At 44.9% G+C, this 70,629-nt stretch overlaps 4 protein-coding genes and 1 long non-coding RNA gene across 20 annotated transcripts; 3 read left to right on the top strand and 2 right to left on the bottom strand.

Annotated features, from left to right (window-relative positions):
- Positions 1-6,692: 6,692 nt before the first annotated feature.
- Positions 6,693-8,400, bottom strand: LOC118516547. The gene is made up of 2 exons (XM_036062493.1): positions 7,452-8,400; positions 6,693-7,312 (listed from the first exon to the last, which is right to left on the bottom strand). The coding sequence occupies exons 1-2, from the start codon at positions 8,398-8,400 to the stop codon at positions 6,693-6,695; spliced, it is 1,569 nt and encodes a 522-aa protein (XP_035918386.1).
- Positions 8,401-25,991: 17,591 nt separating this feature from the next.
- LOC118516546 lies at positions 25,992-26,632 on the top strand. The gene is made up of 2 exons (XR_004907906.1): positions 25,992-26,094; positions 26,167-26,632. It is a non-coding gene; the product is annotated as an uncharacterized LOC118516546 (long non-coding RNA).
- Positions 26,633-28,841: 2,209 nt separating this feature from the next.
- Positions 28,842-34,631, top strand: LOC118516549. Of its 8 annotated transcripts, XR_004907916.1 has the most exons (4): positions 28,842-29,232; positions 29,346-29,557; positions 32,682-32,864; positions 32,931-33,515. XR_004907916.1 is itself a non-coding variant. In XM_036062496.1 (2 exons), the coding sequence occupies exons 1-2, from the start codon at positions 29,085-29,087 to the stop codon at positions 33,293-33,295; spliced, it is 513 nt and encodes a 170-aa protein (XP_035918389.1). In that variant the 5' UTR covers positions 28,842-29,084; the 3' UTR covers positions 33,296-33,515. The 8 variants fall into 8 exon arrangements, 1 of the variants encoding a protein (XP_035918389.1); XR_004907917.1 differs by lacking the exons at positions 32,682-32,864; positions 32,931-33,515 and adding an exon at positions 34,247-34,631; XR_004907915.1 differs by lacking the exon at positions 32,682-32,864.
- On the bottom strand, positions 30,124-34,889 carry LOC118516548 (protein ALP1-like). Of its 6 annotated transcripts, XR_004907910.1 has the most exons (4): positions 34,675-34,889; positions 33,883-34,182; positions 31,529-31,540; positions 30,124-31,126 (listed from the first exon to the last, which is right to left on the bottom strand). XR_004907910.1 is itself a non-coding variant. In XM_036062494.1 (3 exons), the coding sequence occupies exons 2-3, from the start codon at positions 34,179-34,181 to the stop codon at positions 31,661-31,663; spliced, it is 1,167 nt and encodes a 388-aa protein (XP_035918387.1). In that variant the 5' UTR covers position 34,182; positions 34,675-34,889; the 3' UTR covers positions 31,595-31,660. The 6 variants fall into 6 exon arrangements, 2 of the variants coding, with proteins under 2 accessions (XP_035918387.1, XP_035918388.1); XR_004907907.1 differs by lacking the exon at positions 31,529-31,540; XM_036062494.1 differs by lacking the exons at positions 30,124-31,126; positions 31,529-31,540 and adding an exon at positions 31,595-32,528.
- A 1,090-nt stretch (positions 34,890-35,979) lies between these two features.
- On the top strand, positions 35,980-63,766 carry LOC118516545. Of its 4 annotated transcripts, XM_036062490.1 has the most exons (4): positions 35,980-36,002; positions 36,075-36,095; positions 60,111-60,171; positions 62,788-63,766. In XM_036062490.1, exons 2-4 carry the CDS (start codon positions 36,079-36,081, stop codon positions 62,893-62,895), a joined length of 186 nt encoding a protein of 61 aa, XP_035918383.1. In that variant the 5' UTR covers positions 35,980-36,002; positions 36,075-36,078; the 3' UTR covers positions 62,896-63,766. The 4 variants fall into 4 exon arrangements, 3 of the variants coding, with proteins under 3 accessions (XP_035918383.1, XP_035918384.1, XP_035918382.1); XM_036062491.1 differs by lacking the exons at positions 35,980-36,002; positions 36,075-36,095 and adding an exon at positions 49,009-49,026; XR_004907905.1 differs by lacking the exons at positions 35,980-36,002; positions 36,075-36,095; positions 62,788-63,766 and adding an exon at positions 48,746-48,800 and having other exon boundaries at positions 60,111-60,277.
- Positions 63,767-70,629: the final 6,863 nt, after the last annotated feature.

Here is a 70,629-nt window from a genome sequence, read left to right as displayed (position 1 = left end):
TCCGGGGCCAATTCCAGGCACCGTTCCGCCATCCAGGAGCTAATGGCCGAAATGGCCCGCTCGGTCAGCTCCGCTGCAGATTGTGGCGTTGTGCCGCTCGCCAGCACGACAAGATCGTCGGCAAACCCGATGGTTTCAACTCCTTGAGGCAACGCCAGACGCAGGACGTCGTTGAACATGGCGTTCCACAGAGTCGGGCCGAGGATGGATCCCTGTGGAACGCCCGCTGTCACCGGTTGACGGACAGGCCCTTCGCTGGTCTCAAAGGCCAGCTCCCACTCCGAGAGGTAGCTGCGCAGAATCTTCTGGAGCGCAGGAGGGACGCGCATCTCCTGCAGGGCCGCCGCAATCGCCGACCAGTTCGCCGAGTTAAACGCGTTCCTGACGTCCTGCGCTGCAACCACCAGGCACCGAGGGTCTCTGTTGTTGGTGCGGTGGAACGACCGCGCGTGCAGGGCCCGATCAACCACCCGCTGGATAGCCTGCACCGTTGACCTCCCCCGGCGAAACCCATACTGCTCCGGCGACAAGCGGTGGGCATCGCTGCGCTCCAAGTGCTCGTTCAGCCTGTCGAGGATGAGTCGCTCGAACACCTTGGGAGCCGCCCCCAGCATAAGCAGCGGACGATACGCCGAGGGAGTACCAGGCTCCTTGCCCGGTTTTGCGACGAGGGGAAGACTCCCCGTTGCAGCAGGTCATTGAACACCCGGACAAACACGTCCGGATGCTCGCTGGTCGCGGTCTTCAATGCTGCGTTGGGGATTCCGTCGAGTCCGGCGCCTTCGACGACGCCATTCTTCCCGCAATCTAGAGGAGTTCCTCTCTGGTGGCAGGCCGGATGATCTCGTCCTCGCCGCTCTCCGCCCCAATCGCTGGCCACTCAAACGATGGGTGGGACGGGAACTAGGCATCAACGATCGGCTCCAGCACAGCCCGATCTGTTTCAGAAGGTGTCCTTCCGCGCAGCTTCGCCATGACCACCTTGTATGGTAGCCCAAACACGTCCTCCTCCACCGCGTCTATAAGGGCCTGCATGGCCCGCTCCTTGCTGCTGAGATGTCCCTGGCCAGGGCCCTTCGCAGCTCCAGGGCCTGGGCAGCCGCGGCAGCACGCTCCTCCGGCTCCGTTACAAGACGACGCCTCGCCTCGGCGGCCTCGCAGGCCTCACGCGCCTGCTGCAGCTCGGGGTTCCACCAGTGCACCTGGGACGGTTGATGGTAGGTCGCCCCTTGCACCTGCTGCATCACCCCGCTGCACGCCGTTGTGAGGCCGCCGATAAATTCTTCCAGGGCCGCCGATAAATTCCACCCCCAGCTGGTCCACCGCACTCAACAGCGTCTCGCCGCGCCACATGTCCCGAGCACTGCCCCACTCCTGATGCCAGGCGTTGAAGTCGCCACCGCACACGACCGTCTGATGTCCTACCAGGGACATTTGTAGAGCCTCGACGTAGCTGGTGAAGTCGGTCGCTCCCAGGCTGGGGGCGGCGTAGCAGATGGCCGAACTGCAGACACCAGTAACAACGCTGCTGGCCCGTCGCCGTTGGCTGCATTTTGCTGATCGCGCAAGACGTGTACAGGACCTTCACGGTCCGGCCCACGATCAGCTCTGCTACCCGCTCCGAGACCCGGACTCGGGCAATTTGCGACCCGTTCCAGGCTTTCCGCAGCCGTGTCTCCGCCTCGGGGATTGTTTCCTTCGCCAACTGCGTCAGAGCGTCCGCCACATCCTTCGCACAGGCCAAAGGGTCTACATTCGCGATCCGCACCTCAGCCATGTCCGTTACTAGACGGCAGTCCACGTCATTCCGCGCGCACACCTCCTTCACGCGGTCAAACACCGAAATGGAGTCCGAGTCGGCCGCAAGCTCCATCACGAGACGGTTGCGGGAGGTCCGTCGGCCAATGCCCAGCACGCCCTCAAGGTCGGTCAGCTCCGGAGCAGTACGTACAGCGCGGTACATCTCCTCCCATGTCTTCCCCTCACCAGGAGCGATCTCGATCGCGTCGAGCCTGCGTCGCCGCTGGATTTGGGGCCCCTGTTGTTGTTGGGGCTCCGAGGGAACCGTCGCCTGACGCCGAGGCGCCGATGTACCTGCGACCGGTTGTGAGGCCTGTGCCTGCCGCTGTTGTTGTTGCTGAGACCGTGGCTGCTGCTGCTGGTTAGCAGCCTGCTGGCGTGCCGGCTTACGGCGCACCACCCCCTTCCTGCTCACAAGACGGTGCCACCGTTGCCACCGCCACGCCATGTTGCTGCTGATGTTGTTGCTGCTGCTGCTGCTGCTGCCGCTGCTGCTGTTGTTGCGGCGGCAATGACTGCCGCGAACCGCCCTCCGAAGTAGCTCCGCTCATGACGCTGCTAAGCAGCTCGAGCAGGCTGCGGACTTCGTCCCGCAGGAGCTGCGAATCCCGCTGGTGCTCCAGCTTAAGCGCCTCCATGACTTGCTGATGCGCCTTTTCCGCCGCGTTTCTATTCTCCTCAATCGATTGGCCGAGGAGACGCCAGGTGTTCTGTTCCTCGGTGAGCTGCTTCACTGTGGCGTTCAAGGACTGCACCACCTCCTGGAGCGCCTGCATCGTCATCTGGCCCTGCGCTCTACTGCTCCCCGAGGGGACGCTGCAGCGGGAGACAGACACCCGCAGCTCGCCGGTTGTTGGGGGCTTCTTCGGCCCCACGCCGCTGCTAGTGTCCACGGACACCGTGCGAGGGCGTAATGCCCTCTTCTGATCGTTCATAGTTCCAATACTGAAAAATTGAGGCCGCCGTGGTGTAAGTTGGCGGCACTCTCAGTGCTCCCACGACGCGAAGAAACTGCCTCAGGAAGGATTCGAGCAGTTTCGAGCACTTCGCCTTAGACTGCTAGACGTCCAGGTCGACCTAAGCGCTCCAGGGGAGCTTTACGCCGAATTTCCGGGTTTTACCGAGATGTTCTGGTACTTTGCAGAGCCGTTCGAGCACTTTTCGAGCAGTCGAGCAGATGGCTGAACTGCCCGAACACTCCCGGAATTTCGCCAACTGTTTGAGGAATTTTCCGCAGCCTTTCTCTAGTTTTCCGCGCAATTTTAAATATTCCCGCTTAATCTCCGGAGATTCAGCGGGTTCGTTGGTCTTCGGACGATGGTGGGGGAAAAGGGGCGGCCGGAAAATTACGAAACTCTCGCCAAAATTCGAGCACTGTGTCCTGAGCCCGCGAAAGCACTTTTCGGAATTTTTCTCTGGACTTAAACGTGGGTGGGGGCTCCCAATTTCCACTACACACACACACACCAAAAACCAGGATTTTCGGGCCACTTTTTGGAAATTGATATTTTTAATTTCCGTTGGGCCCATCACTACGATTTTGCCCACCACTATCGATTTGCGAATCGGGCCTTCAATGCAAAGGTAAAAAAATGTCAAAAATTTTTTTTCGCGCTTCGCGGACACAAGCACTTCGGTGAAGACCGCACTCGATTCCGTTGGAAATTGGCGAAGTTATTAACATTTATTTATTTATTTTATTAAAGTATTACGGACTGATGCCGTATTGTCACCACTGAATGTGGTGACTGTGATTTACATTCACGAAAAAAACAATGAAACAAAATTAACTAGGCATTTCCTCCTAGTTATTTGCCATATCCCGGGCATGCTCGGTTGTGCAGGGAAGATGGGTGGTTGCTGTCCGTTTCTATTGTGTGGGTGTGTGTGTGTGTGTGTGTGTTGTAGGTTTTTTGGTCCGGTTCTATTGCTGTGGCTATGGCTTCGATGGGGGGTTGGTTTGGTCCGGTTTTCTATTATGGGTCTGGGACTGAAACAAACAAGCACAGTTATTTGCACAGTACAAACATAATTTTTTCTGCGTGCAATGTTCTCCAAGCAGCCCAGCAATGACACAGCCCGTGATCGACCAAGTCAACATCGAACTCAAAAGCGATCGGCGGATTCCATCTCGCAACAGCTGGAGTGACTCCGCTGTTTACGAGGCTGTACCCGCCGACCACTCCCGCACCCCGCTGTACCAAAGCTGGACTGACTTGGAGCACACTACAACAGACAAAAAAAAACACAAGCCTGCCTCCTTTTAACGGCACTAAGAAAATTGCCCTCGAATGCAATTGCTCCGTCAACGGATCGCACGTTGCACAACGTAAAACATTTACAACAAAGACAACACAACACATAACGAAAGGAGTGGCGGATGTGGATTGGAAGGATAATAGGGATGCGGAATCAAAGGATGAGAACGTTGTCTCTGGCGAATCGGTAGATGAGCCTCATTTAGGCGAGGTCCCTAGTCGCCAACACTTCCCTTATTTCTATACCGCGAAGTTATTAACACTTTTGTGTTAAATTCGGTATATCGCCGACAGAGCTGTCAAAACACGTGCTCGGTCTTTGTCACTGCACTTTTTTCTCTGTTTCCGCCGTTTTTGCGCCGATTTGACCGCGGTTTTTGTTAATGGACACTAGATTCTCCTTTCGCGGTGTTTTGACACCACTTCCGGCCGGATCCGTTGAAAATTGGTGGAGTTATTTGAGATCCGGCTCGGGCTGTCACTCTAACACGTCAATTTTCCGACTTTCGGATGCTGTTATTCCGTCGAAAATTCACCGATTCTGGTATGGTTTTCGCCAAAATCCACTAAATGCCACCCGCTCTATCCGTTCCGACACTTTCGGGCACGATCCGGACGAATTTTTGCGCACTTCAGAAAATGCCACTTCTTCTTCTTCTTCTTCCGCGAAGAAATGTTTTTCCACTAATTTCCGCGCGGAAATCGCCGGCATCCACCGTTTTTCGCCAAAAATCGTTAAACGGGCACCCTTTCTTGCGTTTTCAGTGAAAACCGCATGAAAAACGGTTCACTTTCACCACTAAAAGAGTGAAAAAAACCCTCCCATACAAAATGTATGGGGGCTGACACGATATTTTTGTCAATTTTTAACCGTTTTTCGCTCCGTTTTCACCTGTATTCGCTAAATCTCGCCGTCTTTTAGCTCAAATATTACTTTTCGGACGTTTTCTTAGTACTTTTGCACCTTTTTTCCGCCAATAAACAATGATCACACAGGAGCTGTACTATTCGCCACGAGCTGTCAAACGCCACTACAGGGATAACTGGCTTTTTTTTTAAAGATAAAGGTCGGATTTTATTTGGTATGCGGTTCCAGCATTCTCCCGCTCACGAGATTACAATATTTGTAAATTTGTGGCTTTGAATGCCTCCCCCTACGAGAAAATAAGCCCCTAGCCTTCTTCCACCCTTCAGTTTGCTACCACGAGGGTTGGTTAAACTAAAGGGCCCTGTCATACGCCTATGTCGCAAATATTTTGATATTGCTATCGCCTTGATGTATTTGTGGCATCTCAAGCGACATTTACAATCGTTCCTATCTTCTTTGCTGGTTCTTGCATGCACCCTCATATTAGTTGCTCATTGCCGAACAGAGCAAGCAAAATTTCTTCACAATTAACGGCTTCGCCCAATTCGAGGCGGCGACGCGCCCGATGCCGACGGACTCTTTCTCGGATGTTTCGCCGCTCCTCTTCTCTCGCCGTAATCTCTGCCTCTGAGAGTAGGCGGCCGTCCGGATGGCGTGGAGGTGGCGGTTCGCCACGGGCCGCCTGCCGCTCAATAGTTCGGAGCCGCCGCGCTTCATTTCGCCGCTCGTTCCTTTCACGGACAATGCGTTCGTGCGCTTCGTCCAGTCGCACCGCGGCCTCACGCATATCCACGCTCGCACTGGTAGCTCTCTCCACGTACCAGTATTGCTGCAGGGCTGTGGTGATCTGCTTGGCCGCTTCGCACACACGACTCCAGTGCTGCTGGTCCTTCAACAGGTACTGCTGGATATTATCCGGAGTCACCGCCGCTGCCAACCCCTCCTCCAATAGCTCGCGACGGACTTCCGCAAACCGCGGGCAGCTGAAGAAGGCGTGCTCCGCCGTTTCCGGTACCCCCGGACATCTCACACAGTCTGATGTTGGCGACAGATGTTTGGTGTGTAGGTAGTCATGGAAAAAACCGTGGCCTGATAGTAGCTGGGCCAGGTGAAACGTCATTTCACCGTGGCGTCGGTTCTTCCATGACGCTATATCCGGGAGCACTCGGTGGGTCCACCTCGTGAAGCGGCTTGTGGGTTCCAGCTCATCCCACTCCGCTTGCCACGCCTCGATAGTTCGTCTCCGCTCTTCTGCTCGGGCTACTGTGAGAGGCACACCCGTGTCCTGCCGCCGCTGGTGACATCTGGCATCCTCCTTCACTTGCAGCCACATAGGGATGACACTCGCCAGAACTGTCGCCACCTCACTCCGTACCGAGACGAAAGTTCGTGCCACCGGTCTCGCGTATAATCCTTGAACGCGAGCCAATCTCCGTCGGCACTGCTGTAAATCGACTGCCGCGTGCCAGATTGGCGCCGCGTACCGCATCGTTGAGTCTACAACTGAGGCCAGCAGTCGCCGCTTCGCGCCCTTCGGACCGCTGTGGTTGCGCATCAGTCTGGAGATCGCCTGCGCAACCCTAACTGCCTTCGCCGTGACGTAGTCGACGTGTGGCCTCCAGGAAAGATGATCCTCGAGCATAAAGCCGAGGTATTTGATGGTCCTGGCGGGCCATCTCCCCTCGCCGTCGACCACGACTGGGCAGTTGGTGTTGGTACGCCGCATCGTGGAGATGAGCACGAGCTCCGTCTTTGCTGGGGCGAGCTCAAGGTGGTGCGCCGTCATCCACGCGCTTATCGCCGCTATCGCCGTCTCCGCCGCTTCTGCTGCCGCCTGTGGTGTGGTGCCTTTCGTCAAGACGACGAGGTCGTCGGCAAAGCCCACCACCTCCGTCGTACATCGCGTTCCACAGGGTGGGGCCGAGAATCGACCCCTGTGGAACGCCAGCTGATGTTTTCCGCCGCACCGGTCCCTCGCTGCTTTCGTACACTAGCTCTCGCTCCGAGAAGTAGCTGCGCAGGATTCTCTGGAGCGTCGCAGGAACGCGCATTTCCTGCAGAGCTAGCGCTATCGCCTCGCAACTGGCCGCGTTAAACGCATTCCTGACGTCCAATGCTGCCACCATTAGACATCGAGGGTCCCGCCTGTTGGTGCGATGGAAGGACCGGGCATGCTGGCCCTGCTCCACGACGCGCTGAATCGCCTGCACTGTTGATCGGCCACGACGAAAGCCATACTGGGATGGTGAGAGTCGGGTGTTGTTACTCTCCTCCAGGTGTTCGTTAAGGCGATTGAGGATAAGCCTCTCAAACACCTTGGACACCGATCCCAGCATGAGCAGCGGACGGTGGGAGGAAGCTTCCCCAGGCGGCTTGCCCGGCTTTGCTGCAGAAGGTCGTTGAAAATTCGTGCAAACACTTCCGGGAGCTGGCGAACTGCCGCTTTACTGCTGTATTCGGGATGCCGTCAAGTCCCGGGGCTTTCGAAGACGCCATCCTCGCCACGGCCGAGATCACCTCCTCACTGGTGATCGGTGGTACCGCCTCCACTTCACTGTCCGCCTCAATCGCTGGCCATTCGAACGGTGGATGTGTCGGGAATAGGGCATCGACTATCGGTTGGAGCACTGCGCGATCAGTCTCTGGTGGTGTGCGACTACGCAGCTTAGCCATCACCACCTTATACCCCATCCCGAACACATCATCCTCCACGCTGTCGATCAACTCCTGCATGCATCGATCCTTGCTGTGGAGGATTTCCTGCGCAAGCAGCCTGCGTTGCCTCAGAAGGTCGGAAGATGCGGCGGCCCGATCTTCTGGGGTGGCGGCCCGGTGACGTCGTCCCTCGGCATCTTCGCAGCTCTCTCGCAACCGCTCAATCTCAGGTGTCCACCAATACATTTTCGGCGAGAGGCGGAAAGTCGGCCCGTGAACACGCTGCATATCCCCGTCACAGGCAGCAGTAAGGCCGGCGAGCAGTTCCTCCGGAGTTGAGGCGAGGCTGAAGCGGCTGTTCGAGAGCGCTACCTCAAAGCACTCACGATCAAACTGAGCCGTCTTCCACCTCACTTCTGCATGCCTTGCTAGGCCGCTGGTGTTGTGCGGCCCTCCTCGTCGCTGTTGTTGGTGATGAGGCTGCTGATGACGTCCATGCTGATTTGCTCGCATACTTGGGATGGCCACGCCGAATGTGACATATTTGTGGTAGTTGCCAGAGTATTTTTCGACAATACTCCATCCGTCTGGTACCACGACGTTTGACGAGGCAAAACTCACATCGATTACGCTTTCGCGTGCTACTCCGTTTCCGGCGAACGTTGGCTCACTGCCACGGTTCAGCGTTTGCAGCCCAAGATGGTTAACCGTCCCCAACAGGCACTCGCCTCGCTGTGTGGTGCGGGCGCTACCCCACTCCTCGTTCCACGCATTAAAGTCACCAGCTAAGACCACCGCAGGATGCCCTTCGAGTGCCATCTACACTGCTTCCAGGTAGTCGGTTAACTCTGTAGTGCCTATTCTGGGCGACGCGTAACAACTGGCAAAGGTGATACCCCCGATGGTTGCGACCACCAATCCCGAAGCTGCGCTTCCTCCAAAATGCTGGATGGGATATTCACCTGTTGCGATGATTGCCACACTCTGCTGTACGCAAATCGCCCATTTGGTGTTGTCACGTGGAGGCCTGTAGAGTTCGCTGGCAATGATGACGTGCGCGCCTACCTCCTTTGCCATCTGCAGCATCAATTCCTGTGCAGCGCGGCTTCGCCCGAGATTGATTTGCAGGACTTTCAAGGTTTGCAGTCGAGACTGCCTACCCGGTGCGGGCCCTTGCAGACTGCGCAGCGAATGTCCGCCTCGCAGTCCCGAGCCAGATGGCCCGGCTCCCCGCAGCGGATGCAGGCCGCCGATCGGTCTACCTCGTTGCGACATTTGGCCTGCAGATGGCCGAACTGCAGACACCGGAAGCATCGCTGCAAGCCCATCGTCGCTCGCTGTGACCGGCTGACTGTGCATGAGATGTGGAGTACTTGCACAGTCTTGTCCACCAGCCGCTCCGCCACTCGTTCTGTCACTCGTACTCGGGCCATCTGTCTGCCGTCCCACATCTTGTGCAGCCGAGTTTCCGCCTCGAGCACCGTCTCCTCCGCCAGCTGCGACAGCGCTTCCGCCACGTCTTTGGCAGAGGCCAAAGGGTCCACATTTTCAATGCGCACTTCCGCCATTTCCGTGACCAGACGGCAGATGATGTCGTTGTTCGTGCAGACTACTTGGACACGCTTGAAGACCGCCTCGGAATCTGCCCCAGCCGGCAGATCCATGATAAGTCGGCCACGGGAGGTTCGTCGACCAATCCCCAGCACGCCTTGCAGGTCGGCCAACTCCGGGGCATTACGAACCAACCGGTACATGTCCTCCCATGTTTTGCCTTCGGCCGGCGCAACCTCAATTGCATCCGGCTTGCGACGTTGCTGCCGTTGAGGCCCTTGCTGGTGGTGAAGCTGGGAAGGAGCCCCCGCCAAAGGCCGAGCTGCCGACGAGCCGATGGCTGGTTGCGAAGCTCGTACCTGCTGCTGTTGTTGTTGCTGCTGCTGCGGGGCAGTCAGCTTTCGTGCTGGCTTACGGCGCGCCACTTCAACCCACGAACCGCCATCCTCAGTAGAGGTTGCTGCCGATGCCGATGATATCGCCCTGCTGCAACTGCTGCTGCTGCTGCTGCTGCTGCTCCGGCTGCTGCTGCTGCTGCTGCTTCTTCGGCTGCTGCTGCTTCGCCTGCTGCTGTTGCTGCTGTCGCTGCTGTTGTTGCGGCTGCGATTGTTGCAACGAGCCGGCCTCCGCGGGAATCCCGCTCAGCTTACTGCAGCAAAGCTCAATCAAACGATGAACTTCACTGCGCAGGAGTTGGATTTCCTGCCGGAATTCCATTTGCGCCGCCGACATCGCCCGCTCATGCTCCGCTCGCAGCGTTGCCATCGCCCTTTGGTGCTCAGCAGCCACCGTCTTTTTCTCCTCGTCAAGAGTTTGAACAAGGAGTCGCCAGGTATTTTGCTCATCAGTGAGCTTCTCGACAGTGGCCTTGAGCAACTCGACCACCGTCTGCAACGCCGTTTCCGTCGCGGGGCCCTGCGTCGTAATGCCCGCCGAGGAGTTACCGCCAGTAGTCGCCATCGTCGCTTTGCTGCCTGCCGAGATGCTGCTGTGAGTAAGCAGCACCTTTGGTTCGCCAATCGCAGGTTTCCGAACACCCACGCCCACGTTTGTGTCCACGGACATCGTCCGAGGACGCAGTTGCCTGCTCATGTCAACAATGTGGCACCCTCTAGCGGTGGAGAACGATGCGGCGCGAATCAGGGCTGGATTTTAATCGCCCCTCCGTAGAACCTTGCCGAACACGCCGATGGCAAATCTCCCCTAATTCCCCGAGAAAACCCGTAAAAACCACTTCAGGAAATGGTTTTCCGCATTCGGGGAGGTGGTGGGTGGTGGGAGGGGGTCAGGCTGAAGTTTTCCCCACTCCTTGCCGCAAGACGCGTCGATAGAGGGGTCGTTCGATGTTATCGGGCCGGCAGTTCCCCCAAAACCGATGATGTATTGCCGGTTGCGCCCTCTTGTGGTGAAAATTCTCGCCGCAATGGATGGAGCTCGCCCCTCCGTACAACTTCTCCAAGTACGACGAAGCTCTAACTCCCCTCCTTCTCCGGAATAAGCCCGGAAAACCGCGAATGGTAAATGGGTGGTAGGGGGGTGGAAGAATTTTCCACCAAAACTTCGGGTGCCTCTCGAATTTTTGCGACCCCTTCCAGAATTTTCCGGCAACTTTTAATAATTTTCCCGAAAGTTTGAAAGTTTAAGCTGGGTTGCAGCTGCTCAGGACTTCAAAGGGGGGTGGGGGAGGAGCGGTAATGGGTAGAGTGATGGTTCCCGTTGTTTTCCGAATTTTCCAGCGATTTCGGAAAAATTTATTCTTAAGAAATAAATTTCTTATTTGAATAAATTTGGAAAAATTTCCGACGTGTATACTCCGCTTCAGTCTGTCACTTCGTGTAGACAAGGCATGAGTCCAAATGACGGCGCTGTCAAGACTGTCACCTTCCGAATGACGGCGCTGTCAAAACTGTCACCTTCCCTTGGACGTCAAACCACGCGGTATTTTGCTCCCACAAAAATCAGTGTAAAAAGTGTGAAAATTCACCGATTTTGATGCAGTTTTCGATTTAAAGTGTTGAGTGGTAACCAGTGTACACTTTACAACTGTTTTTTTCCAGATCCGGCGCGATGGAAATGCCGAAATTCCGTGGATGAAAACTGCCTGTATACACCGCCCTGTACCACCCACTATCAAAACAACACGCACTTTTCCTGCACTTGGAGCTGCTTCCTTTCGTCCGGATCCGCGTTTTTCCGCCAGAAAACAGCCGTCCTGCCGTTAATCCGAACGCCTTTCACCCGCTGGATGAAAATTATCGCCGAAAATTATCGCCGAAAATTATCGCCGAATATCGACTGTTTCCTCTTCGCACAGATAAGCAATTTCCAGCTGCTCACACGCATAGATATCACACGCGGCACTTTAAGCAATGGTAAGCTGTCGATTTATAACCGCTTGTGAAGATATAACTCCTTTATCTGTGTTTAATTTCGCCAACTCCACACTATGTGCGATGACGTCCCGACGCGGTTGATCTTTTATGCACGAAAATCAAACGACTTTCACGTTTCTTCCCGTTGAAATATCACTCACAACACTATCCAGCGATGGTAAGCTATCGATATTAACCGCTCATGAGGATATCACTCGGATTTTTCTATGCCTAAACTCGCCAATCACGCCACGTATGCCGCACATACACACGCCGCTACACACATGACGCCACGTATGCCGCACATACACACGCCGCTACACACATGACGCCACGCGGTGCCCGCATTTTTCCTCGCCGTATAAACACTATTTTTCCGCCAATTTTCACTCTTTTCTCGCTCGCTATCGATGAAACTAACGCCTTACTACGCTTTTCTGTGCTTTAACTGTGTTCCGGACACCAAAAATCTTCGAAAACACGACACATCCGAAAAGGGTGCTCCGCACTAACACTATCACACATGAAAACAAGCTTGGCGATTATCGTCCGTTTTAATTGATTTCGCGTCCTAATTTCGCTTTCTTTATATTCTTAATCACTTCCTTTTGCTTTTATGAGCACATTTAATGCGAAATTCGCCAATTTTACGCCACTTTTTCACAATTTATTATCGCCAACGCGGAGCTGTACGTTGTGATAGACACAGGAATAACTGGCTTTTTTTTTGTTCTTTTACGTCGTGGGGAATCTTCTTAGATACGGCTTCTCCATCGAAGCCGCATGCCGGATTTTTACCGACTAAACCCCACGACGTGCGCAGCCCGCATCCCCTCCACAAAGCGCCGCGAGGCATGGTGGAGGGTGGGGTCTGGCCCTTATAACGGGCATTCACGCTCGGACCCTTTGTTCCGCTCTTTGCCATCCAGTGGACGTCGCTGATGTTGGCGCTGTACGGTGATTGGCTCACCACTCTGATGGAGAATGTTGTTGCGCAGCTAGCGGCCGGATGTTGTAGCAGAGGTGACGGCGGCATCTTCGTCCGACGACATAGCCTGTCGCCGAGACTCATCACCTCTGGGTTCGATGCTACGGAACAGTTCGGGCAAAGAAAAGGTCACCTCCTCTTCTTCCTGTTCACGCTGATGTTGCTGCTGTCGAACTCGTGCCCTATGGCGTCGCACCCGCTCACGAACTAAAACCCGCCTCGCAAGAGTTGCCAATGACGGGGGCGATTAAAGAGGGCCGCTACGGCGCCTCTCTTCGCGAGCAACGGCACGAGCAATACGCCGTGCTTCGTTCCGCCGTTGGTTGCGGGCAGTCAACACGGCCTGACGTGCTGTCGGATCCTCCGGTTGACTGGTTGCTGCATTTGTGGCCGCCAAGTTGGCACGTTCTTCATTCCACTGCCGCTGGAGTGTGGAGGTAATATTTGCAGCCAGCTCCGTGATGGTGCTCCACGATCTCTGATCGCGAAGGAGATACGATGCCAGAGTATCTGGGTTCAGGTCCTCGAACCCTCCACCATTCAGGAGCCGATGCCGAACAGCTGCAAAAGCTGGGCAGTGGAAGAAGGCATGCTCGGCTGTATCAGCTTCGTGGGAGCAGCGGGGACACTCCGGAGACGAGGCAAACCGCATGCGACACAGGTAGTCACGGAAAAAACCGTGTCCCGACAATCCCTGTGCCAGAGCGAAGTTTACATCTCCATGTTTCCGCGAGTGCCATTGCTCGATGTTGGGGATGACGCGGTGTACCCAACGAACAAATCGTGAGGCATTCGGCGCTGCCGCGTCAGCATCCCACTGCTCCTGCCAAGCGTGGATCGTAGCTTGGCGTTCTCCCAGCCGAATCTGCGCTGCTGTTGGTGTCCCACTGACGGCTGTGTCTGCTGCAGCGTGCTGCCGATGGTAACAGCAAGCGTCCTCCTTCACCAGCAAACAGATCGCTATTACACCCGCAAGTACTGCAGCTGTCTCGTACTTCACCGTTCTGAATGCGAACGCCGCTTTCAGCAGACACTCTCGTTGTGCGCGAATCAACATCCTTCTGTTGACCTGGCGCTCGACTGCTGCGTGCCAAACAGGAGCGCCGTATCGAAGGATGGAATTGACAACTGACACAAGAAGACGACGCTTGGCGCACTTCGGACCACTGTGATTTCGCATCATCAGCGAGACCGACTTGGCCACACGGAGCGCCTTCGCACAGGCGTGCTCGACGTGTGGTCGCCAGGATAGTTGTTCGTCGACGATGATCCTGAGGTACTTGACCGTCTTCGCAGATCGCAGCTGCGTGTCCAAGACGTCAATGGCGTATCCCTCGGGGTCGGTCCGCATGGTGGAAATCATTACGGCTTCCGTCTTCGCAGGCGCCAATTCGAGCCGATGCGTCGTCATCCAGCTGCTGATGGTGTTCACTGCAGCGGTGGCCAGCTGGGAGGCTTGCTGTGGAGTGGTTCCGGGTATCAGCAACGCAAGGTCGTCGGCATAGCCAACAACCTCCACTCCATCCGGCAGCTCAAGACCCAGTACGCCGTCGGACATGACGTTCCACAGGGTGGGGCCCAAAATGGACCCCTGTGGGACGCCAGCAGATAGGCTCCGCGTAACTGGGCCATCGTCGGTGTCGTAAATAAGCTGCCTGTCCTCGAACCAGCTGGCCAGTATCGCTCGAAGCTGAGCAGGAACATCCTTCTGCTGAAGGGCTGCTGCTGTTGCCGACCAGCTTGACGTATTAAATGCGTTTCTAACGTCTAAAGAAACGACCATCAAGCAACGTTTGTCGCGGCTATTCGTCCGATAAAACAGCATGGCGCGTTGCCCAGTCTGCACCACTCGCTGAACCGCCATGATCGTAGATCTTCCTCTCCGGAACCCATACTGGGCTGGGGAGAGCCGTGGAGTATCGGGATTCTCCAGGTGTACATGGAGTCGGTCCAAAAGCAGTTTCTCGAGGATTTTCCCCGGACCGTCGATCATGCCAAGAGGCCTGACCGAGGAGGATTCTCCAGGCGGCTTTCCCGGCTTAGGCAGCAAGACAAGGCGCTGTCTCTTCCAAGCCGCGGGAAATATACCCCGGTCAAGACACTCTTGGTACACTCTGCGGAAAACTGCAGGATGTTCTCGGATGGCGGTGCGTAGAACAGCATTCGGGATGCCACCTTCCGAGTTGCGAGATTCCCCGCAATGGTAAGCAGTTCTTCCTCTGCTACTGGTTGGATGTTGCTGGTAGTGCTGCTTCCTTCCGCAGGCCATCGGAAGGGCGGGTGTTGTGGGAAGAGGTCGTCAACAATCCTCTTCAGCACTACTGGATCTGATTCAGGCGGGGCACGACCGCCTTATAAACGCGCTTTAAGGATCTTGTATAGATCGCCAAACAGGTGGTCGTTGGCTTGCGCGATCAGATCTGCCATAACATTCTCCTTGCTGCGTCGTATTGCTCGAGTCAGAGCCTTCCTTGCCTCCAGCTTTCTTTCGGCGGCTGCGGCTCTCTCATCCGGATTTCTCCGACTGAGGGCGTACTCGCTAGCGGCCTGGAGAGCATCGCGCAGCGCTGCGATCTCTGCTGTCCACCAGTAAAGCTGAGGCCGGATGTTGTACGACGGGGCTCGTACTCGTTGCATCACCTCGTCGCAAGCTCTGGATAGTCGGGCTACAAGTTGTTCCGGTGATGTGGCGGCTTCAGGGAACCGGACTGCGTCCAACGATATCTTGAATGGCTCGACCTGAAATTGCCGAGTCTTCCACATCTTACCTGCACGTCTCGGAACAGCTTGCTGACGAGATCTTGACGGCTGCTGGTGGTTTCGCCTGCTGGTACTGCTGCTGTTGTTGCCATTAGGTTCAACAGTGAACCTAATGTACCGATGGTCACTGGCCGACGCATTATCCAACACTCTCCAATCTTGATGCGCTAACAAAGGACTAACAAAAGTGACGTCAACGATGCTCTCGCTGGTCACTCCGTTGCCCACGAACGTTGGTCTACGTCCACGGTTGAGCAACTCAAGCTCGTAGCTCTCGTGGTCGTTACGAGTTCAACGCCTCTTTCCTTCGTCCTGGCACTACCCCAGTCCTCATGCCAGGCATTAAAGTCACCCGCCAAGACGACATGCGGATGAGCACGATTTTCTATAACTTGTATGCAAGTTTTCCACGAAAAACTTTTTCCTCTGTGGCAGCCCGCACTTGCCACCATACAAGTTGTTCACTAAATACACTTTTTCACTAATTTTCCGGAAACCACTCAACCGATTTTCACTATTTCACTCTCGCCAGATGCGTCTCTCAATTTCCCGTCGTTTAAGGGGACAACCACCCAAATCGGTAACAAAGCCGAAGATCTGCGCGGCGGGCCGCTGTTCTGGGTGATGGTGGTGGAGATGGGGGACGTCCAGCTCTCCGTTCTTCCCGTTGCCGTGCCCTGGCTGCTCGGCGGCTCGCGTTCCGACGGTCGTTCCGTGCTCGACGGATTTCCGCTCGCCCTGCCTCCAAGTCGGCGACATCCTCCGCATGCTGCTCGTTGCCCTGGGATGCTAGGGCTGCCCGCTCGTCGTCCCAGGCTTGTTGGAGTTGAGCCGTTATCCGCTTTGCCGCTTCGCTGATGCGGCTCCAGCTCTCGGCGTCGCGCAATAGGTGCTGCTGGAGGTTTTCCGGACGGACGGGGTCCGTACTTCCCTCGCCGAGAAGCTGCTGACGGACTTCGGCAAACCTCGGACACTCGAATACTGCGTGCTCCGCGGTCTCTGGGACTCCGCTACACCACTGGCAGTCAGGGGACGATGTAAAGCCATTGTGACACAGGTAGTCCCGGAAGAAGCCGTGTCTGGAGAGGACCTGGCACAGTTGGAAGGAGACATCTCCATGCTTCCTTGACTGCCAGTTGTTGATGTCAGGTAGTACACGGTGCGCCCAACGCGTGTACCGACTGGTGTCGGCTTCTGCATCCCACCGCTGCTGCCATTCCTCAATGGTGGCCTGTCCCTCCTGTTTGCGGATGTTCGCCTTCGTGTCGGTGCGATTGGCAGCACTCAGTCGTTGGTAGACCCGGGCGTCCTCTTCCACCAGCAGGCAGATGGGGGTCAGACCAGCCAAGAGGGTGGCAGTCTCGTACCTAACGGTGCGGAATGCTCGTGCCACCCTCAGTGCCATCTTTCGATGGACACGCTCCAACAAACGACGAGGCTCGCACTTTCTCACTTCGCTGCTCCATATTGGTGCTGCATAGCGCATTACGGATTCGGACACCGAAGCTAGCAGCTTCGCTTTCGACGCCCTTGGTCCGCTATGGTTACGCAGCAACCTGGATGTGGCGTCGGCGATCCTTCCGGCCTTCTCGGTGACCTCCTTGAGGTGCGGCAGCCACGACAGCTTGTCTTGGAGGGTCACGCCGAGATAGCGGATCGAGCGGGTCGAGGTGATGTCCACATCGCCTACTCGGACGGTGATCTGCGTTGGGGCCTTGGTGCTCGAAATGACCACCATTTCCGTCTTCGCCGGCGCCAGCTCAAGGTGGTGTTGAGCCATCCAATCCATCACACCTGTGATGGTCTCTTCCGCTGCAGCTTTGGTCGTCTCGGGGGTTGTGCCGGGGATCAGCAGCACCAGATCATCGGCATACCCTAGGATCTCCGCATCAGGCGGCAGGGCGATGTCCAGCACACCGTCGTACATTGTGTTCCACAGGGTGGGGCCTAGGATAGACCCCTGTGGAACTCCTGCCGTGACAAACCGCACTACCGGGCCATCGGAGGTCTCATACAACAGCTCCCGATCCTGAAAGTAGCTGTGTAAGATGCGCTGGAGGCCTGCGGGAACACCTTTCGCCTGCAGCGCAGCGGCGATGGCCTGCCAACTGGCCGTGTTAAATGCGTTCCTCACGTCCAGCGCAGCTACTAACAGGAACCGTTTGTTGCGTCGGTTCGTGCGACCGAACGACATCGCACGCTGGCCAGCCTCAACGACCCTCTGAATGGCGCTGATGGTTGAGCGCCCTCTGTGGAAGCCATACTGCCGGTCCGACAGTCGTGGTGACTGTGGATCTTCAAGGAACTCGTTCAGCCTGTTGAGAATCAAGCGCTCAAGCACTTTGCCCTGTGCATCCAACATACACAGGGGCCGGTACGAGCTGCTCAATCCTGGGGGTTTTCCTGGCTTCGGGATGAGTACGAGGCGCTGCCTCTTCCACGCTGCAGGAAATGTGCCGTTGACGAGGCAGTCCTGATACAGCGCTGTGAAAACCCCCGTGTGCTGCAAGATGGCTGCCTTCACCGCCGCGTTCGGGATACCATCGAGTCCCGGGGCCTTTTTGTTGGCCATGCGTCGCGCGATGATTTGGAGCTCCTCGTCAGTCACTGCTGCTACTGCTCCTGCCTGCTCGTTTCCCACGATGTCTGCCGCTTCTGGCCAGACGAGGGGCGGGTGCTGGGGGAAGAGATCGGACACTATGTGTTCAAGCCTGTCCCGCTCCGTCTCCGGTGGCGTCCGTCCACCACGAAGGCGAGACAGAACGACGAGATATCCGGCTCCAAACACATTCTCCTCGGCGATGTCGATCAGCTCCTGGAACGAGTTCCGCTTGCTGGCCTTTATCGCCTTCCCCAGCTCCGCCCTCGCTGTGCGGTGTGCTGCTGCGGCGATGCTACGCTCCTGAAGATCGCTGGTCTGCTGCATTCTATCACGGGCGTGTTCGCAGTTCTCTCGCAGCAGTCTGAGCAGCGGCGTCCACCAGTGCAGGTCGCGATGGGGATCACTATGCGACGTTGTGACCCGCTGCATGGTCTTGTCACACGCGGCGAGCATAATCTCGACCATGCTTTCCTGATTGACCGCCCGTTCTGGAAACCGCTCATCCAGCAGCGTTGAGAGGAAGGCTCGCTGCGAGAACTGCGTCATCTTGTACCGCCTACCCGCGTATCGGATGCGCCCCTGTTGTCTTCTCCGTGGTGGTGTATTTTCGTTTGCGACGGGAACCGTGGGGCCAACTGTGTACGTAATGTAACGGTGGTCGGAGTAAGAGTACTCTGCGCACACTTTCCATGTTCCTGGCTGCGCGATGGATAATGTCGCAAACGCCACGTCTACGATGCTCGCTGTTGCCGCTCCGTTGCCATCGAAGGTGTTCGTCGTGCCCTGGTTAAGTGTTGCTAGGTCAAGCTGTTGGATGGCACTGTACAGCTCTTCCCCCCTCTCGGTGTTGCGCTCGCTTCCCCATTCCACGTGCCAAGCGTTGAAGTCGCCGGCTATGACGACTTGTGGGTGGGAAAGCGCCTCAAGTTGTACCACTTCGATGACGCGCTTAAACTCGTCGATGGGCTGACGAGGCGGGGCGTAGCAGCTGATGAATGTGGTGCCGCCGATCTCAGCAGCAATGAGTCCCGGCGTATTGCTGCACCAGATCCTCTGGAGGGGAAGCGACCCAGTAGCGACGATGGCAGCCTTCTTCGAGCAGTCGAAGGCCCATCGACCGTTGTTGGCAGGCGGTCGGTACAGCTCCGACAGCAAGAGCACGTCCACTTTCTTTTCTCGGGCAGTCTGGAGGACGATATCCTGGGCCCTCTCTCCTCTGCCCAAGTTCACTTGTAATACGCGCAGCTGTGGGGTCACACCAAGGCCGACCGGGCGCAGTCAGTGTGACCAATTGTGTGTGGTCCACCACACTTTATGCACTTTGTTGGCGAGGTACAGGCCTTCGCCGTGTGCCCCGCCCCGCCGCAGCGTATACACTTGTTCTGCCGGTCTTCGGGTGAACGGCAATCACGGGCTCAATGACCTAGCTCGAGGCAGCGATAGCAGCGAACACGCTCTCGAGGGGTCGGTGGCACGGCTTTGACCTTGCTGACGCAAAAGCCCAGCTTGATCTTGGTGCCCTCAAGCTCCTTCGCAAACTTCGCGGGCAGTCGCACGTACGCGCGCTGGGTGCCGTCAGCCATCTTGGTAATAGTGGTGGAGACAATACCCGCTCCCGACTCGAAGTTGCTGTCGAGCAGCGAAGTGAGGTCCTCCTCTTGGGCTAGCGGATCGACGTCATGGACTACTACTGACGCCATTTCCGTAACATGCCGGCAAACTCCAGCACTGCCCACGATGGCTCGGATCTGTTGCAACATGAACTGCGCATTCGCTTTGCGGCTGAGTGTGAGTCGCAGCAACGACTTGCTGGTGCGGCGGCTCAAGACGACATGGTCCTTCAGCGGCTTGTACTGCTCGTCGGTCCTGACTGCCGTTTGTACTAGCAGCAGGAGGCTCTCCCAATCCTGGCCTTCATTGGGCGACACCTCAATGCGCTCAGGCTTAGTCAGCTTTCTTTGTTGTGATCGCTGCTGCTGTGGGTGCAGTTGTTACGGACGATGTTGCTGCTGCTGCTGCTGCTGCTGTCGTTGCTGACGAAGCTGTGGTGGCACATAGCGCTCGCCTTGTTGTCGTTGCTGCTGCTGCTGCTGCTGCTGCTGCTGCTGCTGCTTCTGCTGCTGCCGCTCACGTTCTCGCCGCCTCAACCGCTGCTGACGCTTCCGGTCCCTCTCCCGGTTGCCGCCGTGCCCCGTTGGCTGCTGGGAAATTTCGATCGCTGCAGTCTGCAACTCGAGCACCGAACGAGTGCCCGTGTGCAGCAGCTCGTTCTTGCGACGAAGTGTCGCATTTTCCTCTCGGCAAAGTCGCAGCTCCTCCAGCGTCGTCGTAAGCAGAGCGCCAATGCTCTGCATTTGTGCCATCAGCAGGGCATGGCTTCCCGCGTCGATGGGCACAACAACTGCCTCGTTGTCCGGAACAACTGTTGGTGGCTCTAAGTCCATGGCCACTTCCATTGTTTCGCGCTCCGACGACGATTCCGGCATCGCGATGACAGTGCTGTTCATCTCGTCGTCGTCGCTTGAGTAACACATCTCCATCAATGGCGTGGCCGGACGATCGATCATTGTTGGCTGCGCCACTGCCACCGAACCTTTTCTGGGCCGTAGCTTGTACGGCACACTCACTTGCTTGGGTTGATCGTCTTCATCCATCCCCTGCGTCTCAAGTTGTGGCTGGGTAATACCCAGAGCCACTAGCTCCACTCCTAGTTTGCGAAAATAGCCAAAAACCGCAGAAGATCCACCACGACAGGGTTTTTCGCCTCTAGGAGGAGGATGGTGGGTGGTGGGGGGATGAGGTGGTGTTTTCCCCACTCCTCTCGACGAGACGCTTCGATCGATGTGTCACACGATGGTATTCAGCCGGAAAAGTTGGTGCCCCCAAAAATGGGTTTTCCGGCTGGTGTGCCCTCAACGATGGAAAATTCGGCGTTCTGAGGGGGGGGTCTGGATGCGGTAATTTACGCCGAACAATTCCTCTGAACACCCCGAAGACGCCTGACCACTCCTTCCCCGGGAAAATCGGGAAAAACCGCGAAAAACCGATTTCGAGCAGAGTTTTCCGGCTCTGGGGGGGTGCTGGTGGGTGGTAGGGGGGCGGAGTGATGTGCTTCGCCCTTGTCTCGCCGAGTTGCGTCGACGGAGTGGTCGGGTTGGGGGGTGCGGCCGGAAAATTGGGAAAACCCAAAAAAGCGCTTTTCCGGGCCTAATTCCCCCAAATGGCGTCCGATCGTCTCCGGTCCAACGGCGACTAGGTGTAAAATGCTGCTCCGCACAACTCCACTGAAGACCGCAAAGCTCTCATTTCCCTCCTTCCTCAGGAAAAACGCGAAAAATCGCGGAAAAGCCGGTTTTTTTCGCTTCGGTGGGGTGGTGGGTGGTGGTAGGGGGGCGGGCTGGTGTTCCTTTGCTAGGTCTCGCTGAGCCGCGTCGACTGATACCCCACTTGCCTGGGTGCAGCAGATATTGTGGCAAGGGGGGCTGCCCGGAAAAACCCTATTTTCCAGGGGGGGGGTGGGGGAAAACCCTTACGGGGGGGTCTTCTACGACCCAATCGGGCCTCGGCCCACGAAGAAACCCCTATTCGGAAACGCCCCGTTTTCCCGGTAGGGTCGGAAAACTCCTAAGGTGATTGCTTTTCCGGCTGTGGCGCCGCCTGGTGATGGAAAACGGTCCGGTTTTCCACGGGGGTGGGTGGGGGGCACCCGCCCGAACAACTCCCTCGAAGATCCGGAACCGCTGTCTCCCCTCCTTCCCAGGGAAAACTCGGAAAAACCGTTGCCGGGAAGGGTTTTTCCGCTCTGTGGGGGTGGTGGTGGGTGGTAGGGGAGCGGGGTGATGTACTTCGCCCTTGTCTCGCCGAGCTGCGTCGTTGGAGGGGACGGGTTGGGGGGTACGGCCAGAAAATTGGGAAAACCCAGAGACACTTTTCCAGGCGCAACTCCTCCAAATGGCGTCCGATCCGCGTTTCTTAGCTTTACAGTGACAAGTGACGGGTGGCAAGTGACAGCTTGAACTTTAAACGGGGGTGGGGGGCGAACGGGTGGGTGGAAAAATTCGGATCCGGCACAGAAAATTTTCTGCTGATTTTCCTTATCACCTCCACTACTTTTCCGAATTTTCCCGGGCAATTTTCTAATTTTCCCGCCTACTTTTAGTGTTTTGAGCCGAAACTGAATACGAATCTGAATCAGATTCAAGCCCACGTCGATGGACTGACGTTTGCAGGGGGAAAACGGGTGGGCGGAAATCCGTGGAAACACTTTCGAAAATTATTTCTCCTCGTCCTCAACACTTCCCGACACTTTTCCGAATTTTCCAGGGTCGTCCTCTAATTTTCCGACACTTTTCACAATATATTTGTGATTCAACTCAGATTCAACTCAGTTGCACCTTTGGGCGCGGGTGGGGCGGAAACGGGTGGGCGGAAAAATACGGAGTTGGCACAGAAAATTATTGGCGAATTTTCTCCACCACATAAAATCCTTTTCCGAATTTTCCGGTGAAATTTTCCTTATTGTTAAAGAAAAAATTTCGAAATGTCACCAATTTTTGTCTTGCCCATCACTACAAAAATCGTGTCAAATTTTGTCAGATTTTGCCCACCACTAAGGAAATTGTCAAAAATTGTTTCCCGATTTTGTCACCACTTTTTTCGCACATTTTTACGCTTTTTTCACTATTTGTTAACCGATTTGAGCCCGGTATTTTGCATATAACAGCTAGCACTGACTCCCACGCACATTTTAAGACCACATCCGGTCGGATCCGGACAAAATTGGCCGAGATATTAGAGATCCGGCAAAGGAAGCCACGCGGAAGCGTCACTTTCCGGATTTTCCCACGCTGTTTTTTCGGTTCTACTGGACCGATTTTCATCCGGTTTTCACATACACCCACTAAACACAACACGTTCTTTCGTTTAAGACCACTTCCGGCTGGATCCGGACAACTTTTTTGCACATGTCAAAACCTCACTCGTTGTTGTTGCTGTAATGGTATGGAACTTTTAAAACACTTTTTTTCGGCGCAGAAACGGCCGGCATCCATCGTTTTTTGCACTAAGTCGGTTCACTGGCACGCACTCTTGCTGTTTCAGCGAAAACCGCGTGGAGATTGGTTGATTGTGACCTCCAAATGAGTGAAAAACACCCCCCATACAAAATGTATGGGGACTTGTTGACACTTAAAATCACCACTTTTTTGACGATTTTGGATCTGTTTTCACTTGATTACACAGCACTGGCACGCACTCTTGAGATTTCAGCGAAAACCGCGTCGAAATCCGTTGATTTAAGCGTCCGTTTCAGCGAAAAACACCCCCATACAAAATGTATGGGCACTTTGTTTACACTATAATTTTGCCAATTTTTCGCCGATTTACACTCTGTTTTCACTTATAATCGCTAAATTGCACCTTCTTATTGCTTTAATGACACTTTTTGCGTGATTTTTAAGCACTTTTACTCCTTTTTTTTTTGCACAAAAACATAGCGCGCACGGAGACAGTACTGCCCAACTGACATCTGTTATACAAAAAAGGCTAAATCTCAAAAAAAAATTGCCCGATCCTCGCCATAACTGCTCGCTTCGTGCGCGAATGCTCGTTACGCTCTTAGAGCAGCTCAGCACCATACCAGTTTGCCGTTGGAACGAGCAGCACAGCACACACCCGTTCGCTCTCGCGTGCAGTGGCGCTCAAACATTTTCTCGCTTTCCGCAATGTGCCGTGCACTGCTCGAACCATGATCCTCCGCTTGAGAGCCCCTGAGTGCGAGAGAGCGAACACACGTGTGCAGGGGCGCTCGAACTGTTTCTCGCGCGCCGTTTTGGTACTGGCATGCAGCGCGCATTTTAGAACCGCCTGGACACCCCTGCAAATTTTTGTTTCTCTCTTTCTTTATTCGCTCTCCCCTGAGCACGCTGAGCGACAGTCGTGTTCTGAATGTGATGGGGGGAGGATGTCGCACGCGCACGGATAAGCCGAAGCGCATGACCCGGTGTTTGAATGCAGATGGTGTTAGGATTAATCGTGTATTTGCGTGTAGGTGAGCTGCGGTAGCCTGGAGTTTCACTCGGTGATGATCGATTCGTGTTTGCCGCTTCCCGAAACATGTTTTCTGCGAGAGATGAGGTATGGTTCAGCATCTCATGTACGGCGAAGAGCATCATTTCTCAACTCACAATCTTGTTTTTTCCCCCTAAAGGAACACTGGCGAACACGAGGAGTGCAACGGAGAGAAAGAAACATGAATGGGTTTGTTGAATAAATAAAAAATCATTCATTCATATCACAATCTAATCCGAGTGTTATTGTTTGCTTTGTTTTGATTTGCGCTGCCATAGCGCCTCTGGCCTATGACAGCTTGGATCCGAAGGAAATGGGTGAAAAAACTACGTGAAACCACGCGTTCGAACTGTTATAATTAGCTAAATCTGCTGCTCTCTAAGGCAAGATTAAGCATCGAGATTTAGCTAAAAGAACTCGAAAACAGCTATAAGCCTGCTATAAAATGTCAGTTGGGTGCTCGCTTCGAGCTGTCAAACGCCACACACAGCCCACTGGTCCTGTCGAGCAGTTTCCGCACAAGGTCCTCAGCTTTGTACCCAATTTTGTGCTCGTGTGCAACATTCCATATTGCTATCCCTCTTTGCCAGTACGGCAATGATCTTCTGTGCTGCTCTGTCAATTCTTCCACAGCCTGTGTCCATGTGTATACGTGTGTATGCCACTGCTCGACCGTGTAAACGCGCGGTATTGGTATGTATTGTCGCGTCGGTGTAGACTTGACAGGTACGGTGCCGGCACGGAAACAAACCATGGGCCGCAGTAGCTGTTATGGATTAGAATTGTGTTAAGGCAAAGCAAATTTGCCAGCCAAAACATCCGCGTCACGTCGAGATCGCTCCTGTATCGGAGGGACCGTCGCATTAATCAATTGTGTTAAAAATTTGCGGGAAAAACGTAGTGCAATGAAAGCCTTTGGCTCTCTTACGGAGCCGGCGTAGGAAGCTTCCGGATGTGTTTCGGAGCCGGCATCGGATACTATCGGAGTGTTTAAAGAGGCGGATGAGGTCTCTGAGGGCCAAAGCCTCTTTTAATAAATGATTTAAAAAAGAGCTGTTTTGTTTGTGAAGCAAATAGTGGCAAGGCGAAAGAAAACACATATCACAATACATACAAAAAGCGTGATCACACACACATGTATACCCCTGGAGCGCAAACGCTCACACACACCACCCCATAAGCCCGAATCCGAACGTCCTCAGAATGTCCTCAGCCCATGTAAAAACGTCCTCAATTTTGTATGGCCGGCGGGCTTGTGACACAAAATTAGGACGTTGCATGCGGATTCGAGCACTTGTATGACGAGTGGGTACAAGTATGTCCCGTCTACGGGGCGCTTTACAGAAAGAAAACGTGTGCAAGTTGAAAGAGAGATTTTATTCAGCTGTACTCTAAACGTTGTTTATAGTTCATACTTCAGTTCTCCAATGACATCCGTTAATGTTCCGTTCTTGAAATCTCTAACACTCCTCCTTAAGCTGATGCCGTAATCCAATCAATCTCTACAATCTCTACCACAACGAAAGCATTTATTATCTCGATGCCTTGCTGGTGAAGAACGCGTAGACAAACGCTTGCTCTTTCTTACTGGCGTTCTATCCGACGACTTCCACGATGTGCGTTGCTTGAACGCTGCCAATTTCGATGATCCTTGCATTTCTCTGCATTCCTGCTCCGATGCTTCCCAACTTCTTCCAATCTCACAAGCTTTTTCAAACGTGAGATCACCTTCTGCTAGGAGCTTGGTTCGCAACCCGGAGTTTTGCAATCCTGCGACGAATCGATCTCGTAGCTTGCGACAAAAACGTGCCGAAATCACACGATTGTGATCCCACATAACCTCCTTACGACCACAAAGTCTGATATAAGTCGGTAGATTTTAGCTTGTACTGACTATCCGACTTTGTGGTCTTAAAGGAAAATTGGTTCCGAGACGTGCTATTTTATCTCATGTCGGCAAAAAAAAATTATGGGAGAAAAATAAATTGTTGAAATATTTCTGAAATGACTGGAAATGTTTCACCTTTTAACTGATTTTTGAATGATTTCATCAGCTTCGATTTTTTTTCCCAATTCGTTCAGTTGCCTTTTTTATTTATCGAAGAATGCTTTGAAAACTTTTGCTTCGTCAATTGACAATTGTAGGCGTGCTTTGGTGCATATTGCGTGGTGTAGGTTTTGTTGTTTATAAAAGTGCATTTTTGACTTAATTAACTATGATCTTGTTTTTCAATTGGTTGTAGTGAAATGTCACACGAAAATTACGCACGTTACTGGAAAAAGAGTGGCATTTTGTATAGAAGGAAAAGGCAATTAGCAGCACTCAGAGAACAGTGCGATTCTGTCGGAGTGTCAACCTTTGACCACACTGTTCATGGGAAGTTTTAGTCCTTCTTCTATTTGTCCTCTAGGATGAGATGAAATTGTGATTCATGTGCTGATATTCTGATTTATTTTTAGATGCGGTTGAATCTGCCATCGACGATACATCTGCCATCGACGTAGAAGACCATATCGCTTCTTCTTCTAGTTCTAGTCGGTGAAAATTACCATGAAATGTAGGTATTGTTTTTTATTCTTTCGACGGTGTCTTGCCCGCGCAACGTGTGTAAGAAGGAGAAAAAGCATAGCTTCGATGTGTTCGATTGTTGTGTCAAAAAACTTATCGAAAGTCAACGAATAAAAGTCTAAAAAATTTTGAACGAATAATTTAAATTGTTGATTTATTTCATTTCAAAAGTGGTTGGATGAAACGTTTCAAAACTCAGTTGAAAAATTTCGGGACCGTGAATGAAACATTTCACATTTATGGTTTGTTTGTTATAATTATGGCACGCTTTTTTTTCATCCACGAAGTCTGTTAATTACTGCTGTAAGTGTACATATAAGTCTACATATACGACTCCGTATATAGGTCGTAGTAAGGTCGGATATCGCTTTTTGGTTATGTGGGATAACGCTTTTAGCTCGATGATGAACTCCGTTATTGTCTGGTTTGCTGCTTGTTCGCACTTGTGGTACTTGCAGCGTTCGGCTATTATGTTGTCCTTTGGCGCCAAATGCTGCTTCAGCAGCTCGATCTGGTTCTTATACGTATTTGAACACGGATCCTCTGGCGAACATATTCGATTGGCTATCGAATAAAGTGACGGTCCAGCCATTTTCACTAACATTGGCACTTCACTGCTTTCTTCCACATCATTACTACACTACCGATACTGATCTCCGACACGAGATTTACCGACAAATCGACGGATGAACTGCTTTACTATCGATTAACTTCACACGATGTACACAAAAGCAAAAGTTCCGTTCCGCGTTTATCCTTTTTAATCCTCGTCGCCAAAATTATGTTATGGTTGCGGGTAGTTACGGTGTGTTGATACTTTACTTTATGACATATAACGGAGAAAGAACGGTATAATCTGTTCGACGAGGGCTTTTATACTAATGCTACCTAAGATGTACGTGTGTTCAAGGTGGAGCGCTTACTACTTCTTAGGCTACTATTGCTAGTAATAGTTCAGTATATAACAGATAGATACGTGGTACGCGAAGTAGAAGGATGTCAACTCACACAGTTACCCTACGAAGGGGTTCTCGAAGCCAATAAGTTAAGATGTTGGGCTGAGCCCACCGGATAGTAAATTGAGGGCAATTTATTTTCAGGATAGCCGAGTTGTAACTTCCGGATGAATGTTACCCATTGTGTACATACCGTATGGCAACCGAATGACAACTTAACTGACAACCGACGACTGGCTTATGGTGCAACCTGGGCAAGACGAACTGTCAGTGTAAATGAAGCCATTCTGCCGCGCGTTCTCTTCCAGTTAGGACCGAACAGAAACCTTCCGTCTCCTAAACATACGCCATAATTCCTTCCGAAAGCCTTCCGTGGATGTAAATCCGTTGTGATAACCGTCCGCCATCCGGTTTGCCTTCGATGAACATGGTTCCGGTTCATTTTATGAGCAGGGTTCATTCAAAATGTAAACAAACAGAATCCAAACATAAACAAGTTATCCTCGAAATAGTTTGGAATTTCGTAAATCTGTTCGAAGAAATATCGTTAACGAATATATTTACCGAAACATTTACGAAAACAGGGAGACAAGATAACTTAGGAAATGGTGCTGGTGCTCTGTCAAATCCACCGAAATTCACCTTCCAAATACATACACCTTGTTCTAAATACACACACCTTGCTCTAGATACATACACCTTGGTTGTGCCTGGGCAGTTATGTCACTGTAGCAGTGTCGAGCTGTCATCCGGTGCGCCTGGCACTCTGTGCAAAGTGCGCTCTGTTTTTATATTGTTAAAAAAGTGGGTCAAAATTGTGCTTGATCCACCAGATATTATGCAAAATGGAGGTAAAATGGCAAGTTTTACAGTACAAAAGTGAAAACGGCTCCAAAATCGGTGAAATAACGTGTATATAAGTGGCCTATGGTTCCAGCACATAAGTGCGGTAAGCAGACTCAGATGGACACAGTTTTCCCGGTGATAGTGAACCGATCGGAGCGCGGTTTGTGTTTCAGTTAAGTGATAAATGGCCAATAAAGTGGTTTCAGTGAAGAAACGGTGCATTTCCGCTGCTTTAAGGACGAAATGTAGCGCGTGTAGGCCACACCACCACCAACAACAACAACAACAAGCCGTCAAAGTTGGTTGGCAAATAATTTCCCGGGTTTGGAAGTGAGTGAAAACGGTCGATAAGGTGGCCAAAATGTGCGAAAGCTACGTGGTCCAAAAAGTGCATCAGTGGTGGGGGTGATGCAGTGTCGGGTGTGTGTTTTTGCGGCCAATTTCACACGGATCTGTCCGGAAGCGGTCCTTTCCGGTGTGGTAGTGTGCAATCAATTCATCGAACCCAAAAAACCGCAGTGAAAAACGTCTTAAGGGGGCTAATTAAGGCTGGTGGCATTGCTCGGTTGTATACAACTAGTCGGATGGATTTGTATGGGATTTGACAGCTGAGATTTGGTTGTACACGACCGTCCGACCAAAATCAAAAATTTTTGATTTTGGTCGGACGGTCGTGTAAACCGAGTGAACTCGCTGGTATAAACTCAAAAAAAACCTTTGTTTTTCTTCAAATGACGGATTGCGGGATTATTTGTAAACAAGTGATTTTGCTACAAACAGCTACATCGCCATGGCAAAAACTGTAATTGACGAAGAATTTTTGATCTCTTTAGTGCAAGAACGGCGCTTTCTTTGGGATCTGCGCGATCGCATGTATAAGAATAGAGCGGTGACAAATAAAGCGTGGAATGAGATAGGAGCGGAGCTTAATGTTGAAGGTATGTATCTGTTAAAAGTCGCTGTGTGTGGCATGGAGGTTCTCATAAAACTAGTCTTTCATTAACTGCATCTGATATTTCGTTGTATCTTATCGATCCATCCATGTATCCAGTTTGCTGCGGGAACAAACCGGCAAACGAGTGGGTTGAATAAGTGAAGAATGAACAGACCCGATACTCTCGCGCTAGTTTCTTCGTTGCGTTGTATATCACCCCGGATGATAATGATAAGATTGGGCTTTTCCTTGATTAACCAGAATCGGATATTAACGGCGGACCCTTGTTGATAACGATCTTTTTCCGGTAAACGTATTTTTAGGATTGGGTGAGTAAGAACAACTGTTGCAATCTGAAACAGCTGTGTATTTAAACAGTAGTGTATTGTTCTCGCAAGGTCTATTGAACGTCTGATTTCTACCGATCATTAATTCTACCGAGTAGAGAAATCTTGATTTGATTTTTGTTATAGTTTTTCTTTGTTTTTGGCATGCAAGAAAATAGAAGATTCATGAACGATGACTAGTTATGTTGACATCGTTTGCATACTCGCATAGTTAGGACAACTCATCTACCAATTTGAAATCGTCGTCGACAAGTAAAATTTTACGTTCCTGTCAATCTTATCAATACGATCCTAGCAGCATCGAGGTTCAGACGGATTTAAAAGTAAAGTGTAATAACTTTATAATGAAAAAGGAATAATTTACATCCAGGGTTTGTACCGTTTTTTAGTAATTTTTCGCTAATTATTTGATTTCAAAAATATCATATATTTTTTAATATAATGATGAGTCGAGGCTCAATGAGTTTTCATTCGTTACATGTTAGCACAATAAGAGGACCATTCTCACGGTTGCATATAGTACGTCGCTACTCCTTCGAGACACACACTTTCACACATGTACAGGTAATATTTATTATTGTTTTGTGGTACTTATTTATAGCAAAGACAATAAGTATGCGAACCATTTACTGTCTCATCAGACGGATGATTTAAATCTAATTGTAAGTTTTAGGAACTATTCATTCCCAAACGTTATAACTGTATCGAAAATTTGGATTACATCCAAGTAAATAAAAATGAAAGTATTCTCATTTTAATGCGCAAAATCAAATGAATTGGTACACTTTGTTCTATTACAATTGTTACCATTCTAGCGTATTTTTTATCTTACTATGTTATGTGCATTGCTATGGCGTTGCTCGACCCCAAAATAGTTTTATATGGATAGAAATGTTTTAATAGTACTAACGCAAAATATAATATGGACCACAACGCTGGTTTTAGGATAGAAAACGTTACTTTAAAATCAATCAATAACTAACAATACAGCATCGATACATATGAGCACATAACAATACTCACATCATCAGAACATATGAACCCATAACAACTATAAAGTAGTTATCTTTTTAAAATGTAATCTATAATTACGTCTCGCTGCTGTTTTGTTTCAGTATTACGTAGTTCTTAATCTCATTATCTCAGTCTCTCTAAGGAGTTATAATATTAATGTCACATAATTAATGTTTTTAATAATATTTTATTTAATATTTTTATTACATTTATATATTTTTTCCACAATTGATGAAAAACTAAGATGAATCGCTCTATATCCGCTACGATGAATGGTTTTTTTGCATTGCCGGTTCTAGCATTAAAAAGCATAATCCCGAATTGATGGAGAATCCATAGAAAACAGCAGTAAAACGTACAATGTTGCTCGTGGTCATGATGAAGCTAGAACGGTGTACCACTACGTTTCGCGAATGGTGCTGTGGTATGTGTATTTAAGACTCTTTAGTATCTTGCGCTTCGAATACTGTAATCGAAATCGCTCAATTCATTTACGATAATTAAAAAACTGCCGACATCCGAAAAATTATACTTTTGCTGAAAAGTATGGCCAAAAAATATTGATATTAATGTACATATAATTTTTTTCATGTATAAGCAAAAAATATAGGTTTATTGATAAATAAAATAATCCTTTTTTTAATCATAATTTTAATAAAATTTTCCTGATGAAAGTTGTATGTTTGGAAAATAACGTTCGATGAAAAAGGGAATTTTTGAAAGTATTGAGAAAACAAGCTTAAAAAAGGTATGCACATGATACATTTTAAAATATGAGAAAAAAATGCTTACAGCAAAACAGCTGATAGAATTGGCATGATAAAAAAATCACTTACAGTCGTATAGTTACGAATAACAACATGAAACGAGAATACATAAATTTAACTAAAAACAATGCAAACATCACTGCAAATAGGAGAAAGGATATAATCTACAAACCAACAATGTATACTGATAGCCAAACAATGTGCAGCATCATAAAAAGAAAGTAATTAAACAGCCATATCGATTAAAGCAGTCGAATTGCCTAAAGATTGTGAAATCTATTTATTTTACAAACCATTTATGAAATTATTCATGTCTACTACAAAAATAGTCCTTGAAACTGTCTCTAATTTCTGTTGCCTCACGAGAGGCATGATTATTCGCCCTATATCTTGCGTTAGAATTGCAATTTACGGAACCTGAATTTGAATCACCAGGAGTTGTAACAGTCTCTCTAAAATCAATGCATAAATTATGCAACAAGCATGCTGCTTTCACTAATACTGTAGCGTGGTCCGGTGTTATTTGTAGTTCGGTTTTTAAGAACCGCCATTTTGCTACAAGTATTCCGAAAGCGCATTCTACGCATCGCCTTGCAATGGAGAGCCTCTCGTTGAAATGCAATTTTGCAGCATCTGCATTGTTGTCTGGGTAGGGGCGCAGCAAAAAGTTCTTCAGAGGGTAACCCTGGTCGCCGATGAAGACATAAGGTAAGCTTCGCGTAGTCCCCGGAAGAGGTTTGGGAGCCGGGATATTCAAACGATTAGAACGTATGAGTTCATACAATGTGGATGAATTAAATACACCACTATCACAGCGGCTTCCGTATTCTCCTATATCTACGCAAATAAATTTGCAGTTAGCATCTGCAACACCTTGCAAATGCAAAGAAAAATATTTCTTGTAATTAAAATATTGTGTTCCAGATTTGGCGGGAGCCTTAATCCGCACATGTTTTCCATCAATGGCCCCAAGACAGTTAGGAAAATTCCACTGGTCCAAAAATTCTTTTTCCACTCTCTCAAATGCAGACGTCGTCGGAAGCGGAATAAATTCTGAGTTGAGTGTGTTCCAAATCGCATCACATGTCTCATAAATAATGTTTCCAATTGTATTATGAGCCATACAAAAGCTGAACGATAATGACTTGAAGGGGATTCCAGTTGATAAAAATCTGAAAGCAAAAAAAAAAACAAAATATTGGTTACAAAGGAATTTTTGAAGAAGAAATTAAAATTATATAAAAATAACTTATTACAAAATATTAAATTTAGTGTAAAGCTTCATAACATGTATGTAATGTGTGGTACATTTTGTTTTGTTTCAGGAGAAATTGCAAAACACAAATGGCGTATTTTGCGTGACATCTTTGCACGCAAGTTTTCTGAAACGCAGCAGCCATCTGGGTCAGGATACAAGCATATCCGATGGAAATTTTTCAAGCAGATGAGTTTCTTGAAAGATACGCTTGCATCCAGACCCAGAATGGGTAATCTGGAATTAGCAGGATGTATGTATGAAAAATATTTCGAATTATTTACATTAAATCATTCATCATTTCATGTATGATTATTAGCCGCACATGAAACCGAAGAGTACCTCGAGGAAGAACTCATGACGGAGGAGAACCAATATAACCAGCCGCAGGATTATGGAAAGGCAGCAGACGCAGAAAAGCATACATCAAGTAGCCAACCATCAGGCAGCAGGCCAAAACGCGCTTCTGATGCTGTGTTACTAGAAAATCTGTTGCTCATGGAAAAGGAAAGGCACGAGATGGCGAAACAACAAAAGACTGGCAACTATTACGCGATGATGAGTTTGGTTACGTTAATGGACAAATTAGAGATAGAGGATCAAATTGAAGTACGCGACGAAATTTTGCGTTTTGGGCACCGCGTGCTAAAAGAGAAATTTAGTAATTATAAGGATAATTGTTAAGATATTTAAGATAATAAATAATAATAGTTACGGTAATAGTAAGGTAATAAGGGAAAAGGTAATAGTTACAGTTTGTTTAGATGATAGTTATCTATAAAAAATGATTTTTTGTTAACATGAATTGCATTACGTTATTGTTTAAGTGTTTTTATTTACGTTTAACAGAATTCATATGTTCCTATAAACTTTAAAAATTAATAAACTACCAAATATGCCTTCATTTACCAATTCAATTCAATTACCATTCGGTTGTAGAGCGCAGTAGAAAGAGAGTTGATTCTAAGTTTTGTACCATTATTTATAAATTTTGCAAGGAGCCGAAAGCTCCGTATTTAATGAAAGTGGCTTCGGCTTTCGTTCAATCCGATCAAAATTTTGCCCTAGCTTAAACATCTCCTTATATCCTTACATCCTATCCTTAACTTCTATCGTTGGTGAGTTCGGCTCACCTTCGGTATGTCATGGGAACTCTGACGCTTTCCTTTGTAACATAACGTTTTAACACTATGAGCAAAGATACTAGTACTTTAATATAAACCGCCATAGATTTACAAAAATCCTTACAACTAAGATTTAAAACCACATACCTGAGAGTCACCATTAATCTCTCCTCTGGACTAATGTATGGAACGTGTGTGGGCTGTTTTGTGATGAGATGTTCTATCTTTCCCAAAATGTAGTCAAATGTTCTTTTTGACATCCTCATATATTCGAAAAACTTCTGTTCGTCTTGTTGAAGTTTTGGAAACAACACGTAGTATTGCCCGTTTAGCTTGCGATCCTTAAATATACTGTTGACTTCATTCCGCCTTTGTTTTTGCAACAATAAGTAACGCAAGGCGAGGCTCGTACTCCGTAAAATCTTTTGTTCAGTATCAGAATCCATTCTGCAAATAGAAAAAAAATATTTGAAGTAAAAACTTTGTATTGTTTATAACATCTAACCAACAGATAACAGACGTTTCCACATGCGTCTGCAAAAACGTTATTGAACTTGATCGGCCCGGGGTGTGATTCAGTCTCACAGGACTGGCTGGCACAGATAAAATAAAAAAGAGAAACTCCTTCGTATGCGGAGGTGCTAGGCTTCGAAAGGCGGAGCGAGACAATGCCGAATGTGTCTGTTCACAATGTAACCGAGTACCAAAAGGATGCTCAGGGCAAATTATACACGACAAGATGACCAATATTCATCACTCCGGTGGACAGGCCCGGCTACCGAAACTGAGAAGCTGTTTTGTGTCGGCCGTATGTCGGAGGAGGTGTATTCCTCCTGGTGTTTGCTGCAGCGATCATGTTGCAGCTGTTTTTGTAATAAACCTAATATATAACCATATATATGGTTAATATTATAACCAGTTTAAAACAGATAAACTCACATTTAATTTTCTTTTTTCGTTAAAAACGATGAACTCGCTTATTTTGTCGAAACGGATAACTCGCGAACCTGATTTATTTGTGTTTATGCCTTCTTTGTTTGTTTACATCCAAATGTCAAACCGAAAAAAGTCGTGCAACCAAATCTGACGAGCAATGACACGCTTCTCGAGGTCGTATACAACCAAAGTCGTATACAACCGAGCAATGCCACCAGCCTAAGTGATCAAACGGAGGTGGCAGAAGTGTGACAGTAGTGTGACAGCACCACCACGTGGCGGATATACCGCGTTTAATGCAAAAGTGTAAATAACTTGCTCATTTATGGATCGAATTGAGTGCGGTTTGAATTGTAGTGATGTGAACCGAGTGTGCAATCCGTCTCCGTCGGAAAAACGGTGTAAATTCGGAAATTTATGAAAATTGTTTGGCTGACGGCTCTCCGGCTTCCGAATTTTGACACAAGCAAAAACGGTTTCCCATCGCACAGAAATCTCCAGTACCCAAGCGACAAAAAATAAAACTGCTCAAATTGCAAGCAGCTTTTCTGGTAAAATCGGAAGTGTGTTCGGAATAGCTGTTGGTGGCTGGGAGGGTCTGCTGGGACATGTTGCAGTTGCTCGACTACTGATCGAATATGGATGCTGGAGCCAAAAGTGCCACGTATACTTTGGTGTAAGATTATTCGTCACAGCGTCTTTATGAGTGGATTTAAGTTGGCGAAAAGTGCTCGATTTTTTTCGAGCGTTATTTTAATGAATCTAAGCGTTCGCGAGTACTGCTGTTTTATTAGAATTGTTCGGTAGCTTAAAATACTGCTCTAAACTGCTCAAATATCCAGACAGGTGCAAATAGTGCATGATATATACTTTGGAGTGTGTGTGTTTACTGGTTCAGAGTGGCTCTAAGAGTAAAATGAAGTGTGCGATAAGTGCTTGATTTTAAGCACTGTTGGAGTGACACAAATTATCGGTAAGTGCGTGTGTTGTTGTTTGTGATGTTAGGTAGGGCTTGAATAACTGCTCGAATTTGCTGAGTGTGTTTGGTAGTAAGCGTGAAGGTGACAAATGTGCTAGGAAGGTGTTAAAACTAATTGTTTTGCGGTCAGTGCTTCAACCGCCGCATTTCAGGATTACGACGGATATCGGCAGTTGTACGCGAATTGGGAGTCCGGATGGGTCGCTGTATGTGAGTATTGCGGTGATCGTTTTATGTTTTCGCCTTGCTGCTGTTTGTCACACATCAAATTCAAAGCAAAAGTTTTATCGTTCAAGCAGAACACGCAATGTGAACCCCATTTTCCGTGTGGTTCCTTTTTTGCTGGTTAAAGGTAATTATTATTAGTAAATTGCACATTTTTCCAAATGCAATATATCTAACAATTTTTTTTTATGAATTTTAGATGGATGCGAAGAGCTGGAAGGTAATAGTAACAAACAAGTACAGTAATAGTAACAAACAAGGAGATGTTGCGGAAGCGTATAACAGGCCTGGGGGTCCAGATGGATGTGATGAATGAGAGAATGGACAAACTCATCGCAATGTCGCGGCAAGGGGAGTAGAGCCAGGTCGTTTCTAATCATAGTCAACCATAGGCACCTATGCCCACCTCTGAGACAACATTGCTGCTGTAAATTAAAAGCAACGTGCGGGCGACGCTCTAAATGTAATGATAGGGCTAAGCCTTTTAGTGTTTGTAGTGATGGACAATAGAAAAAGACCACTCCTTTACCCGATTTTCAAACGACTGCTTGCGATATTTTTACAATGTACAATTTAAATTGTTTGAATTATTATAATTAATATTATTATTATTATTATCTTACAAAACTTTGGCAAAAGCATTCTCAACATCATAAATTTTCATGTTCATTGTATTTTTTTTTGTCAAAAATTCACAAAACATTGAGCAAAAAAAACTTCAATGGAGTTAACAAAAATTTAGACTCAAATCAATTCAACGTTTTTATAACAAAGCTAGACGATGTGAAGGTTGAAAATGCGAAAGAGCGGATGTCCAGGACTATAAAAGAAAAATTTGGTCGATTTTAAAGTGTGATAAATAAGATTATTTTATTGTACAAAATGTTTTGGTCATAGTGTCATGGGAGTAACAAAACGATGCTTAAAATCGATTTATCGTTTGATCAAATGATAGAAACGACTTGCTAACATTTGAAACTAAATTTTGCAGAAAAAACTTAGTTAATCCGTTGAAATTCGACACCATAACCTCAGCTTTACGTTTGTAAAACATCAAATCTGACACTCTGATGATCTCAGACTCTGATGGAAGTCTGATATCAAAAACTGATTTAATTTCCTCTGAAATTCAGTATTTTGAATCACGTAACTAATAATTGAATCTTTCACCGTTCTCATCGCTCTGTCCACTTATCCATTAGATTGTGGGGGGCAAGGTGGTGATTTGCTGACTTTAGTACCTTTTGAATGTTAAAATGATTTTTACTTCTCTGAGTTAAATAGAGGCCCATTGTCTAACACTTTTTCTCGTGGCATTCTCAAACATGTGAAAAATGTATCTTGCTCTTGGATAACACGCTCTGCCCTGATACTTGTCATGATGTTAGCTTCTGTAAACAACGCTAAATTTAACTTTACTTTGTTTCGGAAGTACTAAAAGACCGAAGGCAGAAGTCCGACACAAACAACGATCTTGTCCGGTCGGCAGGCGTTTTCTGAATGCCCAGCCGCGGGGACATTTTGTATTTATTTCCACTTGACATATTTAAATCAAGATATATGCAGATATATACAAACATAAGGTACTTAAAACTATGGGAGCCTACACTTGTATGAATTTCGTCAACTATCACTTGTGAGCTATTCTCGAAGTAACAAAAATCTATGAGTATTCGCTCAAATGGACTTAAATTTTCTTGCCATTTTGTTGCGAATGTTTCTTTCATTATAATCTGTCTGGAATGACAGATTGGAAAAAATAATGACGTAATAGAAATCCTGATCCATATTCTTCCACCATGGTTAGCTACTTGCTGCCATTTTCATCCTCTTCGCCAGCGTGGCGTGGTTTTCTCTTTCAGTTTCTATGGTACTATCACTCTATCATGGAAAAGCAGCATTCCGTTCTCGATTCCCAAATAACTCTTAAGCTTAGCGTAATCTTTAAATTGACTCTACACATTTTGTGACCATCCGTATTTTACGTTCTTATAAACTTGTTGCATTTTCATATCGTTTTTCTGACACTTCCTTACCATTTTAATGTCTATGTGTGAGAAGTACTGCTACAGTGATTTTCTTTAACGCGCACACGTTCCGTTAGGATGCGGATTTCAATCTGAACTTTATTCCTTGATCCTTACTAGCTAACCTTACTTTTATACTTCTTGCACTACGACTTACAAAACGTCTTCTACACACCACTATTACTATTAAACATAAAGCCATTCTTTCGCGCGTTCTCTTCCAGTTCGGACCGAACAGAAACCTTCCGTCTCCTAAACATACGCCATAAGTCCTTCAGAAAGCCTTCCGTGGATGTAAATCCGTTGTGATAACCGTCCGCCATCAGCGGTTTACATTCGATGAACATGGTTCCGGTTCATTTTATGAGCAGGGTTCATTCAAAATGTAATCAAACAGAATCCAAACATAAACAAGTTATCCTCGAAATAGTTTGGAATTTCGTAAATCTTTTCCAGGAAGTTTCGTTAACGAATATATTTACCAAAAAATTTACGAAAACAGGGGAACCAGATATCTTGGGAAATGGTGCTGTTGCTGTGTGAAATCGACAGAAATTCACCTTCTGAATACATACACCTTGTTCTAAATAGATACACCTTGCTCTAGATACATACAGCTTGCTCTAGATACATACACCTTGGTTGTGCCTGGTCAGTGTTATGTCACTGTAGCAGTGTCGGGCTGTCATCCGGTGCGCCTGGCACTCTGTGCAAAGTGCGCTCTGTTTTTATATTGTTAAAAAAGGGGGTAAAATTGTGCTTGATCCACCAGATATTATGCATAATGGAGGTAAAATGGCAAGTTTTACAGTACAAAAGTGAAAACGGCTCCAAAATCGGTGAATTAACGTGTATATAAGTGGCCCATGGTTCCAACACATAAGCGCGGTAAGCAGACTGAGATGGACACAGTTTTCCCGGTGATAGTGAACCGATCGGAGCGCGGTTTGTGTTTCAGTTCAGTGATAAATGGCCAATAAAGTGGTTTCAGTGAAGAAACGGTGCATTTCCGCTGCTTTTAGGACGAAATGTAGCGCGTGTATGCCACACCACCAACAACAACAACAACAACAAGCCGTCAAAGTTGGTTGGCAAATAATTTCTCGGGTTTGGAAGTGAGTGAAACCGGTCGATAAGGTGGCCAAAATGTTGCGCAAGCCGAAAACGGGGTAAAAATCGGCCGATTAGTGCGAAAGCTACGTGGTCCAAAAAGTGCATCAGTGGTGGGGGTGATGCAGTGTCGGGTGTGTGTTTTTGCGGCCAATTTCACACGGATCTGTCCGGAAGCGGTCCTTTCCGGTGTGGTAGTGTGCAATCAATTGATCGAACCCAAAAAACTGCAGTGAAAAACGTCTTAAGGGGGCTAATTAAGTGATCAAACGGAGGTGGCAGAAGTGTGACAGTAGTGTGACAGCACCACCACGTGGCGGATATACCGCGTTTAATGCAAAAGTGTAAATAACTTGCTCATTTATGGATCGAATTGAGTGCGGTTTGAATTGTAGTGATGTGAACCGAGTGTGCAATCCGTTTCCGTCGGAAAAACGGTGTAAATTCGGAAATTTATGAAAATTGTTTGGCTGACGGCTCTCCGGCTTCCGAATTTTGACACAAGCAAAAACGGTTTCCCATCGCACAGAAATCTCCAGTACCCAAGCGACAAAAAATAAAACTGCTCAAATTGCAAGCAGCTTTTCTGGTAAAATCGGAAGTGTGTTCGGAATAGCTGTTGGTGGCTGGGAGGGTCTGCTGGGACATGTTGCAGTTGCTCGACTACTGATCGAATATGGATGCTGGAGCCAAAAGTGCCACGTATACTTTGGTGTAAGATTATTCGTCACAGCGTCTTTATGAGTGGATTTAAGTTGGCAAAAAGTGCTCGATTTTTTTCGAGCGCTGTTTTAATGAATCAAAGCGTTCGCGAGTGCTGCTTTGTTATTTGAATTGTTCGGCAGCTTAAAAAACTGCTCTAAACTGCTCGAATATCCAGACAGGTGCAAATAGTGCATGATATATACTTTGGAGTGTGTGTGTTTACTGGTTCAGAGTGGCTCTAAGAGTAAAATGAAGTGTGCGATAAGTGCTTGATTTTTAAGCACTGTTGGAGTGACACAAATTATCGGTAAGTGCGTGTGTTGTTGTTTGTGATGTTAGGTAGGGCTTGAATAACTGCTCGAAACTGCTCGAATTTGCTGAGGGTGTTTGGTAGTAAGCGTGAAGGTGACAAATGTGCTAGGAAGGTGTTAAAACTAATCGTATTGCGGTCAGTGCTTCAACCGCCGCATTTCAGGATTACGACGGATATCGGCAGTTGTACGCGAATTGGGAGGCCGGATGGGTCGCTGTATGTGAGTATTGCGGTGATCGTTTTATGTTTTCGCCTTGCTGCTGTTTGTCACACATCAAATTCAAAGCAAAAGTTTTATCGTTCAAGCAGAACACGCAATGTGAACCCCATTTTCCGTGTGGTTCCTTTTTTGCTGGTTAAAGGTAATTATTATTAGTAAATTGCACATTTTTCCAAATGCAATATATCTAACAATTTTTTTATGAATTTTAGATGCATGCGAAGAGCTGGAAGGTAATAGTAACAAACAAGTACAGTCAGCGATGGCAAAGGAGATGTTGCGGAAGCGTATAACAGGCCTGGGGGTCCAGATGGATGTGATGAATGAGAGAATGGACAAATTCATCGCAATGTCGCAGCAAGGGGAGAAGAGCCAGGTCGTTTCTAATCCTAGTCAACCATAGGCACCTATGCCCACCTCTGAGACAACATTGCTGCTGTAAATTAAAAGCAACGTGCGGGCGACGCTCTAAATGTAATGATAGGGCTAAGCCTTTTAGTGTTTGTAGTGATGGACAATAGAAAAAGACCACTCCTTTACCCGATTTTCAAACGACTGCTTGCGATATTTTTACAATGTATAATTTAAATTGTTTGAATTATTATAATTAATATTATTATTATTATTATCTTACAAAACTTTGGCAAAAGCATTCTCAACATCATAAGTTTTGATGTTCATTGTATTTTTTTTTGTCAAAAATTAACAAAACATTGAGCAAAAAAAAAACTTCAATGGAGTTAACAAAAATTTAGACTCCAATCAATTCAACTTTTTTAAAACAAAGCTAGACGATGTGAAGGTTGAAAATACGAAAGAGCGGATGTCCAGGACTGTAAAAGAAAAATTTGGTCGATTTCAAAGTGTGGTAAATAGGATTATTTTATTGTACAAAATGTTTTGGTCGTAGTGTCATGAGAGTAACAAAACGATGCTTAAAATCGATTTATCGTTTGATCAAATGATAGAAACGACTTGCTAACATTTGAAACTAAATTTTGCAGAAAAAACTTAGTTAATCCGTTGAAATTCGACACCATAACCTCAGCTTTACGTTTGTAAAACATCAAATCTGACACTCTGATGATCTCAGACTCTGATGGAAGTCTGATATCAAAAACTGATTTAATTTCCTCTGAAATTCAGTATTTTGAATCACGTAACTAATAATTGAATCTTTCACCGTTCTCATCGCTCTGTCCACTTATCCATTAGATTGTGGGGGGCAAGGTGGTGATTTGCTGACTTTAGTACCTTTTGAATGTTAAAATGATTTTTACTTCTCTGAGTTAAATAGAGGCCCATTGTCTAACACTTTTTCTCGTGGCATTCTCAAACATGTGAAAAATGTATCTTGCTCTTGGATAACACGCTCTGCCCTGATACTTGTCATGATGTTAGCTTCTGTAAACAACGCTAAATTTAACTTTACTTTGTTTCGGAAGTACTAAAAGACCGAAGGCAGAAGTCCGACACAAACAACGATCTTGTCCGGTCGGCAGGCGTTTTCTGAATGCCCAGCCGCGGGGACATTTTGTATTTATTTCCACTTGACATATTTAAATCAAGATATATGCAGATATATACAAACATAAGGTACTTAAAACTATGGGAGCCTACACTTGTATGAATTTCGTCAACTATCACTTGTGAGCTATTCTCGAAGTAACAAAAATCTATGAGTATTCGCTCAAATGGACTTAAATTTTCTTGCCATTTTGTTGCGAATGTTTCTTTCATTATAATCTGTCTGGAATGACAGATTGGAAAAAATAATGACGTAATAGAAATCCTGATCCATATTCTTCCACCATGGTTAGCTACTTGCTGCCATTTTCATCCTCTTCGCCAGCGTGGCGTGGTTTTCTCTTTCAGTTTCTATGGTACTATCACTCTATCATGGAAAAGCAGCATTCCGTTCTCGATTCCCAAATAACTCTTAAGCTTAGCGTAATCTTTAAATTGACTCTACACATTTTGTGACCATCCGTATTTTACGTTCTTATAAACTTGTTGCATTTTCATATCGTTTTTCTGACACTTCCTTACCATTTTAATGTCTATGTGTGAGAAGTACTGCTACAGTGATTTTCTTTAACGCGCACACGTTCCGTTAGGATGCGGATTTCAATCTGAACTTTATTCCTTGATCCTTACTAGCTAACCTTACTTTTATACTTCTTGCACTACGACTTACAAAACGTCTTCTACACACCACTATTACTATTAAACATAAAGCCATTCTTTCGCGCGTTCTCTTCCAGTTCGGACCGAACAGAAACCTTCCGTCTCCTAAACATACGCCATAAGTCCTTCAGAAAGCCTTCCGTGGATGTAAATCCGTTGTGATAACCGTCCGCCATCAGCGGTTTACATTCGATGAACATGGTTCCGGTTCATTTTATGAGCAGGGTTCATTCAAAATGTAATCAAACAGAATCCAAACATAAACAAGTTATCCTCGAAATAGTTTGGAATTTCGTAAATCTTTTCCAGGAAGTTTCGTTAACGAATATATTTACCAAAAAATTTACGAAAACAGGGGAACCAGATATCTTGGGAAATGGTGCTGTTGCTGTGTGAAATCGACAGAAATTCACCTTCTGAATACATACACCTTGTTCTAAATAGATACACCTTGCTCTAGATACATACAGCTTGCTCTAGATACATACACCTTGGTTGTGCCTGGTCAGTGTTATGTCACTGTAGCAGTGTCGGGCTGTCATCCGGTGCGCCTGGCACTCTGTGCAAAGTGCGCTCTGTTTTTATATTGTTAAAAAAGGGGGTAAAATTGTGCTTGATCCACCAGATATTATGCATAATGGAGGTAAAATGGCAAGTTTTACAGTACAAAAGTGAAAACGGCTCCAAAATCGGTGAATTAACGTGTATATAAGTGGCCCATGGTTCCAACACATAAGCGCGGTAAGCAGACTGAGATGGACACAGTTTTCCCGGTGATAGTGAACCGATCGGAGCGCGGTTTGTGTTTCAGTTCAGTGATAAATGGCCAATAAAGTGGTTTCAGTGAAGAAACGGTGCATTTCCGCTGCTTTTAGGACGAAATGTAGCGCGTGTATGCCACACCACCAACAACAACAACAACAACAAGCCGTCAAAGTTGGTTGGCAAATAATTTCTCGGGTTTGGAAGTGAGTGAAACCGGTCGATAAGGTGGCCAAAATGTTGCGCAAGCCGAAAACGGGGTAAAAATCGGCCGATTAGTGCGAAAGCTACGTGGTCCAAAAAGTGCATCAGTGGTGGGGGTGATGCAGTGTCGGGTGTGTGTTTTTGCGGCCAATTTCACACGGATCTGTCCGGAAGCGGTCCTTTCCGGTGTGGTAGTGTGCAATCAATTGATCGAACCCAAAAAACTGCAGTGAAAAACGTCTTAAGGGGGCTAATTAAGTGATCAAACGGAGGTGGCAGAAGTGTGACAGTAGTGTGACAGCACCACCACGTGGCGGATATACCGCGTTTAATGCAAAAGTGTAAATAACTTGCTCATTTATGGATCGAATTGAGTGCGGTTTGAATTGTAGTGATGTGAACCGAGTGTGCAATCCGTTTCCGTCGGAAAAACGGTGTAAATTCGGAAATTTATGAAAATTGTTTGGCTGACGGCTCTCCGGCTTCCGAATTTTGACACAAGCAAAAACGGTTTCCCATCGCACAGAAATCTCCAGTACCCAAGCGACAAAAAATAAAACTGCTCAAATTGCAAGCAGCTTTTCTGGTAAAATCGGAAGTGTGTTCGGAATAGCTGTTGGTGGCTGGGAGGGTCTGCTGGGACATGTTGCAGTTGCTCGACTACTGATCGAATATGGATGCTGGAGCCAAAAGTGCCACGTATACTTTGGTGTAAGATTATTCGTCACAGCGTCTTTATGAGTGGATTTAAGTTGGCAAAAAGTGCTCGATTTTTTTCGAGCGCTGTTTTAATGAATCAAAGCGTTCGCGAGTGCTGCTTTGTTATTTGAATTGTTCGGCAGCTTAAAAAACTGCTCTAAACTGCTCGAATATCCAGACAGGTGCAAATAGTGCATGATATATACTTTGGAGTGTGTGTGTTTACTGGTTCAGAGTGGCTCTAAGAGTAAAATGAAGTGTGCGATAAGTGCTTGATTTTTAAGCACTGTTGGAGTGACACAAATTATCGGTAAGTGCGTGTGTTGTTGTTTGTGATGTTAGGTAGGGCTTGAATAACTGCTCGAAACTGCTCGAATTTGCTGAGGGTGTTTGGTAGTAAGCGTGAAGGTGACAAATGTGCTAGGAAGGTGTTAAAACTAATCGTATTGCGGTCAGTGCTTCAACCGCCGCATTTCAGGATTACGACGGATATCGGCAGTTGTACGCGAATTGGGAGGCCGGATGGGTCGCTGTATGTGAGTATTGCGGTGATCGTTTTATGTTTTCGCCTTGCTGCTGTTTGTCACACATCAAATTCAAAGCAAAAGTTTTATCGTTCAAGCAGAACACGCAATGTGAACCCCATTTTCCGTGTGGTTCCTTTTTTGCTGGTTAAAGGTAATTATTATTAGTAAATTGCACATTTTTCCAAATGCAATATATCTAACAATTTTTTTATGAATTTTAGATGCATGCGAAGAGCTGGAAGGTAATAGTAACAAACAAGTACAGTCAGCGATGGCAAAGGAGATGTTGCGGAAGCGTATAACAGGCCTGGGGGTCCAGATGGATGTGATGAATGAGAGAATGGACAAATTCATCGCAATGTCGCAGCAAGGGGAGAAGAGCCAGGTCGTTTCTAATCCTAGTCAACCATAGGCACCTATGCCCACCTCTGAGACAACATTGCTGCTGTAAATTAAAAGCAACGTGCGGGCGACGCTCTAAATGTAATGATAGGGCTAAGCCTTTTAGTGTTTGTAGTGATGGACAATAGAAAAAGACCACTCCTTTACCCGATTTTCAAACGACTGCTTGCGATATTTTTACAATGTATAATTTAAATTGTTTGAATTATTATTATTAATATTATTATTATTATTATCTTACAAAACTTTGGCAAAAGCATTCTCAACATCATAAGTTTTGATGTTCATTGTATTTTTTTTTGTCAAAAATTAACAAAACATTGAGCAAAAAAAAAACTTCAATGGAGTTAACAAAAATTTAGACTCCAATCAATTCAACTTTTTTAAAACAAAGCTAGACCATGTGAAGGTTGAAAATACGAAAGAGCGGATGTCCAGGACTGTAAAAGAAAAATTTGGTCGATTTCAAAGTGTGGTAAATAGGATTATTTTATTGTACAAAATGTTTTGGTCGTAGTGTCATGAGAGTAACAAAACGATGCTTAAAATCGATTTATCGTTTGATCAAATGATAGAAACGACTTGCTAACATTTGAAACTAAATTTTGCAGAAAAAACTTAGTTAATCCGTTGAAATTCGACACCATAACCTCAGCTTTACGTTTGTAAAACATCAAATCTGACACTCTGATGATCTCAGACTCTGATGGAAGTCTGATATCAAAAACTGATTTAATTTCCTCTGAAATTCAGTATTTTGAATCACGTAACTAATAATTGAATCTTTCACCGTTCTCATCGCTCTGTCCACTTATCCATTAGATTGTGGGGGGCAAGGTGGTGATTTGCTGACTTTAGTACCTTTTGAATGTTAAAATGATTTTTACTTCTCTGAGTTAAATAGAGGCCCATTGTCTAACACTTTTTCTCGTGGCATTCTCAAACATGTGAAAAATGTATCTTGCTCTTGGATAACACGCTCTGCCCTGATACTTGTCATGATGTTAGCTTCTGTAAACAACGCTAAATTTAACTTTACTTTGTTTCGGAAGTACTAAAAGACCGAAGGCAGAAGTCCGACACAAACAACGATCTTGTCCGGTCGGCAGGCGTTTTCTGAATGCCCAGCCGCGGGGACATTTTGTATTTATTTCCACTTGACATATTTAAATCAAGATATATGCAGATATATACAAACATAAGGTACTTAAAACTATGGGAGCCTACACTTGTATGAATTTCGTCAACTATCACTTGTGAGCTATTCTCGAAGTAACAAAAATCTATGAGTATTCGCTCAAATGGACTTAAATTTTCTTGCCATTTTGTTGCGAATGTTTCTTTCATTATAATCTGTCTGGAATGACAGATTGGAAAAAATAATGACGTAATAGAAATCCTGATCCATATTCTTCCACCATGGTTAGCTACTTGCTGCCATTTTCATCCTCTTCGCCAGCGTGGCGTGGTTTTCTCTTTCAGTTTCTATGGTACTATCACTCTATCATGGAAAAGCAGCATTCCGTTCTCGATTCCCAAATAACTCTTAAGCTTAGCGTAATCTTTAAATTGACTCTACACATTTTGTGACCATCCGTATTTTACGTTCTTATAAACTTGTTGCATTTTCATATCGTTTTTCTGACACTTCCTTACCATTTTAATGTCTATGTGTGAGAAGTACTGCTACAGTGATTTTCTTTAACGCGCACACGTTCCGTTAGGATGCGGATTTCAATCTGAACTTTATTCCTTGATCCTTACTAGCTAACCTTACTTTTATACTTCTTGCACTACGACTTACAAAACGTCTTCTACACACCACTATTACTATTAAACATAAAGCCATTCTTTCGCGCGTTCTCTTCCAGTTCGGACCGAACAGAAACCTTCCGTCTCCTAAACATACGCCATAAGTCCTTCAGAAAGCCTTCCGTGGATGTAAATCCGTTGTGATAACCGTCCGCCATCAGCGGTTTACATTCGATGAACATGGTTCCGGTTCATTTTATGAGCAGGGTTCATTCAAAATGTAATCAAACAGAATCCAAACATAAACAAGTTATCCTCGAAATAGTTTGGAATTTCGTAAATCTTTTCCAGGAAGTTTCGTTAACGAATATATTTACCAAAAAATTTACGAAAACAGGGGAACCAGATATCTTGGGAAATGGTGCTGTTGCTGTGTGAAATCGACAGAAATTCACCTTCTGAATACATACACCTTGTTCTAAATAGATACACCTTGCTCTAGATACATACAGCTTGCTCTAGATACATACACCTTGGTTGTGCCTGGTCAGTGTTATGTCACTGTAGCAGTGTCGGGCTGTCATCCGGTGCGCCTGGCACTCTGTGCAAAGTGCGCTCTGTTTTTATATTGTTAAAAAAGGGGGTAAAATTGTGCTTGATCCACCAGATATTATGCATAATGGAGGTAAAATGGCAAGTTTTACAGTACAAAAGTGAAAACGGCTCCAAAATCGGTGAATTAACGTGTATATAAGTGGCCCATGGTTCCAACACATAAGCGCGGTAAGCAGACTGAGATGGACACAGTTTTCCCGGTGATAGTGAACCGATCGGAGCGCGGTTTGTGTTTCAGTTCAGTGATAAATGGCCAATAAAGTGGTTTCAGTGAAGAAACGGTGCATTTCCGCTGCTTTTAGGACGAAATGTAGCGCGTGTATGCCACACCACCAACAACAACAACAACAACAAGCCGTCAAAGTTGGTTGGCAAATAATTTCTCGGGTTTGGAAGTGAGTGAAACCGGTCGATAAGGTGGCCAAAATGTTGCGCAAGCCGAAAACGGGGTAAAAATCGGCCGATTAGTGCGAAAGCTACGTGGTCCAAAAAGTGCATCAGTGGTGGGGGTGATGCAGTGTCGGGTGTGTGTTTTTGCGGCCAATTTCACACGGATCTGTCCGGAAGCGGTCCTTTCCGGTGTGGTAGTGTGCAATCAATTGATCGAACCCAAAAAACTGCAGTGAAAAACGTCTTAAGGGGGCTAATTAAGTGATCAAACGGAGGTGGCAGAAGTGTGACAGTAGTGTGACAGCACCACCACGTGGCGGATATACCGCGTTTAATGCAAAAGTGTAAATAACTTGCTCATTTATGGATCGAATTGAGTGCGGTTTGAATTGTAGTGATGTGAACCGAGTGTGCAATCCGTTTCCGTCGGAAAAACGGTGTAAATTCGGAAATTTATGAAAATTGTTTGGCTGACGGCTCTCCGGCTTCCGAATTTTGACACAAGCAAAAACGGTTTCCCATCGCACAGAAATCTCCAGTACCCAAGCGACAAAAAATAAAACTGCTCAAATTGCAAGCAGCTTTTCTGGTAAAATCGGAAGTGTGTTCGGAATAGCTGTTGGTGGCTGGGAGGGTCTGCTGGGACATGTTGCAGTTGCTCGACTACTGATCGAATATGGATGCTGGAGCCAAAAGTGCCACGTATACTTTGGTGTAAGATTATTCGTCACAGCGTCTTTATGAGTGGATTTAAGTTGGCAAAAAGTGCTCGATTTTTTTCGAGCGCTGTTTTAATGAATCAAAGCGTTCGCGAGTGCTGCTTTGTTATTTGAATTGTTCGGCAGCTTAAAAAACTGCTCTAAACTGCTCGAATATCCAGACAGGTGCAAATAGTGCATGATATATACTTTGGAGTGTGTGTGTTTACTGGTTCAGAGTGGCTCTAAGAGTAAAATGAAGTGTGCGATAAGTGCTTGATTTTTAAGCACTGTTGGAGTGACACAAATTATCGGTAAGTGCGTGTGTTGTTGTTTGTGATGTTAGGTAGGGCTTGAATAACTGCTCGAAACTGCTCGAATTTGCTGAGGGTGTTTGGTAGTAAGCGTGAAGGTGACAAATGTGCTAGGAAGGTGTTAAAACTAATCGTATTGCGGTCAGTGCTTCAACCGCCGCATTTCAGGATTACGACGGATATCGGCAGTTGTACGCGAATTGGGAGGCCGGATGGGTCGCTGTATGTGAGTATTGCGGTGATCGTTTTATGTTTTCGCCTTGCTGCTGTTTGTCACACATCAAATTCAAAGCAAAAGTTTTATCGTTCAAGCAGAACACGCAATGTGAACCCCATTTTCCGTGTGGTTCCTTTTTTGCTGGTTAAAGGTAATTATTATTAGTAAATTGCACATTTTTCCAAATGCAATATATCTAACAATTTTTTTATGAATTTTAGATGCATGCGAAGAGCTGGAAGGTAATAGTAACAAACAAGTACAGTCAGCGATGGCAAAGGAGATGTTGCGGAAGCGTATAACAGGCCTGGGGGTCCAGATGGATGTGATGAATGAGAGAATGGACAAATTCATCGCAATGTCGCAGCAAGGGGAGAAGAGCCAGGTCGTTTCTAATCCTAGTCAACCATAGGCACCTATGCCCACCTCTGAGACAACATTGCTGCTGTAAATTAAAAGCAACGTGCGGGCGACGCTCTAAATGTAATGATAGGGCTAAGCCTTTTAGTGTTTGTAGTGATGGACAATAGAAAAAGACCACTCCTTTACCCGATTTTCAAACGACTGCTTGCGATATTTTTACAATGTATAATTTAAATTGTTTGAATTATTATTATTAATATTATTATTATTATTATCTTACAAAACTTTGGCAAAAGCATTCTCAACATCATAAGTTTTGATGTTCATTGTATTTTTTTTTGTCAAAAATTAACAAAACATTGAGCAAAAAAAAAACTTCAATGGAGTTAACAAAAATTTAGACTCCAATCAATTCAACTTTTTTAAAACAAAGCTAGACGATGTGAAGGTTGAAAATACGAAAGAGCGGATGTCCAGGACTGTAAAAGAAAAATTTGGTCGATTTCAAAGTGTGGTAAATAGGATTATTTTATTGTACAAAATGTTTTGGTCGTAGTGTCATGAGAGTAACAAAACGATGCTTAAAATCGATTTATCGTTTGATCAAATGATAGAAACGACTTGCTAACATTTGAAACTAAATTTTGCAGAAAAAACTTAGTTAATCCGTTGAAATTCGACACCATAACCTCAGCTTTACGTTTGTAAAACATCAAATCTGACACTCTGATGATCTCAGACTCTGATGGAAGTCTGATATCAAAAACTGATTTAATTTCCTCTGAAATTCAGTATTTTGAATCACGTAACTAATAATTGAATCTTTCACCGTTCTCATCGCTCTGTCCACTTATCCATTAGATTGTGGGGGGCAAGGTGGTGATTTGCTGACTTTAGTACCTGTTGAATGTTAAAATGATTTTTACTTCCCTGAGTTGAATAGAGGCCCATTGTCTAACACTTTTTCTCGTGGCATTCTCAAACATGTGAAAAATGTATCTTGCTCTTGGATAACACGCTCTGCCCTGATACTTGTCATGATGTTAGCTTCTGTAAACAACGCTAAATTTAACTTTACTTTGTTTCGGAAGTACTAAAAGACCGAAGGCAGAAGTCCGACACAAACAACGATCTTGTCCGGTCGGCAGGCGGTTTCTGAATGCCCAGCCGCGGGGACATTTTGCATTTATTTCCACTTGACATATTTAAATCAAGATATATGCAGATATATACAAACATAAGGTACTTAAAACTATGGGAGCCTACACTTGTATGAATTTCGTCAACTATCACTTGTGAGCTATTCTCGAAGTAACAAAAATCTATGAGTATTCGCTCAAATGGACTTAAATTTTCTTGCCATTTTGTTGCGAATGTTTCTTTCATTATAATCTGTCTGGAATGACAGATTGGAAAAAATAATGACGTAATAGAAATCCTGATCCATATTCTTCCACCATGGTTAGCTACTTGCTGCCATTTTCATCCTCTTCGCCAGCGTGGCGTGGTTTTCTCTTTCAGTTTCTATGGTACTATCACTCTATCATGGAAAAGCAGCATTCCGTTCTCGATTCCCAAATAACTCTTAAGCTTAGCGTAATCTTTAAATTGACTCTACACATTTTGTGACCATCCGTATTTTACGTTCTCATAAACTTGTTGCATTTTCATATCGTTCTTCTGACACTTCCTTACCATTTTAATGTCTATGTGTGAGAAGTACTGCTAGTGTGATTTTCTTTAACGCGCACACGTTCCCTTAAGATGCTGAACTCAATCTGAACTTCATTCCTTGATCCTTGCTACCTAACCTTACTTTTATACTTCTTGCACTACGACTTACATAACGTCTTGTACGCACTATTACTATTAAACATATCTATACATTTGTACATACTAAACCTCCCCCCTTTAGAAGATTGGCAAACGCCTTTTTTGTGTTTTTGTTTTTGCTTAACTAACCTGTTCTCATGCACTATCGAGGTTTTGTTGGTAATTTTATGTCTAATCGTGCAATTTGGGTGAGATACGCTTGTTACACTACAGGGTCCTACATATTCCGGATCTAATTTCTTGCAATTTTCATTTTTCAGGTAAACTATCTCTCCTTCCTTAATATTTAGGGGATTAACGGTTTCCTCGGTGTTGTTCTTTCTTTTCCTCTTGTGCTCGGTGATTATTTCCCTAGCCTTCTTGTTTGATTTTTATAATTTAAACCGCAGTTCATTATAATATTGATCGTAGTTGTGGATAGGATGAATTGATCTTTCATAGTTTTGTTGTGGTAGATAAGCTTTTCTGCCGAACACTAGTGGTGTTGTGTTGTAAACGAACTCATAATATTTAATCCACGAGTCCCAATCATCGTGGTGTCCGTTAGTGAACGCTCTCAAATACTCATTTAAACATCGGTGTTTACGTTCTAAGTCTCCAATCGACTGGGGATGGTATGCTGTTGCAAATGTGTGCTTAATGTCCAGAATTTTGGCTATTTCCTTCAAAATCTCATTGTTCATTGTGTGTTGTCATTGTCTCTGTCCCCTGATCAGATTTAAGTTGAAGAAACTTTCCGAACGTTAGTACGTAATTTTCAACAATGGCTCGTGCAACTGTGGTGGCTTCCTTGTTAGGTATAGGAATAAGAGTAATATACTTTGTTAAGTCGCATTGCATTGTGACGGCGTGTCTATTGTTTGTTTGAGTTTTTGGTAACGGTCCAACGGTATCGATTGATACAGTTTCGAATGGTTTGGACGGCGTTGACGTAATTACAAATTTCTCTTTTGTATGCCTAAGTACTTTGTTTTGTTTGCATTTATCACATTGTTTTACATAGTTCTTTATATCTTCCTTCATTTTTTTCCATTAAAATTTATCTCTGATTTTAAGGTATAGCCGATACTGTACTATATGCCCTCCCGAAGGTGGAGTATGATAGTTTTGTATAATTTTTAATGTTTGTTTGGGATCCGTGATCCATTTTGGTGGATCGAATGTTATTATTTATGAACCGGAGATGGCCCTGTTGGCGATTTCCTTAAATGTTTATATAGAAAAATAACTAAATATTATATCATGTATTGAAATTGCAAGCTTGTTTCTTTTAAAGACCTTAGCAACTTTACACAGTTGTAGAAGAGCATTCTCTAGAGATTGACTTCCATTTAGACTGGTTTTATTGCAAATTGGCACTATTGCGCATCCTAGTACTTTGTTATAACTATGATTGTTCAAACATAGCTGGATGCTATGCCTTTGGGTTATTGATTTAATTTTTAAAACCTTATTCACTTCTGTAGGGCTGTCGCTATGCCAGACTACAGGATTTAGTACTTCTCCTGGAATATTTTTATCTAGAGGCAGTGGTTTACTTTGAATTTTTGTCATAGCCTGTGTTTTAACTGGTAATATTTTGATCTCGTCGTCGTTTACCCCACTTTCTTCAGGTTCTTTGTCTGAACGCTTTAAGTCGTTAGAACTAACTATGCATCGCATCGGCTCCTACATTCGTTTTTCCAGGGACGTGTTCAATGTCGAATTCAAACTCTTCTAGATCAAGCCTCATACGCGTAAGCTTGGACGTTGGGTTTTTCATATTAAATAGATAGACCAATGGTCTATGATCGGTTCTGATTGTGAACTTTCTTCCAAAAATGTATGGCTTGTAGTAGTTGACTGCCCAATGGATGTCTGTCAGTCATTTTCAATTGTTGGATTTGACTTTTCACCCTTACTAAAAGTTTTGCTGGCAAATGCTATGGGCAGATCGTTACCGTTGGTTATTTGGGAAAGTAAAGCACCACATGCATTTTCAGATGCAAAATGATTTTCAGATGCGGTTATGAAAAATTCTTTTGTAAAATCTGGGTATTTTAAAATGGATGGAGATAATAATATTTTTCTAAGTGTTTCAAATGACTGTTCGAATTTCTTTGACCAGTAAAATACCTTTGCTTTTTTTTGTAAGTCATTAAGTGGTTTAGCGATTTGGGCAAAATTACGTACGAGTTTACGGTAATAGTTGCAAAATGCCACAAATCTCCTAACCTCGTCTGCATTTTTGGAAGTGGGGTAGTTTCTTTTAACATTGTATTTGGATTCGTCAGGATATATTCCTTTTTCAGTTATTTTATGACCTAAATAGACTACTTCACTTTTGAGAAATTTACATTTTTCTGGGTTCAATTTGAGATTATACTTTCGCAATCTATCAAATACCTTGTTGAGATTATTTAAGTGATGGTTAACCGAGCAACCAGTAATAATAATATCATCGATATAGACAAAGGATGTTTCTGGGGTTAGTCCTGTCATAGCTATGGTAAGCATCCTCTGAAAACTATTTGGACTTATGTTGAGATCAAATGGCAGTCTTTTGAATTGATAATGCCCGGAGGGGGTTGAAAATGCAGTGTATTTTCTTGAATTATTTTCGAGTTGTATTTGATGGAACCCGGACATTAGATCCAACGTACTAAAATACCTTGCTCTACCAAGTTCATCTAAAATGCTGTCTATTCTAGGCAGTGGAAATTTATCGGGAATAATCTTCTTATTTAGTTGCCTGTAATCAACAACTAACCTCCACTTTTTGTTTGCATCATTCGATTTTTTTGGAGCTAGTAGCACAGGAGAATTATACGGCGATACCGAATGCTCTATTATATCGTTTCTCAACATGGCATCAACTTGGTTTTGAATTTCTGTTGCTTGAGAGTAGATCTTTTTGTGATTGGGGATGTAAGTTGGTATCTTATCTTTTAATTGTATGCCTTGTTTGTAGAAATCATTATAAGTTATCGGGTCGTCTTTTATGCAGAATAAATCTGTGTACTTTTCGAGTAATTGTTCCAGATTGTTGCGAATGTATTAAGGTATGCTTTCGATATCTATTTTGCTTAGTAATATGTTTAATCTATCTTTGTTTGTTTCTTTAGGAATATCATAATTTTTAACTAAGCAGTTTGTCATTGGTTCAATGAGTGGTTTGAATGTGTTGTTGCTAATGAATAGGTTTTTTTCAGTCGTATTTATAAATTTAACATTTTGATTGTTTTGTGAAACTATCGCATTACCGCAAAAAACGCCAGGTTTGATTTCGTATGGAAATACTATTGAGTCCCCTTTAACATTTGGTAAGTTTACTGTACGTATAATCTCACTCCTCATTGGAAGCATGAATCCACTTTCAATAGCATCATCTATGGGATGGGAAATAGTAACTTCATTATAATTGAAAGTTATCAGCCAATGATCATAATCGATAATACATCTGTGTTTTTTAAGGAAATCTCTGCCAAGAATGCCAACTGCTTTAATATCAATTGTTGAGGCATTAAATGAAATTGATGGTTTACTGAAGCGTTGTCAAATGGTATAATTGTGTTTGCTGTTCCTTATGTGTTTATGGTGTTGGTTGTTTTATCCGTTAAGCTTATTTTGTTTTGGGTGTATAATGGTTTGTAGGGATTGGTTTTGTCTATTCTGAATAATGATACATCGGCTCCGGTGTCCACAAAAAGACTAGCAAATTCTGAGTTTTCCATTTAAATTTTAACTTTAATAAAATTCCTAGCCGACAAGTTTATGCAGAATATTGGCAATCTTCTGGAGATTGTTGGCGTTCTTCTAAAAAATGGTGCTGATCGGTTTGTTGTGCACTGTATACATTGCGATTATTTTTGTAATCGTTTGTACGATTTGAATTTTGTGCAAAGAAATTCGAATTTCTTCTGTTTTGGCCTCCATAGTACGAAAATCTGCGATTGAAGCCTCTTTGGGGAAATCTGTTGTATGAAGATCGACCCATATCATTTCTTGTACGTGGGTTAAAGTTCGTGTATCGATAACCTTGATTTTGTATCGCCAATATTTGAGTATTGTGGTGTGTATTATATTCATTTTCTTAATCTTTTTCTATAGCTTCTGACACGGTTTAGAAATTGCATGCCTTCAGTATGATTTTAGTTTCGGGGTTGCGAATTTTCTCCGATAATGTTTTAACACTTTCCTTAACTTCCATTTAGTTGGCCACGTTTTTTCGGTATTTGTTGTTCTAAATAAATATGTTTTAATTTGGCAGCTAAGGATGCTACTTCTTCACATACAGGTTGTACTTCTGCATGTTTCATATTTTTCATCTGGGCCATTATTCTGTCTGAGCTTATTTTTTCACAACACCTTTTATTAACGTCGCTTATTAATTCACTGAAGGTGTTTATGTTAGGCGACAATCCTAGCCTTGCCTTCCCTGTAAGCCGTGTTTTTAGGAATTTTATGAGTGTGGTTTCCTCGTCAGTTGGGCATATATCTTTTAGAAACATTGCCGAATCTAGAAAATTTTGTAAATGGTCAGCGCGTCCATCGAGAATCTGTACCAAAACGGTAGCCATTTTAATGTCGAATTTCGCCATTGTATTTTCTTGCACTAGAAACTCAAAACGCTTATTAATTGCAGAAAAAAGATCGTTTGCTTCCAAAATTAATGATTTAATTTGTGGTTCGTTAAATGTTTCTTGAATTTCACTTAGATCAGATCTAATAGAGTTATAAATATCTTCTGCCAAAATTTCGTATTGGTTGAGTACACACTTACGGAAAGGTTTGTTTGGAATAAGGAGCTTATTTTTTATATCTACAAGCCGGACAATGTTCTGACTAATATTTGAAAGCATTCAGACGAAAAAGGATTTTGTTTTGCACACGCTACACCTAATGAGCACTTAACGATATTATATAATTTAGTATGGAAAAAAACAACGCCGATAACTTTTCGTTTCACCTAATTCTAACCTGTCCCTAATTTATCGCTTACTCATACTATCATTTCGCACTACTAACGGTAGTTCGCTTTGCGATTATCTGATAAGTCCTCTTTTTTTTACGCACACGCTTTAACACTTCAACGCTTAACGCTCTCTCTCCTTACTCCATTAGTTGATAATTAACAGCAAACTATCACTTCCTATTATTCTCTTATTCGTTGGGACATTTGTATAGCAATTATCTGGTACGCATTTTTCTTCTTCTTTCACTTTTACACATATACGCTAGCACAGTAAATGCTTCACGTTTTTTCTGAACTCAGTTTAGCAAATGATGATAATCAGCATTTTAAAGTTGATAACCGCTTGATTTGCGCCGCACGGTTCACCTTCGAAGAGCTGTTAAACTGTTGCTGAGGACGCACTCGTTGGCTTGTAATTAAGTGATCTTCCTTTTCTCCGTTTCAATGGTTTTTTAAGGAACGTTTTTTGCTATTGTAGTCGTTGGTTGATTCGCATTTCCTTTTTTTCATGTCACGGTCGCCATGTGATATTCTTTAACGCGCACACGTTCCGTTAGGATGCTGAACTCAATCTGAATTTAAATCCTTGTTCCTTACTAGCTATCCTTACTTTTATACTTCTTACACTACTACTTACATAACGTCTTCTACGCACTATTACTATTAAACATATCTATACATTTGTACATACTGCTCTTGTTTAGATTACGACATATTCCATGAATTAAAATTTTTGAACTAAGACGACAGAACCCACATAGAGAATGCAAACACACACTACTTGTCGCTACACGAATTGACAACCAGGAAAATAAGGATGAATTTCGAATGAATTATGTATGTAAGATGAACTAGGTCGAATGAATAAACAGTTACAAACGGAACGACGCCAAGACTGCACGGGTTTCACTTTACCGCGATAATTTCTCCAGCGTCGAGAATATTTCTCACACTATGATTGGATTGGAAGATAATACGTGTCATGATACTCCTGCTTGTTCTATGATCGACCCTTGTTCCAACGGTAACCTGCACATAGCATGTACATGAACCTTGTATTTTCCGGGTTTATGCTCAGTCACAAATTCGTTACAAGCCAATATCAATGCCCAACGGCTTAATCTAGCAACCGCAATTGATGACGCTGCTCTTGAAGGCTTGAATACTTGTACTCCTACATTGTCCGGTACAAGTTTAAACTTTACTCCGTACATTTATTTGTGGTATTTTTGCACACCGTAAACTACCGTTAGTGCTTCCCTCTGGACTTGTGCATAGTGTTTGTGTGTATGTGTGTTTGCGTCGCTGACGCAAAATTAATCGGCTTTTTTTGTCTTCCTTTTTTGTGAGGACCATTAGGGCTAGCATCTTCCGTCAAATTAGGATCGTATGGTTCTACGACGTGATTTGCTTTCAGCAGTGTCCTTTGTCTTTTCGAAAGACGTATGAAATTCTTTAGAATGTTTGAATTTATCTTTTTTCCCGCTCGACTCGTGTAAAGGTTTTAGTATATTTGCTACATCTGGTGGGGACCTACCATAATAATTTAATATTCCCATATATGCTAGTAACTGCATTACGTTTCCGGGCGCTGGGCGGGCATTATCTATAGTCTCAACTTTTTCTACGTTTGGTGTGACTCCGTGTTCTGTTTTTAAGGTAGCCCAATTATTCTGTTTTCGTTTAGAAAATAAACTGCCTTTTTTCATTCATCTTTACTTTTTGTTTTTCGAGCCTCTTTAACACTTCCGTCAAAGTACCCATGCATTCTTTTTTCGTTTTTCCTCCTACCAAAATTTCATCCAAATACGCTTTACCTTGAGTTTGTTAAACTATTTTAACAATCATTGATTAGGATGCTTTACACTGTACGATTCTACCGCAATTCTCCCTTGACAACGAATCTTTGTTTCACTGTATTGGTGCATTCGAGCAGATTCGGCGAATCCGAGTTTGGTGGACAACACGAATCTTTTGGGCGAATCTTTTGACAACTCCCGCTAAGGAGTTATAACTATATGTTATAGGCAAACAGTTGTTATAGGTTTAGTTAAAATTTATGTTAAAGAGTTTGGGGGAAGAGTAACTTAATTTAATTTTACACTGTTTCTTCTAGCAGAAAGTACCGATGTCTTTTCGTAGGTACCACACACATTCATGAAAAGATTCGTGCCGTCTAAACACAATCATGCAAGCGATTCTTTTTTACAGAGCGAGCGATTCTTTTTTACAGAGCGAGCGATTCTTTTTTTGTGGTGGTATTGTTAACATTCGCCATCAAAGAATCGTATCGTGTACAACGACCGTTGCAGATTGCACTCCGAAGGGCATGGAAACAAAATTCCATCATCCACTTACGTTTCTAAACTTTCTTCTACTTTTGTCTTAAGCGCGTACGGCACCGCATATGCCTTATGAAATATTGGGGTGTAGTGGAGTTCTCCCAAAGGATGTCTGTTGTATGCTGACGATGTTTAGTTCTTCCTGTGTCCTCGTTTCAAGACTTCCTTTGCCTTCAAAGCTACGCCGATGCATTTGCGGATTGGTGTTCCTTTAACGGGCTCATCCTTTGTGTAGAAAAATGCTGCGTAATCTCGTTCGGCCGCTCTCATTACAAGCAGCTATATGACTACCAGCTCGGTGGCTCACCACTCCCACGAGTCATTCTGGTAAAGCACCTTGGTGTGAGGCTCGATGACAAACTGTCTTTTGAGCCACATATCAACTCAGTCCTCGGGTGAGCCAACATTTTATTGGCCCTCATCACCCGAATGGCGTCTGAGGTCCGTGATCCATTGTGCTTGAGGGCGTTGTATTGCTGCTGAGTCCGTTCGATCTTGGACTACGCCAGCGTCGTTTGGTCCCCAGCAGGTGTCACCTCTATGAATGGGTTGGAGAAGGTACAACGGAAGTTTGCTAGAATCGCCGTAAGGTGCTTCCTTAACGACCCCAGTGCTGCTTCTCCCCCATACTCGGTACGATGTCAGTTGCTGGGTTTGGTTGGCTTAAAAGACCGTCATTGTCAAGCACGCAGGCTATTTATTGCCAACATCCTTCTTGCCAACATTGGCTCTCCTACCCTCCTGGCAGCCATTCTCATCTTTGTCCGATGCTACCGTTTTGCGACGCTCACGATCTAAAAATGGCCTTGGATGTGCGCATTATCTGACTTCATTTCAGTAGGTGATTTGTTTGACCATAGCATATGTCCTTTGCTTCATTCTGTTCCCTTGTATTGTCTTCCTTGTCCTAATGTGTTTCGTCCCGTGCATGACGTTTTAGTTATATGGTAATTTTTTATTTTTTATTGTATCTGACGCCACTGGAAAGCCCTGGAGGCATCCGGTTTAAAAATAATAATAATAATAATAATAACAATAATAATAAAATCAAACAAGCTTCGAAATCTTTAATCATTTTTCAATGATTTCCATCAATTAGACTGCGAAAATTCTCTCTCATTTCATCACTCATTTCTCTCTCGTGCGCATTCAAACTTTGTACTTTACTTTCTCAATTCTTCCAACAGGACGACACATGCCCGATCTTATTACAAATCTGGGCACGCAACATTTCGAGCAAAAACGCTTGGCACTAACCCGTTTGTATCCTGGCGTTCAGTTCCATAATGTATTCAGGAAAAGAGAGTTCTTGCTGCATACAGTGTCTGAAATTGTATCGTTCCGCCACTACATTCACTTTAAGCTCCAATTGTTCTCTAAGCTTCATACACAGCTTCTCATAGTTGCACGACTTTGGCTCCTCCGGTGATACTATCTTCGATATCAGACTGTACATTGATGCTCATCCTAACTTTAACACTTCTATTTCATGCACTTGAAAGAAAATGTCCATTCTTTCCAAGTATTCACGGATGCTTTCCCCCATGATAGAGGGCTCTATGTCACCGATTAACGACTTGTTTTTTTTCTTCTGATTTTAGACTCGACATTTACACGCAGGCCGAATTTTCCTCGTTGCCAAAAGTGGTGTTCTTCAAATGCGTGAGTACACTTTGACCTCTCGTGTATATCTGTATTTCGCTCTTATCATCTATCTACGCATACATCTCCATTTAATACTGCTTACTCACTACTAATCGTCACAGTTAAACTATTAAAAACTCTTTGCGTTGATTTTATAGTTTTACAAATCTTCGCTTGTTTTTACATTGCCAGTGAAACGCAATGATTAACTAGGGGCTCCTGTTTCAAATTTTAAATGATTGTATAACAACAAAGCTTTTCTTAAATATTTTTCATGTTCAACGGTATTCGCTTGTCACTAGATCTTCCATAATTGTCGACACTACTAGAGACATAATTGTCGACAAATGTTTTTGCGATGGTAGCTGCTGACCTATCTGCCATTGGGTAACACTCAGGCCATCTTGTAAATCTATCCACTATTGTGAGTAGGTAACACATGTCTTCCGGAGGAGGTAGAGGACCAACGATGTCCAGGTGGATGTGGTTAAACCTGCCTTTCGGAATGTCAAATGTTTCCAATGGCTAGTGAGTATGGCTTGTTATTTTGGCCTTTTGGTGTCCATTCTCCCACGTCCTTGTTCATGGATGGCCAGAAATAACGATCGGTCATAAGCTTTCTAGTAGCCCGAATGCCAGGATGTGAGTTATTGTGGATCCCTTGGAATGTAAGCTTACGCAGAGATAAGGGAACATACAAACGTTGTTTTCCTGCAGAAGATTCTATCAATAGTTGAACATTGTTTGAAGATATTTTTATTAGTTTATATGTAGTGTTTCTGCTCTGTTTTTTGGTAATATTTTTAAATGTGCATCTTTCTTTTGCTCTTTTGGAATAGTTTGATCCGTTAACATTGCAATGGAATCCATGACTCCAATCATAGATAAGGCATCCGCTGCTACGTTGCTCTCTCCCCGAATGTATATATATCAGGGATATATGTATATATATGTACGTATATCAGAGGTGTACTAGGAGATGAAGTCGAGATGTCGACTTTGTCGCGAAGACTTTTCAGCCTTGGATTTTAACGCCAATGTTAGAGGTTTGTAGTCTGTTAACACCTTAAAGTCTCTCACTTCGAGGAAGTGCCAAAAATGTTTGATTCCTAGGAAAATGGCAAGTAGTTCTCTATCAAAGGTTGAGTATCTCTGCTCGGTTGGTGTTGTTGTTTTTGAGTAAAATGCCAACGGTTGACTTTCACCATTGAGATGATGATGAAGTATCGCGCCAACTGCATTGTTATAAGCGTCGTTAGTGAGAGAATAATTAGCGTTACTCTGTGGATGAGGTAACATGATTGCATTTGATAGGTCATGTTTTACTTGAAGTACTGCTTGTTCACATTCTTCTAACCTTTCAAAGTTTTGTTTACTCTTTTTGTCGTTATATTCAGCAATGAGTTGATACAAGGGTCTCAACTTGTTGGAAACCTGTGGAATGAAATGATGGTGGTAATGTATCATTCCTGCCAATCGCTGAAGTTGTTTAACGGATGATGGAGAGGGAAATTTTGTAATTACCTTTACCTTAGAAGAAGAAGGAGTTATACCTTTTTCAGAAATGTTGTGACTAAGGAAATCCAACGATGGTACGCCAAGAACACATTTGGATGACTTTATTTTGAAGTCCGGACTAGCTAGCCGATGGAACACTTTATGCAAATGTTAAATGTGCATTTTTTGCGTTGGACTAGCTGTAAGGATGTCGTCAATATAGACAAAGACAAATTCCAGATCGCTGAAAATGCTATTCATGAATCTTTGGAAAGTTTGGCTGAATGAGGTGGTAATAGCAGTGTTCGTATGCGGGAGTTTTCGGATGTGTTTTTTTTTTGCTGCAGTGATGAATATTAACCGTCGTTTGTGTTCCTTGGAAGTTCGCAGGTAAGAGAGTTTATTTTTCCTAGTGCACTTATTTTTAAAAACCAGGCTACACGATGCTAGATTTCATAAAGATTTCGCTTAAAAGGGGAGGATTGGCGAAATTTTTACGTCAAAAACATTTCGGTTCATATAGCCGCGTTTAGGGCAACAAAGCGCACACCCAGCAGCTGTCATTCGATGTATGCGAAATTTTTCTGTCATTCCTCGCCATGTTTGTAAACATACAGGCAGTGTTGTTTGCGGTTGTTGATTTGTTTTCCGGCGTTGATTTGGAAATATTAAGGATTTTGCTGTGAAAAGTTTGCAATGGAGAATCTGTTGATGAGCGAAGAGTGGTTCGCTTCGTTATCGTGGGTTGTGGAATTGAATGAAGTGAATTTGCGAAGACGCAACAGGCAAATTGTGCGCACGTGGTGGATGCGACCAATTTTTTTCCGGCGGCAAGAAGATGGCAACCGCTTGCTGGATAATATTGTCGCAGAACAAGCCAACGAAACCGTCGTTAACTTTCTTCGAATGAAGAAGGAAGATTTTATTGTTTTGCTGCAAGCTATAAGGCCGGCAATAAGTCGCATGAACACCAATATGCGTGACTCCATCACAGCCCAAGAAAGGTTGCTAATTACGTTGCGGTATATAGCAGCTGGAGAAACGTTCAGTAGTTTGCAATATTTGTTTCGAGTGAGTATCTCGTGCGTGAGGGATATACTTAAACGAACAAATTATAACATCTTTGTATTATTTCAGGTGTCTCGTTCCTCCATAAGCAACATAGTAAAGGAGACGTGTATCTGCCTTACAAAAACTCTACGATCATATGTGAAGGTAGGATTCGAATACGTTTCTTTCGATTGATTTTAGATCAATTGTACACCAATAAATGTACAACAATAATTTTGTTAGGTATAGTAAACCGTAATCTATTTAACAAAACTTACAACTATCCTACCAAAAAATCTAACTATATTTACAAACAAACTAATGCAAACTAAACTAATTACGCTAATGTAAACTAACTAACTAACTAACTATAAAACCTAAATCTACACTATACTATGCTAAAGAAAAAAACTACTCCCGGTTAGCACGTTTGGCCAAAACTAAATCTTCTGCATTGAGCATGGATCGCTGAATCCTTGACGTTACAAAATCCTGTTCTTCGGGTGAAAAACGGTGGAGAAATCCAGCGACCCAGCGGCCAAACGTGTTCTCCCGGGAGTGTGCATTCTCCCTTGTGGCCTCCATCAGCTGCTTGAGGGCCTCGCTCAACTCACTGCCCCCGCCATCATGGTTTCAATTATGGAAATCGTGTTTTTGGTGTTGTAGATATCGGATGGGTAAAGGATTGGACGGTGGATGGCATGGTCGAGACGAGGGAGTGCTGAGCGAGGCCCTCATCATGATCGTCAAGCTGAAATTATTAAAAAGAAAACAGATTAATAAAATTTTTTTATTCATGAAGAATGGCCTGGCCGTATTGCTATATTTCATTTTAATGCACTTGAAATTAATTATTCTTTTCATTTTCAATTACCATCCACTAAAGAACAATGGCTGGAAGTATGCCATAGATGCAGATTACAATTTTATGTTTGCTGATGCGGGAGGCAAGGGTGGGATTTCGGATGGAGGAATATTTAGAAACAGTAGATTGTGTAGATTGTCCGGTGGCCGAGGCGACAGCGGCGCCGGTCTTCACACGGCAGGGCCGGGGTTCAAATCCCATCCAGACCGCCTCCCCGTACGAAAGGCTGACTACTTTTCTTCGGGTAAAAACAAGTCACAGAAAGCCAGAAATGACAGGCCGAGACCTCTCGAGGTTGTAGGGCCACAGAAGAAGAAGAAGATTGTTCCAAAAGCTTGAAAACAAGTTATTAAATATTCCAGATCCCGAGCCATTGCGATTACCATATAAAATTCCAGTACCATTTTTTATATTAGGAGACAAGGCTTTTGCTTTTACCGATTACTGCATCCGTTCCTTTGGCGAGCTCCACTCACCTGGGAGCTACCAGCGCATTTTCAATTATAGACATTCGCGTGCTCGAATGCCCGTTGAAAATGCGCTAGGAATACTTGCAAATCGGTTTCAAGTATTAAAAGGACAAACACTTCTTTCTCCGGATGTGGCAAAACATATTGTTCTAACAACTGTCTATTTAAACAACAAACTTTCTACACAACACAATTCTTCTCACAACACTACAACTTCTATTTACGAAGAAATGCTTCAAGAACAATATACTCTCCACCATCCTCATTCGATAGAGTCATTGGCGAGAACGTGGTCCCTGGCGTTTGGAGAGCCAATGATAATTTGGTAAATCTTAAATTTGTTTCGTCACGGACAGCTGATCGATTGATGAATGTTCGAACGCATATGGTTCTGGATTTTAAAAATAATTACCATCATTATGCTGCTTAGTCCCTGAAACTATATGACCAACTGACAATGACCAACTTTACATGTCACGTAAAGGTAAATGGAAATTTTAAGACCACTTTGCTACCACCAAACTATGTGTTCACCTCTCTTTTCTTTAATCTGGAACGAGGTGGACATCCGACATTAGAACGTGATTCGTTTCTGAAGATTAGATTAATTATTCAGTTTACTTAAGATAATGATCCTATTAAAATGTGTTGTTGTGATATTATCGTTCATTCTATTCACAATAAAAAATGTAATTATTGCTTTTTGTAAATTTTAGTGGAATAGAAAAAATCTTAAATGTTTAAATGTTTTAAAATAAAAATGATACTTAAGATAGTGATACTTAAGATAGTGATACTAAAGATAGTGATACTTAAGATAATGATCCTATTAAAATGTGATGTTGTGATATTATCGTTCATTCTATTCACAATAAAAAAATGTAAATATTGCTTTTTGTAAATTTTAGTGGCATAGAAAAAATCTTAAATGTTTAAATGTTTTAAAATAAAAATAACACCACTGCACTACATGGAAAGTTGAGAAACATTGAGTATACCGCTAAATGAACTCAAACCTGCACGCCTGAACAGATACGGTTATATAGTGTAACAGATCGACAGGTTTCCGTTGGCTCGATTTTAGTTAATGTCGGACACCTCTACAACAGATCGTTGTCTTGGCCAGAGAGGTAAAGTTGCATGTAATAAGTAAGCATAACGTGATAAGTAAAATATACCAAACAACGCTATTTACTACGTCATACAGGTATTTAAAAAATGATGTCACAAGATAAACAACATTGCAGACAGCGGCAGCGTATGATAGAAACCGCATCAGTTGATTCTACATTGCTATCACTACTATCAATTAGCCTACTATGCAATACGGTCATACCGTTTTATAAAGAATTTCAAACTAACTAATCTACTGATTGCAATTCATCCTACGTTGTCCATGTCTGTAATGTTGCTAGCCTTTGGAAATTACATGAAATGTAAATAGAGGTTATACTAACCGTATCGGCATGTTCGTTGTCCTCCGTGGTATTCGCCATGAACATCATCGCCTCGTAGGCGAAACACCTCGGACGGTAAACTGCATCGTATGCTAAAAGAAGTAGAAAGATTACTTTGAGTTACTTAACTAATTAATTTATAACAACTTACCTGCTCCAATATGCATGCTCTGCCGCACTTTCGACCGATATGATCGAAAGCTACATAGCATGTTGGACCATAGGCGCTGAGCCTCAACGATTGTGGCTCCAACCTCCGTTGCGACACAAGACCAAGCGTCGTTCTGCAAGTTGCGATTTTTGTAATTACGGGAACTTTTTGTGTAAATTATCGGCTGCCGTTCCACGGCATTTGCCAAACGCAGGCAGAGCTCCGTATTCTACAATTACAAATAATAATAATAGCAGTCACTAATTGCAGTTCAACAGCGGCTCCATTGAAGAACTGTATAATATCCTCGCACAACATAGGACGCCAACATGCACCATGCACTGGCAGCTGTCAGTGCAGCTGCAGCGATGCAATTCCACCATCCTCCATTCGCCATGGGAACTTCTAGCGTCGCTACATTAGTGGCACCTCAGGAGACCGCTACAATTTGTTGCTTGGAAGAGCCGGCTTCCGTTTTCATCATGTGATAATGAGAATGATTCGTACTCACCTTCTGCGCGTACGCACGTTGCGGCTTTGCATTTTCCATGTTCAAATTTATTCTAAAAACAAAAGACAAGAGAGTTATTTTTGAAGCAGCATGTAAAATTTAAGATTTTTTTTACCATACTGTAGCTTTGCGGGCTTTGTCGCGGTTTGTTTTGTTTTGGTTTATTCCTTCTTCTTTTTTTCTCAATTTCAATTTTGATTATCTCGGCGAAGTGTCAAAAAGATATCTCATGGATTTCAGCTCAAGGAGCTGAAATGTTTTTGACGTATAGATTTCGCATAACCGCCCCTTTTAAGCGAAATCTCTTCGGCATCTCGCATCGTGTAGCCTGGCTTAAATACTTTTATTCGTGTGAGCGCCTCTGCACTCAACACGAATCCTGGCTACGCGAATGCCCCAACTTAACGAAAGCACGATCGTGCTTTCGTCGACTGTCAACACGTCAGGGTTGTGTCGGGGCAATTTTACGTTTCTTCGGTTCCAGAAGGCGAAGCTTAGCAAATGGTAGAGCCTTTTGTTTCAATGTAGTGTGAAACAGAATGACCGACCGGTGTGCTGTAGTCAGGGCGCTCGATCAATGATGGGTATTGTCTAAAACCTCACCGAACTCAATTGCTTCCATAGAAAAATGTTTTGGTGCGGGAGTGTCCCCTGTCGCAATAGTAGTCTTTGACACCAGATTTGTAGTTGGTTCAATTAGGCGCCGCTCCTTAAGATCAACTAACAAACAGTGTTTGTGAATAAAGTAAGCTCCTATCATAGGACGATTAACCGCTGCTATAACGAAAGTATAAGAAAAAGACCGCCTCAATCCAAGAGATACTTGTATTAGCTTGGTTCCATATGCAGCAATGGTACTACCGTTGGCTGTAGCTAATACGTGGTCAGTTGGTTTGGCTAGAGTGCCTACTAAATTTTGTAGAATGACGGATATGTCAGCTCCGGTATCTACAAGGAATGTGAATCTCATCATTGATGAAGAGACGAGGTGAGGAGCTTAAAATCGCTCGTGGGCTATCCCTCAATGCTAAGGAGCAAATTAGTTTTTTGAAGAGATAAATTGTTCCCACCCTGCGTTGAATTAAAATTGCAAGGGTTGATACACTTTTTTGCGTTCCGTTCATATTTGCGGTGGTACCAACATAGCGGACTTTCTCCCTGTTGTGAGGGTGTGTTGCAACTATTTCGCGACTTTGAGCAATTTCTCTTTCGTCCCCTTCGCTGATTATTAGAATTTACAGCCATTTGGCGAATCATATTTCGTAGCCCCGACATTTCTTGACGAATATCGTCAGTCTAGTAGTGTTGATAAAAATACTTTGGCTTACATTCCATTGCGAAACGCTACGTGGATTGTTGCATTCCCAGAGTCTATCAGCGATTTTCATTTGCTCATCGTGGTCCTTAGAATCAACTGCAAAGAGTGCTTCCTCAATGGATTTGGGTCAACTCGATTTCTACAACTTTTGTATCAGTTTGGCAGAGATATCATCTGAACCAACCGCGAGCTGCGCCATGTGCCGATAAAGCTCGGATGGTGACCTGTCACCCATCTACACGTGATATAAGAGTTTCGAAAGTTGGGCTTCTTCACTGGTTGAAAGGCGACTCAAAACTTGTTCCTTTAAATGACTGTATGGTGTTTTTTTTCATGTGGATAACATCCAACACTTTAGCTAAGGTTTGTTTAGGAAGAGCGACTATTAGGTATTTAGTATCGGTTGCGCTCCCTTGTAATTTGAGATACCTCTAACTTAGCCTCCGCCTGAGCAAACCAAATTTCAGGCATATCATCCCAGAATGGGGGTAGTTTGGCGGAAATGCGCTCCACCTACGGCACTGGTGTGGGGCTCTTTGCATGCTGGCACTGGGCCTCTAAACGTTCCGTTCTAATGACATTTTATACCATTCAAATTTAATGTGTTTGTAAGTTAAGATAAAAAATTTCCGCAAATTATTATTATTATTATTATTTATTAATTATCACTGCTAGGAGCCGTATTGTCAGCACCGCATGTGCTGACGAAATACAAATGTCAAAAACAAAAAAATTCACAAAGAAACTACCAAGGCATTTCCTCCCTGGTATTTAGCCTTATCCGGGTTATGCTCGGTTGTGGGTGTGTGGCGATTGTATTGTGGAAATCCAGGTCTATTGTAGAAGTTGTATCAATGATTAGGTCTATTGCTGGCGGTGTTGTGTTGATGGTAGTGTGGTGTGTAAACGGATCATCCTTCCGTGTATCGGATCTGGAGAGTGAAACAAAAACCAAACAAAAAAAACAGCGTTTTGGACAGCACAAACATTTGCCTCTGTGTAGTGTTTCTCAAACTGCCCAGCAGTGATAGCCCAAGCTCGACCAAGCCAGCACCGAAATCAAAAGCTATCGGCGAGTTCCCCTCCGTAACAGCAGGGTTTCTGCTAATCACGAGGTAGGACCCGCCGACCACCTCCGAACCCAACGCCAACAAGTCCGAACTCGCTCCATCAAGGCTAGGCAGAGATGAAGAACACTATTGCAGAAAAGTCTGCCTCCCTTCTAACGATATTGTCGACTTTGGTCCCGGATACTGTTGCACCGTCAACGGACCACCCGTGGCACTACAAAGAACAATTAAGACACGGACAACACAACGAATAACAAAAAAGGAATGTAGGGGACTTAGGATTGAAAGGATAATTGTGATGCGGAATCAAAGGATAAGACCGTTGTCTCTGGCGAATCGGAAGATGAGCCTCATGTAAGCGAGGTCCCTAGTCGCCAAAATTTCTCTAATTTCTGTACCCGGTTGTCTACCGATGCTCTCGACTGTGCTTAACAAGGAGGGTCTTGCGGTTTCAAACTCCATGCAGGACCACAGAAGGTGATCCACATCGTGAAATCCGTCACCGCAGCCACACACCTTCGTCTGAGCCAGAGTTATACGCTGAAGATGAGCATTCAACGCGAAATGATTCGACATAAGTCGAGACATCATGCGTATGAATGCCCGGTCTATAGAGAGCCCACCGAACCAAGGCCGCAGGGACACTTGCAGAGAGATCGAGAATAGGAATCGCCCGAGATCATCGGCCACATGCTCTGCCAGCGAGACAGGAAAGTTGCTGTGGTAGACGAAGAAACTCTCGGGCCGAGATCGGACGGTCGTAAAAGGTGCCTTGTTGGGCACCTGTTTTGGCCAGTAAGTCTGCCTTCTCGTTGCCGGGAATTCCACAATGAGAAGGTACCCAAATTAGCGTAATCCTGAACGCCTTGTCGAACATGGAGCCAAGCAATTCTATGATTTTGACGGTAAGGATATCCTGACTCTTAACAGCCTTCGAGGATCGTAGTGCTTCGATAGCGCTAAGGCTATCTGTAAAAATGAAGTACTGATCCGAAGGTCTCGCTGCTATAATCAATAGTGCGTACAAGATTGCGGCTAGTTCTGCGGTGTAGACACTACACGTCTCCCGCAATTTGAAAAATGCTTCGGCGGACTCACTAAAAACGCCGAAGCCGGTGCCTTCCTTAGAGGATGATCCATCAGTATAATACTGGCTACTTTGGTCTAAATGGCCATACTTATCCCTGAAAATGCCCGGAACTACCATCGGGCGAAGATCATTCGGTATGGTCTTAATTTCCTCGTGCAACGAGGAATCTGTTGTTAAAAGGGAACTGTAGGTCTCAGGAAGGGCAGCACGGATTAATGCCTGTGGAGCGCTAGGATGCACTTTTAGGGCAACAAAATCTTCGTAGATTTTCAAGATCTTGCTCTTAGAACCTGTCTCTAGAAGCGCTTTAAAATTTTATTCGATCAAGGGATTTGATACTGAAGAACGGACTAGAAGGCGAAGCGACAGCATTTCAAAACGAAGTTTTACGCGGCATCACTCCGGTCACACTTCTAGGACATTTGTGTGTTGATTTCATGCTCCCTAGAACGAGTCTAAGACACGATACTGTAGCCTCTCTAATTTGAGGATATGCGTTTTGGATGCCCAATGGAAACATATGCTGCCATATTCCAACACGGATAGTACCGTTGTCTTATACAGTCGCAGGACGTCTGTTGGATGTGCGCCCCACCAGAATCCTGTGACTGTCCTTAGAAAGTTGATTCTTTTACTGCATTTTTGCACCAGATGGGTGATGTGTGTACTCCAGTTTAGCCTGGTGCCAACACCAAGGTAACGAAAATTGTCGGTAGTTGATATCATTTCACCGTACAAAAAGACATAAATTTTCGGGTCAAATAGTCTTTTCTCCCTTTTTTTGTCGTGTCGCTAAAAGGGGAAAAGACTACCATCTCAGTTTTCGTTGCAGAGAACTTGATACCAAGGTTTTCAGACCACTCGGCAAGATTGTCCAAAGTGTTTTGTAAAGCCAGTTGTATTTCGGCGTCGTCCTTGCTTGCAAAAGATATGACGCCGTTCTCTGCCAATTGTCTAATGCTGCAGTTTGGTACTAGACAAGAATCTATTTCACTCC

This window comes from Anopheles stephensi, unplaced genomic scaffold (assembly GCF_013141755.1).
Source record: "Anopheles stephensi strain Indian unplaced genomic scaffold, UCI_ANSTEP_V1.0 ucontig318, whole genome shotgun sequence".
Classification (NCBI taxonomy): Eukaryota; Metazoa; Arthropoda; class Insecta; order Diptera; family Culicidae; genus Anopheles; species Anopheles stephensi.
The sequence above is the reverse complement of the archived record's forward strand: the minus strand, read 5'-3'. Positions and strand labels throughout refer to the sequence as shown.

Bases quoted from the DNA above. Each gene is read 5' to 3' on its own strand.
- LOC118516547 (XM_036062493.1), bottom strand. From the start codon at position 8,400: ATGGCACTCGAAGGGCATCCTGCGGTGGTCTTAGCTGGTGACTTTAAT. The intron at 7,313-7,451 runs GTGAGGAGGTGA...GACCTTCTGCAG, and splicing joins GGCGGTACCACCGATCACCA to CAAAGCCGGGCAAGCCGCCT.
- LOC118516549 (XM_036062496.1), top strand. From the start codon at position 29,085: ATGGCAAAAACTGTAATTGACGAAGAATTTTTGATCTCTTTAGTGCAA. The intron at 29,233-32,930 runs GTATGTATCTGT...TATGATTATTAG, and splicing joins AGCGGAGCTTAATGTTGAAG to CCGCACATGAAACCGAAGAG.
- LOC118516548 (XM_036062494.1), bottom strand. From the start codon at position 34,181: ATGGATTCTGATACTGAACAAAAGATTTTACGGAGTACGAGCCTCGCC. The intron at 32,529-33,882 runs GTATGTGGTTTT...TTTTGCTTTCAG, and splicing joins AGATTAATGGTGACTCTCAG to ATTTTTATCAACTGGAATCC.
- LOC118516545 (XM_036062489.1), top strand. From the start codon at position 62,347: ATGGAGAATCTGTTGATGAGCGAAGAGTGGTTCGCTTCGTTATCGTGG. The intron at 62,722-62,787 runs GTGAGTATCTCG...GTATTATTTCAG, and splicing joins GTTTGCAATATTTGTTTCGA to GTGTCTCGTTCCTCCATAAG.